This window comes from Oryx dammah, unplaced genomic scaffold (genome assembly GCF_014754425.2).
Source record: "Oryx dammah isolate SB20612 unplaced genomic scaffold, SCBI_Odam_1.1 HiC_scaffold_28, whole genome shotgun sequence".
Taxonomy (NCBI): domain Eukaryota; kingdom Metazoa; phylum Chordata; class Mammalia; order Artiodactyla; family Bovidae; genus Oryx; species Oryx dammah.
Window position 1 is genome coordinate 54,772,486 of NW_024070212.1, and position 72,089 is coordinate 54,844,574.

The 72,089-nt window shown below is 41.8% G+C and overlaps 1 long non-coding RNA gene across 1 annotated transcript; it reads left to right on the forward strand.

Moving 5' to 3' along the window:
• Positions 1-11,869: 11,869 nt before the first annotated feature.
• On the forward strand, positions 11,870-34,638 carry LOC120855443. The gene is made up of 3 exons (XR_005719248.1): positions 11,870-11,986; positions 13,471-13,631; positions 34,452-34,638. It is a non-coding gene; the product is annotated as an uncharacterized LOC120855443 (long non-coding RNA).
• Positions 34,639-72,089: the final 37,451 nt, after the last annotated feature.

Below are 72,089 nucleotides of genomic sequence, written 5' to 3' on the forward strand. Positions count from 1 at the left end.
GTCAATTCTGGGGGCCTCAGAATCACCCGGGACAATTTTCTAAAAATAAGGATTGTTGGGCCTGACTGAGCGACTTCACTTTCACTTTTCACTTTCCTGCACTGGAGAAGGCAATGGCAACCCACTCCAGTGTTCTTGCCTGGAGAATCCCAGGGACGGGGGAGCCTGGTGGGCTGCCATCTACGGGTTCACACATAATCGGACACAACTGAAGTGACTTAGCAGCAGCAGCTGAGACCTACTAAACAGCCATCTTTGGGAGTGAGATCTAGATATTTGTATTTGAGGACTCTCCATAGATGATTGTGTCATGACAAAAGCTTGAGAAACCTCAGCCTAGAGGGTGAGGAAATACAAACCTGGACCAGGGAACAAAGAAAGCATGAAGGTGCTGAGCAGACATCACCACGAGTGCCTGGCAACAGCATCCAACGTAGAAAACTCTGAAACCAACGGTTATCAGCGGGTTAAGTCTGGATAACCTCCTGTGTTAGTCTGCTAGGGCTACCCTAACAAGATACCGCAGGCTGGGTAACTTAAACATAAAAAACCCACTTTGCTGGCAGTTCTGGAAGCTTGAAGTCAGAGATCAAGTTGTCAGCAAAGTTGGTTTCTTCTAAGGTATTTCTTCTTGGCTTGTAAATGGCCATCTTCTCCTGTGTCTTCTCTCTGTACATATCTGTGACCTAATTTCCTTTTCATGTAAAGCATACCAGACATACTGAATTAGGGCCTACCCTGATGATCTCATTTTAATTTAACTACCTCTTTTTATTTAATTAAAGTATAGTTGATTTACAATATTATATTAGTTTCAGGTGTACAACATAGTGATTCAATATTTTTATAGATTATATCCAATTTAAAGTTATTATAAAATAGTGGCTCTATTTCTCTGTGCTATGCAATATATCCTTGCTGCTTATTTATTTTATACATAGTAGTTTGTATCTCTTAATCCCATACCCCTATCTTGCCCCTCTCCGCTTTCCTCTCCCCATTGGTAACCACTAATTTAACTACGTCTTTAAAGATCCAATCTTCAAAAACACATTCTTCATATTGGGGGTTAGGACTTCAACATATGAATTTTGGAAAGGACACAATTCAGCTCATAGCAATCCTAGAAATTCAGTCCATAGAAATCCTACATGCAAAAGCTTTTCTTGAGTTGGAAAAATCTGACTCTTTATCTTGTCAACATTTGTTGTGAGTGTCCCACATTAGGCAGAAGAAAATGACCCATAATAGCGTATGTGTGTGTGTTAAGTTACTTCTGGCTTCTCTGATAGCTCAGTTGGTAAAGAATCTGCCTGCAGTGCAAGCGATCCCGGTTCAATTCCTGGGCTGGGAAGATCCACTGGAGAAGGATAGGCTACCCGCTCTAGTATTCTAGAGTTTCCCTTGTGGCCCAGCTGATAAAGAATCCACCTGCAATATGGGAGACCTAGGTTCTATCCCTGGCTTGGGAAGATCCCCTGAAGAGAAAGGCTACCAACCCCAGTATTCTGGCCTGGAGAATTCCATGGACTATATATTCATGGGGTCACAAAGAGCCGAACACAACTGAGCGACATCATTTCAGTTGTGTCTGACTGTTTGCTACCCTATGGACCGTAGCCCTCCAGGCCCCACTGTCCATGGGATTCTCCAGGCAAGAATACTGGAGTAGGTTGCCATGCCCTCCTCCCGGGGATCTTTCTGACCCAGGAATCAAACCCATGTCTCTTATGTCTCCTGCATTAGCAACTGGGTTCTTTACCACTAGCATCACCACCCGGGAAGCCCATAATAGCCTATATATGATTTGAAATGGAAATTGTTATTATGAAAATATTTATAGTTTTTCTGCTTCTTCCCTTAGCTATAATCAAGTCAGACTGCAAGTTACAGAAAACCTAACAGTAGCTTCAATTAAAAAAAGGCTTATTTTCTCATGTAACAAGAGGTCTAGAGATAGGCTGCTTCTGGTGTTGGCTCTGTAATTTGTAGATATTAACATCAATGGCTTTGTGCTTCTAATGGATTTTCTCTCATGCCTGTGATTTCCTGGTCACGGGTGGCTGCTGTAGATCCAGACATCACACTCTCATTCAAGACAGGAAGAAAAATGAAGGAGCCATGCCAGCTATATTAGATTAATCAGGGAAATAAAAATATCCTTAGCAGCTCATAGCAGACGTTCTCTTATGTCATTGGCCAGAATTGGCGCATGGCCACTCCTGCTGCTGCTGCTGCTGCTAAGTCGCTTCCATCGTGTCGGACTCTGTGCGACTCCATAGACGGCAGTCCACCAGGCTCCCCTGTCCCTGGGATTCTCCAGGCAAGAACACTGGAATGGGTTGCCATTTCTTTCTCCAATGCATGAAAGTGAAAAGTGAAAGTGAAGTCGCTTAGTCATGTCCAACTCTTAGCGACCCCACGGACTGCAGCCTACCAAGCTCCTCTGTCCATGGGATTTTCCAGGCAAGAGTACTGGAGTGGCCACTCCTAGCTACAAGGAAATCTGGAAAAGCATAGTCTGGGTACATTTATTCAAAACATATTGACTGTGTGCCTTGTTTATGTCAGATATTATTCTAGGCACTTGGGATAGAACAGTGAATAGAAGACAAAAATCCTTGCCCTCATGGAACTTTTAATTTGAAAAGAGTTTACACTCTAGTGTTCACATTGTCTCTTCCCCTAATAAAATCGGGCGGATAGACAGCAATCTGCCACATCATACAGCTTCAACAACAGAGCCCTGTGACTTCCACCCTAATTTTTCATCTGCATCACCTTCTTGAAAAGTCTCGCTCTACATAGGTTAGGTCAACTTAACATAGTATAGGAAGAGATGAGGGGAGGGAGAAAGGAAGAGAAAATTGAATGTGGGTCTGAGACGTAGAGAGCTTTCCAGAACCTATGGAGAAGGGCTTCTGGAACAGCCATGGGCTATAATGGAAATAAATAAGAGAGGAAGGGATGTTACATTCCTCTTTGAGTCTTATTCATGGTTCTTGTTGTTGCTGTTGTTGTTCAGTTGCTCAGTCATGTCCACCTCTTTGGGACCCCATGGACTGGCTTCCCTGTCCTTCTCTATCTCCCGGAGTTTGCTCAAACTCATGTCTGTTGAGTCGGTGATGGCATCCAACCATCTCTTCCTTCTCTCTTGCCCTCAATCTTTCCCAGAATCAGAGTCTTTTCCAATGAGCCAGCTGTTCCCATCAGGTAGCCAAAAGATTGGAGCTTCAGTTCCAGCACCAGTCCTTCCAATGAATATTCAGGGTTGATTTCCTTTAGGATTGACTGGTTTGATCTCCTTGCTGTCCAAGGGACTCTCAAGAGTCCTCCAGCACCACACTTCAAAAGCATCAATTCTTGGCACTCAGCCTTCTTTATGATCCACCTCTAACATCCGTACAAGACTACTGGAAAAACCATAGCTTTGACTATAAGGACCTTTGTCGGCAAAGTGATGTCTCTGCTTTTTAATATGCTGTCTAGGTTTGTCATGGCTTTTCTTCAAGGAGCAAGCGTCTTTTCATTTCAGTGGCTGCAGTCACTGTCCTCAGTGATTTTGTAGCCCATGAAAGTACAGATTTGACATTTAAAATCAAACCTTTTGATTTTTGAGCTTCGAGTAAAGAAGTTGGGCTAATCAGATAATCCTCCTTTTCTTGATGGGTTGAATTTCTTTGTGACACTGCTCTAACTGAACCCCATGGACCCAAGTTCATAAGGGGAACATTTTATTGGCAGCTGATGTTTGTCATCATCATTTCTTGACTTTGTGTTGCACGACCACATAAGCACTTTCTAAACTGGATGTCAAGCAGCCTCACTCTCCCTGCCCTAAAACCAGTGGCCCTCAGTCTCAGGTTACTGTCACACAACTTCCTCCCCAGCTTCCAAGCTACGTACTCCACATAGCCTCCTGCATAGCCCATTCAACCTCTTCCAGCAGTGCCACCCAAGCAGGGGCACTGTCTGTCCCCTCAACCTGCCAACATACAGCAAGGAGAAAACTCACGGCCAGACAGGACAAAAGGGAAAATCCGCAGTGAATTTCTCAGAGTCTTAACTTTTCAATCTTAACCCCATGTCAGGAAACATCAGCATATTTCTCTAAATAAATCTTTTTTGGAAAATCCCTCCTTTTTTTTTTTTTAAAAGCTAGCAAAAGACTCATCCAATTTAAATCACTAAACAGAACCCTCTGCATCCTCTGCAGACATTCCACACATCCTCATAATTTACTCCAAAAAGAATGGGTGGAACTTGCCTTGATTTGTGACTCAAGAGTCAATCTTAGTGAATTTCCTAAAACAAAGAAAGTCAGAGAATCAAACAGCTAGCATGGTAGTAGGTACTTATCCTTACTAAAATTAATAATAATAATATAATAAAATTCCTCCTCTTTAGTAAACTACATAGAGGATTCTGGCATTTTTTAAATTCAATTTTATATCCTTGAGCCACCCCTTACATATATATATATACGTATATATACACATTTATATATATATATTTATCTATATATATACACACACACACTTCCCTGGTGGCTCAGACGGTAAAGCGTCTGTCTACAATGCGGGAGACCTGGGTTCGATCCCTGGGTAGGGAACATCCCCTGGAGAAGGAAATGGCAATCCACTCCAGTATTATTGCCTGGAAAATCCCATGGACAGAGGAGCTTGGTAGGCTACAGTCCATGGGGTCGCAAAGAGTTGGACACGACTGAGCGACTTCACATGCACACACACATTTATAAAGTACACGTGCTCGTGTATTCTGTGTAAGTCAGGGTTATGTTCTGGGAGCAGCAGAAAACCTAAAACTATGAGGCTTAAAGAAGACAGAAATGCTTTTCTATCCCAGGTACCATTCAAGCAGTCACATCAGACTGTGAGATATTCGCTGTGGATTTTTCCATGGAGCTCCACAGTGTCAGGGACCAAGGCCCCTATCTTACTGCACCACCATGTATGGTCTCCATTGCGAAGGTCAGCTTCTTGGCCAGAATGGCTACTCCAGCTCTAGCCTTAATGTCACATTTCAGCAAACACAGAAAAAAAAAAAAAGTTGTACTTATCACTCCTGCTTACATCTCATTAGTTAAAATTTAGTTGGTTTGGTTTTAGTCACTAAGTCATGTATGAAATCTTGTGACCCCAATGGCCTATAGTTCACCAAGTTCCTCTGTCCTTGGGATTTCTCAAACAAGAATACTAGTGTGGGTTGCCATTTCCTTCTCCTAGAATTTAATTATATGATCACAGCTAGCTGCAAGGGACTTTGGGAAATATAGTCTTATTTATTTATTTACAGTAGCTCCTTGTTGGTTATCTATTTTAAAGATAGATACATGTGTCTATCTAGCAGCTTGTACCTGTCAATCCCTAACTCTCAATCTATCCCTAAGAAATGTAGTCTTATTCAGGATGGCCATTTACCAGCAAAAAACTGGGGGTGGGGTAGGGGTTATTACAATAAAACAAAAAAGAAAAAATATAATGAAGTAGTGTTAGATGGTAACACAAAATATAAAACAAATATCCATGAATACCTAATGATATAAGTAAATAGTTGAATAAATAAATAGGGGAGAGTAGACAAAACATACAAATATTTCCAAATAATTCACTTAGATACTCTGTTGTTGAGATGTAGAATATAATTCTCTACTCCTGAAGTGTGGGTTACTCTTGCACAGTACGCTAAAAAAGGAGAAAAGAAAGAGTAACTCTGCAGTGAAGAGACCTGACAAATCCTACCTTAAGCCAGGTAATCAAGGTTAACATCAACAGTGATAAATCATGCTGATAGTATGTACCCTTGATGTGATGTGATAAGAACAGCACTTTACCTCTGTGGTCCTCCCCAAAACATATTACTTCAATCTAATCATGAGAAAACATCAGGCAAATCCCAACTGAGAGACATTCTACAAAATATCTGACCAGTACGCCTAAAAACTGTCAAGGTCATCAAAATAAGGAAAGTCTGAGAAACCATTACAGACAAGAAGAGTTTAAGGAGACGTAATGACTAAATGTAATGTGGTATCCTGGATGGGACTCTATTGAATAGAATCAAAAGGAAAGGGCGGGGGGGTTGGGATTTGGGAAAAACGGAGATCTGAGTGAATTATGGACTTTAGTTAATAATAATATATCAGTACTGGTTTATTAACTGCAACAAATGCTCTATACTAAAATAGAGTGTTAATAATAGAAGAAACTGGGTGTGGGTCACATGGGAACTACCTGTACTATCTTGGCAAAATTCTGTAAAACTACTGCTAAATTAAAAGTTCATTAAAAATAAATAAATAAAAGAAGGAGAGCAAGACATTGGAGAATACCAGAGGTCTTCCCTTCAACCCCACACAGGGGCTGGCTCTTCTCTTTATAGCCCAAATCCAAGAGATGGTCACATTAGAAGGGCCTTTGAGGCAACTGTCTTATCCTCCCAAATGAGGGGAGAAAAGCCCAGAGAAACCCTCGAGGAGGTTTGCCCAGCTGTACCCATCTCCCTGGTGGAGGAGCTAGAACCTGAAGCCAGGTCTCTTGACAAGGACCAGCTCTGGCTCCACTCCTCTACCTACACATGGTAACGGAGATGCCTCAGAGGAGAGTGAAGAACGCAGCCAAGAACTGTCCTTTTAACAATGAGGAGTCACTCCATCTCTCTGAGCAGTAGTTTCCTCATCTTTATAGCAGAGATAGTGCTCACAGCCCTGCTCATCCTCACAGGACTGTCAGGAGGCGTAAAACTCACATAAACATCTGCCTTTTGTTGTAATAACCCAGCGGGGACCTTCCGACACATTGAAATTTTGTAATACAGCCCCAGAGACTTGACCCAAACATCACATGTGTTTATTCAGCATGTAGGCAGTATCATCTGCCTTTCAAAACTGGGACATAATATCTGGTGAGGGCACTGTTATGTTTTCTGATTAATTGTTGGAGGTTCTCAATCAGCTGGCCTTTCCAGATTTTCTCTCTCCACCCTGCTCCCTAACATACTCTCCAGCAATCCTGGATTTCCACGTAGCCTAATCTGAAGGAGGCAGAAGCCTGCTCAGGCCACCACTCCTTGGCTTCTCCCAGCAACAGAGAGTCAGTCCTGTTTAGTCTGGCAGATGGTTCTGATCCCCTGGGAACACTGCCTCGCAGATCCAGATCTCTGGCAGGCTTCTCTGAGGGAGGACAGTGCATTCCTCAGTGCTGACCACAGCATCTCCCATGTCCACGCGCCCACTGTGCAGCGACCCCCAGCCAGCCCTTCCCACATGTCCCTTAGCACTCATTAGCCTAAGAGGCCCGGAGCTGGTCTTGTTTCCGGTGACTATAACCTCAGAGGCCAAGTCACCTTCCTGCTTCCCTGCTAGGGCTCTACCTTTGGAGTTCAGTTGCTTTGTCTTTTCTCTTAAACCCTCAACACCCAAAATATTCTACCCTTTCACCTAGATGTTGGAGCTATTCACTCTTCCTTATAATCTGAGTTGGGTACCTTCCACTTACCCTTTGGAGAGAAACAACCTTCTCAAAGATATTTCAAAGACTTTTCAGGGGTCTAAGGAAGACTCCCAAAGGATTCCCCTCACCCCTTGGGAAAGGCAATTCTACTCTCAGCAACTGTAAAGAGATATTCTAGCCTCAGTAATTGAAAGTACAAACCCCTCAAAGAAGAAAAGCGAAAGGAAAAAGTAAAATCTGACTATACTATTGACAAGGCATATATATTGCTGTAAACAAACAAAAAGTGAAATTGTGTGCCCTCAGGTGTTTGCTTGGCATTGGGAATGGAGAAAATGATTGGACCCTGTGCCTGCCCTCAAGGAGGTTAGATCCTAAGAGAATGACAGATGATGACTAACCATACAGTTTCATAAGAACCACTAGCAGCTACTAGAGCACAGCATGCTGACACAAAGGAAAGGCCTCAACCAGTCCTGCAGGAAAGAGCCACCCATAACCAGCCTAGTCCACGAGGACCTCCTTTAGAGATGGCAGCCTGGGCATGGAGGATGATCAGGCTGAGCTCTGGGTTTCAAGCAGAGGCACAGAGAGAGAGGGTGTGGAATCTCCTTAACATACAACATCATGAAAAATAAACTTAGTATGAAAAGAAAGGTGCTGGAATTAGGATTCTCTTGGTTGAAAGTAACAGAGTTGAACAAAGATATTGGACCATAATCAAATACAAGGGCAGAGATGCAGAAACAACTTGAAATTGGGGTTGAATGCCACGTGACTTTGTGATTCCTTGACAAGGGAGGCTCATTCTCTTTCACAGACTGACCACCTTCACACGGTGCAGAGCACAGCTCAGAAAGCTCCTGAGTCCAGCACCCAAGAGTTGCCTCCATCAGATGGAGGTACACTATCTTCCCTTGAATAAAACTTAGAAAACCCCAGATGAAGATTCTGATTGGCCTGGGTTGCCAATAAGCCATAGTGAGAGCAGGGGAAGGAGATAAGATCATACTGCCCAAGAAAAGGCAGAAGGCAATGGCACCCCACTCCAGTACTCTTGCCTGGAAAATCCCATGGATGGAGGAGCCTGGTAGGCTGCAGTCCATGGGGTCGCTGCGTCGGACACGACTGAGCGATGTCATTTTCACTTTTCACTTTCATGCATTGGAGAAGGAAATGGCAACCCACTCCAGTGTTCTTGCCTGGGGAATCCCAGGGACGAGGGAGCCTGGGGGACTGCCGTCTATGGAGTCGCACAGAGTCAGACACGACTGAAGCGACTTAGCCGCAGCAGCAGCAGCCCAAGAAAAGCCACAGGAACCCTTGTTGGTGCAAGTCCTGGAGAAGAGAAAGCTGGGAGCCAAGAGCCATCCCAACAGATGTCTCTGACCCATTTAAATGCTCCAAATACCCAGGTTTGGAAGGTGGAGTTTGATTAACAAATTGTACCACTGTTTTATATCATTTCCTAGTTAGGACACTAGACCAGCTCTGAGATACTATGAGCGCACAGCAATACCTTTCTAGCTATGTTCTAGTATGGAATGAATAAACACAAACTGCTTACATATATCTAGCATCTTACTGAGCATTAAGGGGAAGACGTGAGAGTAGAAATTTGAAGAAATAAGACTCACTGCCTGCCCTCAGGAGCTTACTACTATTGGAGTGACTTGGGGCTGGAGGTGGATCTGGGAGACCATCTACCCACAGACTTTCTAGTAAGTTCCTAGGAGACCACAAGCAGGCTGGGGGAGGGAGCTGGAGAATGGGGCAGGTGGAGTCATGAGAGACTGAGCAGGCAGGCATGGACCTCCTGGTCTCCACAAAGCTTCTATAGCATCTCCTGCCTAATCTGTTCTGCTACTGGCATTCCACATAAAAGCATATTTTTAAAAAGTTTCTTACTCCTTTAGGAACATTTGAATACTCCAGGTAGAGTTCATCTCCCTTGAGCAGCCCCTGGAGGTTCCAATGCCCAGAAAATCTGCTGATTATATGTGTTTAATCTTTACAACCGTGCTGAGATCCAGCTGGTGAAGGCAAACATGGATCTGGAACCTTCCCCCTCCTGCTCCCCAGGTTGCCCCCAGCCCTCATTTCCCTTGTATGAAATAGCCAAACAAAACCATAGTCAAGAGGCCTCCTGTGGAAACACAGAGAGTGCAGCTCATCCTCTGGAATGTTCAGTAATGGGATGGAGTAGCACCCCTTGTGGACGGAGGAAGGTAGAAAAGGAAGGGAGCAGAGATCTAGCTCAGGGAGGACCACACACCAAAAATGGTGCCAGATGTTTGACGTGTGCAGATGGGCACAAGCATGAGATGTGAAAGGAGAAGCGAAAGAAAGACGCAAAGAGGAATGGAGGAAAGAAGAGAGGGGAGATGCTGAGGCCAGACCAGCCAAGGAGTCCCAAGAGTCACTTCCAACAGCTCAACCTCTTCCCTTGTCTTGCATCACAGTTTAAAGTCCTGAAGGCACTGACTCAACATTTTCTCAGGAATTCATAATCAGATACTTTTAAAAAGCCATAGCAAATGTTATGTGAGAGTTTCTATGTTCTGGGCACTGTGCTCAGGGCAGACGGAACATGGGAAGCCTGCATAGCCTCAATTTGGTGACCCTACAAGCCAGTGTCCTATTGACCAGGAGTCATTTGCTGAGGATGAGAAAAACTGATTTTCCACTAACATAATTCATACATGTCTCTCTTGCTGTTAAAAACAAGAGAATTATCTCATGCAGTGAAACATTTTAACTTAATTAGAATTGCCTTCCATTTCAGTTATTTTACTTTCATAACTGAATAGTGTTCCTTTCAAAGCATAGAGATAACTTATATTGATAGAGTTGTAAAACCTTATTCAAATTTTGCTTTAAAATCTAATTTCTCTGACTTGTGTGTTGATAGAATGTGTCCCATATTTTTGTTCTTGTTTTCTCTTATAATTCTCTAAATCAAACAACTGCTTGAGAAACCTGGTATCAGGATTCTAATTTAGATAATAGCCTAGTTTTCCAGTGTACAACCACAGGCCTGCAATATTTGACTTCAGATTTTCAGGTGGCTACAACTGCTGGTCCCAGGGTGACTGGTGGCAGCATGAAAGCCACATCCAGCCAAAGGAAACTGGCCAAAAGGAATATTTTTTTTCCCTCTGAAGGGGACTGTCTATTCTGGTAGGACAGGACCGATTCCATCTTGTGGGTATGTCAGGAACATGGGTAGAAAGCAGAGTTCCTGGCATCATGGTCATCATTTATTTCTGCAGGTGTTTGGCATTCCCTTAAACACTGATTCCCCACCCACCCTAGGAAGCTGCCTTCAAGCCCCAGCTCTTAATCTGGCTTTGTCTGTGCCAACTGTTCATGTGCATTTAATCCTCACAACAATGCTAAGAAATATTATCACTCCCATTTTACAGATAAAGAAATTGAGATCTAGAGGCTTCTATGGTAGTCCAGTGGTCAAGACTTCACCTTCTAATGCAGGAGGTGTGGGTTTGATCGCTGGTCAGGAAGCTAAGATTTCCACATGCCTTGAGGCCAAAAGACCAAACAAACAAACAAAAAAGAAGCTATTACAGCAAATTATATACAAACTATTATAACAAATTCAATAAAGACTTCAAAAATGATCTACATCAAAAAAAAAAAAGACAGAAAGAAAACTTAAAAAAAAAAAGAAAATGAGATTTTGAGAAATTAAGTAGCTTGCCTTTGGGCAAACTAACTGGAAAGGAATGGAATGGAGCCATGGTTACACCAGAACTCCAAAGCCCCTATTCCTACAGTAGACACGACTCCATAGCGATGCCTCTAGAAAAAAGTAAGCACATTTTTCATTTATATACATATCTTAGAGTTTCTGCTAAAATGACTATTTTTTATTTGAACCTGCAAAATTAGGAGTTCCTGACTTCAGGTCACCAACTCTTTCAGTCACACCAAGGAAGCAGTATGTGCTGGAGTAAGAAGAACACTGCACCCAGAGACCTGGTCTGTGAGTCACCACACCTGACACACAGTAGGTGCTCAGTAAACACCTGTGGAGCTGAGAACCATAGGTCTTGTATGTACATTTGGTTATGCCTTTCTTTCTGGGTGTTCAAGAGGGCACTTTAAATAAAGATCCTACAGTTCATGCCAGCATCACAGGGGCTGTAGTGTGGCATCAAAAACTAGCATTTACTGAATATCCGTTAAACTTCCTTTGTGGTATAAAATTTGGGGGTTAAGGAAAATGTAGGAGACTTCTGCTCAAAGTAACCTCTGCCTCTAACTGTTATTTTGTTCAGCTTCTCTTCCTTTCTAACTTTGTCCCAGAAAAATCTCAAGGGAACTGAAATTAAGCTGTTTCCCAGATTTGCTTTTCAAAATTAGTCCTGGGCTGGCCTTCAGCACCGCAAACACATTCTGCGTGGTCACAAGGGAGGACTGCCTTGCATTCTTGGAGCAACTACGAAGTTTCGGGGCCAGACAAGCTAAACAAGCACCAGAAGAAAAAGACACAGGTGGGTGTTTTATACTAATTACTGCCTGCCATGCTGATCTGTCCAGGGGCATAGAACTCTTTGGCTTACCCTTTGATCCTTATCCTTTCCTCTTACTGGAAATAACATCTACTTGCTGGACCAGGGACTGGGGAAAGTTATCCACAAGAGTGAAATTAGGTCAAAGTTTTGCACAATGCCTGGGGACCATCAGCAGAGTCATAGCAGTCCCCAGTCCAAATGGTCCTCCTCCGCGGTGTGGGAGGTGATGAGGTCGTACTGGACACACTGGCCATTAACTGTGCAGTGACTCATCCCATCAGAGGGCCCATCTGTAAATGCTAGACATCGCCAAGAACTTGGCTCCATCGTTCTCTTGGGAACAAAGAAATTCAATTTTAAATCTGCATATTCATCATTCTGGAGAAATAAATACAGTATGAAATGAAAATATTTAACAGTCAACATTTGATAATTCCCCAGTCTCGTTCAGGACAAGATTTTGTCCTAAGGAACTGTAACACCCTTAGATATGGGATTTTACAGGCAACATTCAAGAAAGCTATCTTTCTTTCCCATAATAGATTTTCTTTCATTCTATGTGGGTTTTCAACAGATTGCTCCCAAGGGGAAAATCCTGCCCCACTCTGTCTTCCTTACAGTGCTGTGGTTGTGGTGTTTTAGCATTTCTGGGAATTTCCTTTGTATCTGAGTCGTTTGTATCTTTTCATCCTTAAAGTCATCTTTTCACTGACATTCCCTCTTTAAAGGAAAAAAAAAAAAAGGTTTCTTTTTTTTTTAACTGTAAAATATAAGAGCTACACCAGATGTAAATCATCATCTCAAGCCAGTCCTGTTTTGCTGTTTTGTTTTTTTCCTTGGCCACATACAGGTTGTTTGTGCCCTGGGAAAAAAATGTAACCTACAGGTTCTAATAGGGAAACTGAGGATGGAATTTTAAGGGTGAAATATCAATGAAACTTTTTGCCAATAAAAATGTGGATTTCAGCAAGCCTTCTTTTAAAAAATGTTAAAAATTAGGGGAGGGACTGTTTGTGGTCAACTTACGTAGATTCTATTCACAAATGCCCTTTATTTTCTATCACACAAGAAATTAACAGGATCTAAACCAATTTCTCTTGCATAGACATTATTCAGTGGTAACAACTCCCAGTATGAAGAATCCAGGTTTCCTTCTGTCTAATCATATGGCCATTTTCCCAACTGTTTCACACATGCTAATGGAGTGTGACAAGTAAAACACGTTTGGCTCAGTGTATGGTCCAACATGAAATGGATTCACGACCATCAAGCTTCTAATCATTTTTCTCCTAATCTACCACTGCTTTGGGGGTTTGGTGTCTTCCCTGTCATGAGCGATTTCAGTGCACTGATCAGGGTAGACTTGACAGATTCTTTATCAATGTCAAGCGTCTTTTGTGGTTAAGTCCAGTAACGCTAAAACAAAACGCTTCATAGATACTAGATATATGGTGGCATTACAGAATTCTCTTGCAGGCAATATTTTTTGGTTAACCTATGAAAAGAAAAAAGAAGTGAGGGTGAAAACCAAAAGAAGATGCAGCAGAAGTCTTGGCAGTTATTTCTGTGGAAGTCAGACTATGTGACTGACATGAGGCCTATGACTCTCCCCTCCTCCATTCAGGTAAGAATAGAGCAAAGAGAAATTGCCAACAAAGAAAGTCATGATCTAGGGGGAGGGGACAGAATCTCAATAGGTTTTTAATTTCAGGAAACAGAGCAGTATTTCAGGAAAACACGGGACCCCTGCCTAGGCACACATTTACATCCACAAGTATGTGCCCACCTGTACCAATTAAAATCCTGCATCTTTCCCTGTGAGTTTTTCTCATGCCTTGGGAAATTAATCTCTTAGACGTCGTTGACATTATCGACTCTCACAATATCTAACATTAGTGTGAACTGGCTTAGAAAAAATACAATCCAAGCATCTCTGAATAAAATAGAGACTCTGTTAAGTTTGCTTTTAGTAAAAAGAGTCTGCAGTGCCATCAATATTAGGCCTTTTCCAGCAGTTCTAGCCGTGACAGCTTCATTATGGAGGATGTTCGCTTTCGTGGTTCATAACAATGGTTATTTTAAAAGACTCACCAGTGTGTACAACATGAGGCCTGCCAATCCCCTCTACCCACAAATAAAGAGGATGTCCCAACCACTTGATAAATCCATGGTGCTTAGTTGGCTCATCAGAGGTTTCAGAATATCACTTTTCAGAGTAACAGTGGATGTAAGAAGCCTCATTGTCTTTTTATTAACCCAAAATCCAAGGATAACAAAATTCTCATCAAAGCTGTAAACAGACAATGGAAAGAAGTGCTCTAAGTGCTGGGAGCTAACCTGGAATTGTTATTTGTTATACTACCAAACCAGTAAATTAGTAGGAACAAATAAGTCCTCAGCTATCAGATACTTTTCTGTATTACACAGTTAATGACTGAATCTATTTCAATATTTTATTTGATTTTTTTCTTTTTTGTATTAATTTAGAAAGTTCGTACTTCAGTGTAATTGAACTCATTGAAGCTAAAAATGTCCAGACCTTTTTAATAAGATACCTTTCAATATTAAACTTTGGGTTCTGTTTTCCTCCCAAGTAGGCACTTAACTCCCATTAGCACTAATGGCAGTTGTGTCCAAACACTGGGTAGGAAATATATGTCTCTGTATTGAGCTCCATGGAGGGGAAAAAAAAGAAAGAAAGGGAAAAACAACATTGAGATTGAATAAAAGAGGTAGAGTTGATTCATTTACAAGATGAAATTAATATCTGGCACCCCCAAATTTCAGAGCACACACAACTTTAATAAGTGAGATGAGGAGAAAATTTCTAAATCATTTTGAATAATACCCAAACCATGCTTTTCCTGAGCAATCTGTTTTCCCTCCATCCCCAGCATATACATTAGACTCATTTTGCACTTGTTATATACATAATGATTCTAGACAACGTAAGATGATTTCATGATTTTTTTCCTTATTATTTTTACTTATCTACCAGTGAGCCAATTTATGCAGCTTAAACCATTGCTAAAGATGCATCAAAAATTGTTTGTAATCATTACAAATAATAGCACTGAATGTTCACAAGAAGCTGTTTTCTTATCATATTTTCATTAAAACATCTTTTCAACCTGCTTTGCTTTTCCCACGTCTGAAACCTGCGTTGTAATCAGTCTTATTAACTGAGAACATAAATATGATTTATTATGGTCTGATAATGGAAGCTACATGGACCCAGAGAAGGGCTATATTGTCCTTTGATAAAATGGCTCTTTTCTCTCAAATGGAGAGCTCTATCATGAGAACATGCAGAATGTAGTGAGTGATTATTTCCTCAGGGTGAGTGATGGCAAAGCCCGACAGAAAATCTTCTTGTTGACCATGACAGCCTCAGAGGGTCCCCAAACCTCCCTGAGTTTGACAACCTGCAGACACTTTTGATGAAGTGTATTCTTCTGCCAGAGACAGCCTGTCTGGGAGGAGAAAAGAGACCTTTATCGTCTGATCTGCTATTATTGTCTTGATCTTTTATAAGCAATCTCTAATGCACATGAATATAATATCCTTTCACACAAGTGCCAAGCATAATAGAAATGTGGTTATAGGACCCTCCCCCTGGTTATGTAAATTTCCTTACACTATAATTAAGAGAGATGGTTTGTGACTGATTAGGGTAAGGAAAGAGTAATCAAACTGTTTTAGGATTATCTCCCTATTTTAAAGACTTCAAACCCAAGGTAAACAGCATTTATGGTAGATATAGGGAACTAGGTTATCTTGAAGTCTTAGTCTAAAAGGAAAAATAGTTTTGAATATGGTATTGGTGTTATATTTTTATTAAACATGCAAATGGCAGCTGGTTTTCAGCCAAGTGATTACTATGCTGATATGACTTAGAAGAAAATGAGAATGCCTCTCAAAATACCTGGCTGAGGGTTACAGCAAGAACAAAGACCTATTAATAAGGAATGCACTTGCACAAATGGGTCCTCCAGTCCAAATAAAGTTCTCCAATAAATTTCCTTCTTATTCATTTCCGGGATCCTAAATATGGAAAAAAAATTTAATTAACAAATATATTTGCGGACAAAACTCTTGCAATTATTGGGCAATTAAATTTACTTTTTATGTGACCCATGGGAGCCATCTCCACTTCTAAACAGTGAAGGATAGTTCTAGATGGTATTTGTTTGTATTTGGCGACAAAAATTTTCTGATCTTCCAGATAAAACCCAACCAGACTTACAGCCAGCTCCTAGAGGCCAATAGCTTGATGTTCAATCTTAGTTGCTGGCAAAAAGGAGAAAAAGATATCACCTACCTGAAAAACTTTAATCCCCCTAGCAAAATACAGTGCAGTCATTCCTTTACATCTACATATTTCGTATCAGCAAACTCAACCAACCTCAGGTCAAAAAAATTCTGAAAAAAGAGTTTCAGAAAGTTCTGAAAAGCAAAACTTGAATTTGCCTCCTGCAGGCAACAATTCACATAGCATTAGATGTTACAAATAATCTAGAGATGAATTAATGTATACTCGAGTATGTACATAGGTTATAAACAAATATTATAACATTTTATATAAGGAACTTGAGCATCGTGGGTTTTCATATCCTCTGAGGTCCTGGATCAATCCCCGGAGGGTACTAGGTCATTATTGTACTCAATTTTTCATTAGCCTTCTGACATCTGGACTCCGAGGTGTCCCTACACTAATCACTAATGGGTTTTGCATTACCGATTAGTGGAGAAAACTCTTCAGCGCTGATGCCGAAGAGTTAATATTATTAGTTTCACACCACTGGGTGGTCAGTTGGAAGAGCAGCCCCTGAACTCAAGAGGGAAGAGTCAGGGACCCTGACTTGGAAACAGCTCTCGCTCTGAAGGAGAAAGCTGCAGCTCACAGACATTGACCTCCATGTCTCTGTCCTGGCATCTAGCCTCGAGGTAGATTCAAATATTACACAAGAGTGCACGCATATGCGCACACTTTAGGCACAGGTTTAGGCCAGAACCAATCACCAGTAGTCAGGCTTTATTGCACGTGTCTCATCAGAGGGTAGATGAGACCTGAGGAATTCCCTCTCTCTCAGCACCTCTGTCCATTTGCTTCTCTAAGCAATGGCTTTCCCATGAGAATGAAAAAATTTGCCATTTCAGAGGGAGTTGAGTTTTGAGAAGTGTTTGATCTCCCTCAAGAGATACTTCTCTGAAGTTCTGCCAACCCTCGATTATCTGTACAAATGAGGCCTAAAGAAAGAATGGAAAGATTCGATGCACAGATAATCTTCAAACTCCAGTTCAGTCTGTATTTTAGTTTCTTTCTGAACAAATTGTACCAGAGCAATTAACAAACAAAACTGACTGGATGTTTCCCTTCTCCTTTTATGGTCAATTTTGTGGATGTCAGCAGAGTAAGGAAATTGTCAAAACAGAGGCAATAGGAGAGAAAAAAGGGAAGAAACAAAACTCCCAGATAGTCTGCAAATGGGATAATGTAGTCTTGAATAACTAAGAAGAATCTAATTTTAAAGATAATAAAAGAAGGCCCAGAATGCAAATCCATCTACAAAATGCACAACCTCTTCCTCCCAACCCTAAAACAGCTCGTAGGAAAACCAATACGCAAACAAAAAATCACAAGGAAAACTCCAATCTACTGTCTCCATCCACATTTTCCCTGATCTAATCTACACATGTTCTAAGTTAAATTATATTCTAAAGAGGATCTGGGCAGAGAGGAGGAGAAGAAAGCACAGAAGACATTTCTTATTTATGTTCCATCTGGCTTTGCTGTCAGGTATTGATAAAAAACAGCCTTGCTTTCAAAACTGTACTGGCCTAAAACTTCAGAAATTGATCAACTTTAATTTGTTTTTCTTAGAAAAACCAACATCCAAGGAAAGGACAATGACTCAGCACTTCATTTTTTTTTTTTCCCCAGTTTCAGACTTTTCAGATCATTATACCAAAAATGTTTGAATACTTTTGATACTGAAACTAGAACTTTCATTCAAGGCCAGTGTTTGGAACTTCTCATTTAAGGAAAGCGACACTCTTTAATGACCTAATCATTCACGTTTTTTTAGCCAGAGTCATTGACTGACTGCACATACTTAGTTCTGCTTTAGAAATGAAAATCTAATAAAGTAATTGGCAGTTTCATTGTCTCAGAAATTTTCTCCAATATCCCAACTGGAATTGTGAAAACAGGCTCAAATTCCTATAAGCTCTCTCCCCTTTCACCCTCAAATGCCACACTTCAAAACCAAACGATTTCCTAAGAAATTGCAGGACTTGGTTGGGTTCAGAGGTCGAGGCATAGGGTAGGGAGGAGGAAGACTCTTTCTTCAAGTTGGAGGGGATTTGCTTTTTTCCGGAATCTTGAGGCTGGGAATGTTCTGCCTCTTGCAAAGAATTCAAAGGAGCCATTGTGTTTGAAACTTCCCTTCCCAATTGGCCTAAGATAGCAACATCAGAAGCAACAGATACTTCAGCCCTGCCTCTGGAAAGTGACATTTTTTAAAAGAAAAAAAATACACTCCTGAAGACACTGAAGCCTAATTACTCTACAGCCCATAGTCTTAACGATTGAGATCTCTGATACTATGTGATAACCCCTTGAGGAAGGGGAGCAGCTCCATCAGGACTTGAACAGATAGCATTTCTATGTTTTACCCTCAATAAAACTGATATTCAAAACAAGTAGATTGACAATTGCTTTCATTCCCCCAGCTTTTGAATTGTGGTGATCATTATGCAGGATACAACAATACCATTTATTAAGCTACCAAATGGAAAATAAACTTTTCACTAAAATATAAAAGGGATTTAGGATGTCTAAGAGTAAATGATTAAGGAATCAGTTCATGTTTATCATTGCCCCCCTCGCTTTTCTAAAAGATGTGTGTATCAAATCCTCATATTTATGATGGTATCTTTAACGTTCTGAATGGTTTGCATCTTAGCCTTATAAATCCATGCTAAGAAAACAGAAATTTTTTTAAGCAGCATGGCCATACACTTACAGAGGCTGAAACTGGTACACAATACCCCCGGGAGAAATTCCCCCAGTTTCTAGTACTACTGTGACCCAAACAGAGATGAACTAAGGGCAGGAAAGAAAAAATGAAGGAAGTAGTCATCTGGGAAACACTGGAGGTGGAGGATGGGAAGAGAAGGCATTGGTTGATAAAGGGGGCTGATGAAACCATTATCAAGCAGGCTAAGGGGGTGGAAAGCCATGGAGACACACCATTTCCCAAATTTTAGACACAAATGAAGAGGCCTAAGTAATTTGAATTGCTCTGCCAGCCAAGTCAAATCCTGGGCCTCTCAGAAACCACTGGAAATGTCTCAGGTTTGCTCATTCTGCTATTTTGATGGAAATTAAACTTGTAAATCAATAAGAACAGAATCAACTCTGTTGAACAGCTCTGTTCCTTTATCCACTATTCTCCAACATACTAGGTATCTGATTTCCTGCCCAAATGATTTAAGATTCCCAAATGCAAGTGAAAAAAAAATTGTTTGAGGTTTGCTTATAAAATCACCTAAATCTCAGCTCAAGTCCCCTAGTCAGAGAACATTTTAAAGTAGACGTGGAATTGTACAGTCCTCTTTTGAAAAAAAGAAATATGGATGCATACCCATGAAAGGATTATGGAATAGTCCTCAAAAATGCTTGAAGTGATTGACATGTACATACCAGGGGAATCAGTCATATAGACATGTGCAATGTCTTCAAACTTCTTCAACTTGCCCATGTGTACCCTTTGCTGGTTCCCCTCCCTCTCTGCCCTTCCTGTGAGCATCTTTTCTTTTTCTTTTTTTAACTTGTGTCATCTATTCTTTCCTCTAGACTTATCATCCATTATTCAACTTAATTTTTTCTATTGTATATTTCTATCACAACTCCTTTATTATCCTATGATAACTATCTCATTCCTTTAGACCACAGACACACTCAAGAAGTCCTACAACTAAAGATATCGATTCTCATTATAGAAACAGGCACTCTCCCCTACTTTCAGCTGCCTTTCTCACTCCACCAATTAAGGTTTTCCAAATCTGGAGCAAGATTAAGAGATATGTGCCCATTGCTAGCCGTTGCTGGTGGTTGCTGAGAAATTCTGAAACAGAGATCACACAAAATGAAAACACGACAATCCAAGAGAAGCCTGGAACCAATACTTGGGACAAGTGTCATTCAATTCCTTCAGTTCCTCCAGCAACCCCAAGGTTCCCCTGGGTACCCAGTGCAGCCACATTTCCAAAAAGCCCCACCCTGGTTCTTGAATTCTTAACTCTTTGCATCTGGCTACTGAATCATCAGCTTGCGGCCTCACTGGGGCACTTTCAACTCCTAGTGACTTTGTGATCCCTAACTTACCCTGCTGAACACCTTTTGGGGGCTTTGCCAAAATCTCGCATTTTCATTCACTCTGTTATAAAGCCTCCTTTTTAGCTATAAATATTTAAACAATTATAATTACATTTTGTCATCCTCTTCACGGAGCCTTCACGGAGAGGACAGACTATGCGGCGAGTGGTCTCTCTCAGCCATAACCATGGCCATGGGAGTATGGCTCCCCAGAACTGCCCTAATTTTCTTACAAGTGTGAAGATGCTAAATATTTAAGCAAAACGTTTTGTAGTAGAGCATCTCCTTGTGCTAATCTGGTTTAAAGTTAAAAAGGGAGAAACTTCAACCATTTGACAAAGATTGACAGAAAGAATGAAAGGAAAAATATGGGAAGGGGTATCATGTCCTGGGATTGTCAACCAGGGGCAGACTCGCAACTCTTGCTCATTTCTGCTAATGGAGGAGTCATTGCCCAAATAAAGTCAAATCTTCAGTTTCAGCTTCTTCCATAATTGGTACTGGGACTGTTGATACCAGAAGTCTACCAGTTAGGGTCATGTGTCCCAGTATGCAAACATACATCTTCTGATACACACACAAGGAATTTTCACACACATGCGTAAACAGTAGAAAACAAAAGAAAATCACAAATAGGGTACTTCATACCAGGTAGCCCAACAGTGATGGCAATATGAAACCCAACTCAAGCCACATAAGCATAAAACAAGAAATCCACCCCTCATGTAACTGGGAAGTTCAAGGTATGGTCTAGCTTCAGACCCGGCTCACCTGAGAACACGTGTTCAAACAAGATGGTCAGAAATCTGTCTTTTTCACCATCTCTTACCTCAACCTTATTCTGTGTTGGCTTTACTTTCCTTTCAACCAGATTTTTCTACCTGTAAGAAAGACACCAGCAGCTCTAAGTTTATACTGAGCTTTTTTACCAAGACATCTTCAAAAAACATGTCTATTTCTCAGAAATCATGTCAAATCCCCAAAGGACTCTTTAGAGTTCTTCTTCAATCACTTGGTGATGGGGAAATCCTGGCCACTTGATTGACAGCCCTACCAGAGTCACAAGGAATGTGGGAGGGGAAGATTCCAAGGGGATGAGCCTTTTATCAGAAGAAAGGAGGATGGAGACTAGGTAGTGGAAGGCAGATGTCTTCCAGGCAGTGCCAGTCCAAGCACTTTGAACCTAAATCACTTGCAGGGGCCTTTGGAACTCATTAGTGTCCCCTGGCTTGATAGCAAGATATCACCTTCCCTTCCCTCCAAGTTGCTGTGATGCTTTTCGTGTCTGAGTGGAAAACAGACCTCAGTACCTTATAAGTTCCAACTACATGGATGAGTAAGTTCTCCTCAGCAGCTTGTGATGGTTCTTTTATTGCCATTACCGATCATCATGTAAATAAGTAGTTACTGACTTAAGAACTCACTATTTACACAATAACCCTTGATGGGAACCATGATCCCTTTACACACTATTACAGAAGTGCATAATTATAGACTTTCCAACTGGGGATTTCTTTTAGACATTCGCTTGTAATAGCTCCTTCAAAGTTGTTAAGCTTTTATCATGTGAAGACCCAAGTAGAATAAAACACTTAGTTCACTCCTCATTGACCTAATAGAGAGCAAACTTATCTTTAAGATGGCAGGAGCTTCCTGCCAAGAACTCATGGACAGCTTCATTTAAAAAAAAAAAAAATCTGGCTGAGGCTATTTAGGCAGGATATCAAGTTGCTATTAGATCATGTTCATCTCATTTAGGAATTAAATATTGACACTAACTGATCATCGGTTATTATTTCTTTAGTCCCTCCTGAAGGAAATCTTGTTGCACCCACTTGTCCTGTCTTTATTACTATCCAGCAAGAGTTCTATAAAAGTAAAATGTTGGGTGGGTCCACTGGCTTTAACATTTCTCATTACTCAAGCATGGAACATAACTTTAACAGAGAATAAGTTTTTGTTGTGTATTGAATACATTGGTCCCATTGAAGAAGCCACAGCCAGGATCAAGAGGTTGAGAGATACCTGCTGAGGTCATAAGCTTAAGAAAATGGGGTGATGTGGCTGATTCATGTCAATGTATGGCAAAAACCACCACAATATTGTAAAGCAATTATACTCCAATTAAAATAAATTACTTAATTTAAATAAAAAAGAAAATGGGGTGATGTATGATGCAGTGTAATGTATATTTGCCACAATCAGGACATGTGTATTGCACTACAAAAATTATTGGCATACCACGTTCAAATGAGTCTCAGGATATATAGTGAAATTTAACTTGCTTAGTTCAAATTAAGGAAACTACCAAGTGTTCACAGCTCTATCAAAGGTACCAGACTTAGTGAGGGAGATACAAAGATAAAAATAATGTTTATTTTCATGCTTGCCCACCTCCATCAGGACTTTATCTCTATGAGCTCTACATCCTTCCTACCACTCCCATTGACTCTCACTCTCTCTTGGCTTCACCACTTAGAACTTCTCCTCCAGCCTTCAATAAGCACAGCTCCTTTTCAGTTTCTGCCTTTGTACAAGTTGTTCCTCCTGAACAGAATTCCCCTTCCTTTCTTCTGCTTGCTGCTGCTGCTGCTGAGTCACTTCAGTCATGTCCAACTCTTTGCAATCCTATGGATCATAGCCCCCCAGCTTCCTCTGTCCATGGGATTCTCCAGGCAAGAATAATGGAGTGGGTTGCCATGCCCTCCTCCAGGGGATCTTCCCAACCCAGGGATTGAACCAATGTCTTTTACATCTCTTCCACTGGCAGGCAGTTTCTTTACCACAAGTACCACCTGGGAAGCCCCTCCTTCTCCCTAGACCTTCCTAAAATGTCACCTCCTCAAGGAAGCTTCCCTGATTCCTCCAGGCAGAGCCAGTCACACTCTCTCTGCTTCTGGAGCACTTTCTTCAAACATCTATCTTGTACTATACACATTTGTCTCTGTGTTTTTCTCCCCCATTACCCTATGAGCCAAGTTTATATCTGATTCACAACCATATTACAGGTGCTTGCAGAGTACCAAGTACAAACAAATCACTGGCAAGTCACTTATGCAAAGGAAAACTATGCTATTCCCACTGCACTTCTGCTTTCTGGGCCTCCAAGGCTGTTGGAATAGACACAGATGTATAAACCAAGATGAGATGAGCACCCTCAGCTTGGTCATGAGATTCAAACAGCAAGCAGTGAGTAGGAGGGAGATACTTAGATGTATGGGGAAAGAAGGAGGAAGAGGGGGAGAGAAGTGGAGAGAGAGAGAGCAAGAAAAGTGGAGGTGAGGCATTGCCAGAGGACAGTGTGAGCCAGAGGGTGGTGAGTGAGGTGAGGGAAGGGGCAATGTAGGCCCCTGGTGTGGTAGCCACATGAGGATAGTGTGAGAGGGGACCTGCAGTGGGGAGACACTATGAAAACAAATCAGAAAGGTAGACTGGAGTAAGGATTGACCTCTGACGGTTTGGATTGCCTGGCTGAGGCATTTGCATGTGGACTCTGCAATGGTAGAAATTCAAGGAAAAGAGAGTAACATGGAAGCATCTATCCCATCTGGCTTCGGGAGACTAATAAGGAAGCTATGATGACTTGGAGTCCAGTGTTTCAGAACCATAACCTCAAACCATGCTTTTCAAGAAGCTAATCTCTTAACCAGTTTCAGTGAGACACAAACCATCCTGGATGTGCCAGAGGAGAGAAAAATTTGCAGGTGATCAGCCCTGGTCTTCCTCAGTCTCTAGATCCTCAAGAATGCCAGGCACTCGCTGTGCCTTCTGCCTGGGACACTCTTCCCCAGAGTATCCCCTTGGCTGTCCCTTCCTTCCTTAAGATCCCTGCTCAGATGTCATCCCTACAGAGAAACCTTCCCTCATCATCAGGTCGAAAATAACACATACATCACTCTACCCCTTTGTCCTGCTTGATTCTGCTTCAAATCACTCATTGACTACCTGACATCACATTTGATGTCTATTTCCTTGTAATCTACACCCTACAATACAGGGATTGTCCAACTTTCTATAGAAAGCTGGGCAGTAAGTATTTTAGAACCTGTAGCCCATATGGTCTCTGTCTTAACTGTCTTAACTGTCTTAACTGTCTTAACTGTCTTAACTACTTAACTCTGCCACTGTAGCATAATGTAGCCATAAACAAGCATAAATAAGTGAACATGGTTGTGTTCCAATAAATCTTCCCTTACAAACAGGCTGTGGGCCAGATTTGGCCGTGGGTCATAATTTGCTAATCCCTGCTTCACTAAAAATCTCCATGAGGTCAGCAACTGGTCTATCTTGCTCACATTGGGATTTCCAGGGCCTGGCATATAGTGAGCACTCAGTAATTTTCAAAGAATGCATAGATCTTCTCTGGTGGCTCAGATGGTAAAGAATCTGCTTGAAAGGAAGGAGACCTGAGTTTGATCCCTGGAAAAGGAAATGGCAACCCATTCCAGTATTTTTGCCTGGGAAATCCCACAGACAGAAGAGTCTGTTGGGCTACAGTCCATGGGATTGCAAAGAGTCGGGCACAACTGAGTGACGAAGCACACACAGAGAATGCATTTTTCTCCCCCATTACCCTATGAGCCAAGTTTATATCTGATTCACAACCATATTATAGGTGCTTGCAGAGTACCAAGTACAAACAAGTCACTGGTAAATCACTTATGCAAAGAAAAACTATGCTATTCCCACTGCACTTCTGCTTTCTGGGCCTCCAAGGCTGTTGGAATAGAGACAGATGCATAAACCAAGATGAGATGAATGGAGTTCTGTGAAAAATAGATAGGGGTATAGGAATATTACACCCATGTGAATACACACACTCCGTTTGTGATGTGTGTCAAATTGGTTGATCCATGGTGGTCAGAAATATGGTCAAACATTATTTTGCATGTTTTCATAAGATTGTTTTGGAATGACATTAATATTAAAATCAGTGGACTTTGAGCAAAGTAGATTGCCCTCTATAATGTGTGCAGGCCTTATCCAATCAGCTGAAGGCCTGAAGAAAACAAAAGACTGACTTCTGACCAAGAGGGAATTCTATGAACAGATGGCCTTTAAGTTGCTGAGTTGACTCTTCCCTGGTCTCCAGCCTACTGGCTGACCCTGCAGATTTTGAACTTTCCAGCTTCCATAATAACAAATCATGTAAGCCAGTTCCTTAAAATACACACACACACACACACACACACACACACACACATATACCCCCCACACACCACACACACACACACATACACACTATTGGTTCTATTCTTCTGACCCATAAACACATAAATATACACAGATTTACTTCATCAGTAAAGTAGCAAACCAATTGGTTCTATCAAACTGGAAGACTTATACATGGTCATGCTCAATTCACTGTCACATAGAGCTTTCAGTAATGCCCTGTGATCTCGACAGAAATGTTCCTTGGCATAAAGCAGCTTTCTGAGTCTGGCTTCCACCCTTCTCCACCTGCATAGCCAGTAGACAACTTGGGTGAGGGTGAGCAGCCTATATGAGAGCCACGCTCGCTCCACACTGTGCCCTGGAGGCCAAGCTCTCTCAATCCCCACACCTTTGCACACCCTAGCTGCACTTTCTGTGTGAAATTATGTCTCACTGCCTTTTCTCCTGCCTAATTTATATCCATTCTTCAAAACTCCTCCTAAGATCCCCCACAGGACAAGATCAGATGTCCATTCTGTCTGTCATTGCCTCATGACCATACACCCCCTGTGTGATGGTTGTTGGTTCGCGTCTGTCTACCCATCCCCCACCCATCACGAGCCCCCATCTTCCTGAGGGGAGAGTCCACCAGTCTGCTCTCTACTCACCCTTCGTCACCTCCTCTGTCTGTGCCTGACAGGCAATGAAGGCATTAATGGGCAACTAGATTAATAAACAAAATATTTTAAGGAACTAAACCAAATGGAAGAAATGTCACTTATTAACAGTCTGTGAGAATACAGCTTGGTGTCCCCCCAGGGAGATGCAAAGCCAGATTCCAAGGGCATTAAGAATCCACACTAGGGGCCCCTGGCTGGGCAGAGCTCCCAGTGACTTGAAGAAAGATTGCTCAGAATGAGCACCAGAGGTGGGAAGGACTACAAATGTCCTCTCAGCTCTGTACTATTTTTCTTCTCAACTTCTCAAAACACTAATAAGATGGGAACAGGGTGGAAGTTGTAATGATTAAAAACAGCCAGAGCCTGGGCAACCACTTTCAGCTCTCCCATGTCAAAAATGTTCAGCTCTACTTAAGAGAGCAATTTGGTGGCTCATTGGTCCAACTTTTCAACAAACATTGATAGGAAAATGAAACTTACTTTATAGCCATAAACAGCTTAGCTGAAACACATCCAAGCCATCAAGGTAGGCTCACCTGGTTGACAAGAGCTCTCATTAACATCTGTGTCCTCAGTATGTGTGTGCATGATAAGTTGACTCTTTGCAACCCCATGGACTGAGTCCACTAGGTTCCTCTATCCATGGGATTCTCCAGGCAAGAACACTGGAGTGGGTGGCCGTGCCCTCATCCAGGGGATCTTGCTGACCCAGGGATCGAACCCATGTCTCCTGAGTCTTTTGTATTGCAGGCAGATTCTTTACCACTGAGTCATCAGGGAAGCGGATGGCTCCTAACTCAATTGGATTCAATCCAGTTAGATTCTAAAACTGTAGGCTCCCCGGTTCTATCAGTGACTTGCTCTAGAATGTTTATGCTCCTGCTTTTATGTCTCAGTGCCTCAGTTTCAGCATCTGTAAAATAGGGAGAGTCATTCCTACCACCCACAACAGAGAAAGGTCATGGAAATACACGAGCTGGCATCGCCAAAGCACTTTCCTTCCCATTAATTCCTCTCTAGGGACCTGAGGTAGGATTATTATTACTGAAAATGTCAGCTATCCTCTGAAAGGGTTATTTCCATCAAAAAGCTTTGTTCAGGAACATTTCATAAAGGAAAAGTGAAAGCGTGCACAATCTCTTTGGAACTAATCATAATTAGTCCCAGTAACATTTGGGCCATTTTTTTTTTTTAGTTCATTTATAGTCAGATTCTACAAAATTGAAAACATCCAACATCTAGGCTGAAAACCTTGTACAAAGCCAGAAAGCCCCCCAAATGGGCATGTGTGGGCTTTGGTGACAGAAGAGCCAGATGTACTTTTTGCCTCAACTACTCTTTTCAACCTTTAGAAAAAAAATCATAATTGAATTTTCATGATTACAAAACCCCTTGGTTTTTTTCTCTAATTTTTTAAAACCATCTTTTCTGATTAGCTGTAAATTTCAGACTCTCCCAAAACAATCAGAAATTTCTAGAAAAGGAATCTCTTTACAAATGTATAAAAGCATTTGGGGGTCCAGTTGTAACCATGTAAATACTTTTACAGGGACAAATAATAGTTAACATTTATTGTCCCTACATTATGGACAGGCCCTGTTTTAAGCACTTAAGGGGCATTATCTCATTTAATCTTTGCATGCACTCTGTGAAGTAGGTACTATTATGTTCTCCATTTTACAGCTAAGGAATCCAAGGAACAGATAGATTAAGTAATTTGCCCAAAGCACCATTAGTACAGAAAGAAAGCAAAGTGTTTTGGTTGCATCTTTATGCTTGAAGGAAATTTTCACTTAATTCAACCTTATTACAGCAAGACTCTAAGACTATCTTTGATATCGTAAACTTATTCCAACCAGATTAAATGCTCTCTGTTCTGGGAAGAGTTGCACAGAGCCTTTAATACAGCTCCCAGAGATGTTTGGGCCCGAGGAAACAATCCTGACTTTAGAATTTGCCCCAGTTTCTACCATCTTTTTTGGTATTCTGAGGGAAGAAAACACACACACACACACATCCATAGGAATTTATTTCAGCTATTTGCTAAAGAAAAGCTGTCTTCAGTTGCTGTTGTTTTCAGCATTCCACCTGACAGCATCTAGAAGCTTCCTTGGGGAAGCAGGGGAATTTGCTGGATTGCTAAACAGCCTTGGAAAATCTGCTGGGGACTCCATGGAAGGGCTTTATGAACAAGGATAAAGAGAGTGCATTAGCGTTGCCTTGTTTCATGAAAAAGGGAACACACACAACAAAACTTGATTACAAAATTTCATTTTACAACTCAAGGTGAGATGTACCATCCTGGGGCAATGACCCACCAAGGGGACCTCCACCAGGTTCTAGAGCTTTCTGCTTCCTGAGTAAAAACCTGATTCAACTCCAAGGGCCAGGTTAGATAAAACCAGAAGGGTTTATATGCACAGCATTTAACTTTAAACATTTCTTTATGGAAATTTACAATGCACATCATTTACATATTCAATACCAGTGACAATTTACTTCTCCCATCTGAACAGGGCTTTCAACTATGCCACTTGAACTAAATTAATAAACAGTAATTACAGAATGTTGTGTGAGTTAGCTGTTGATGTTGAGCAGATTCTAATCAACACCTTCTTTTAAGGGCCAATTAAAGCTGAATGTATGCAATATAAACATCTTTGAGTATTTAGACATGAACCACAGAACAAGGTAAAAAAAAAAAGAAAAATTAAAATCTGAACAATTAGACTGGGGATGAGCCAGTCAAACCTGGAGAGATGGACCCTTTTCAGCTGGTCTCTAAGGTCATGTTAATTTCTTGAAATGATGAGATTTTTGTGAAAAGAGGAGGGGCTCCAAGGACTAGTTAGGCCAAACCCCATCCGTTTTGAGATTTCTCCGACATCTTGTATTATATTCCATATGCTTTAAGTTTTGTGGCATTTCTTTTTCAATTGCCTCAAACACTTTTCTCCTTAATTCATGGGCATCTCAGCAAAAATTTAATCTCCATATTTCTGACTCATTTGTGTATAAATCCTCCAAGTGTTGCTTGGTATTTAAGAAACCTTTCCCTCAGCCCCATCTTTGGCCATCCAGGAGCTACACAATGCACAGAGTAGGCCCCAAGCCCCTCTACGGGACTTTATATCCCAAATCAAAGCACTAGCGAGAGGAATCAGAAGCTGTGAGGAGAAAAAATCAACCTCTCAACATCAATTGTCCTCAGAACCACTTGCCTCTGCTTCCTAACATGGCAGCACCCTGAGCAGGCTTCATGCCTTTAGGAAAGGGAGTGAAAGGGAGACATTCCAATAATGGTAAAAAGTACATTTCTGAATAATGTACAAAACTGTAAAGACCCATGTATGTGGCCGTGAATGGGTTTCGTCAATAGCTGGGAGAAACTGGTAACCATGTTTCTTCCAAAATAGGCATCTCAAAAGGTTGGAATGAGAACAAGGTGCCATAAATAATACTTTCTACAGAGGAGAAGATGGCACCCATATGAAAGGATGAACCTAGTCCAAGTGGGCAGCAGAGGACACATTTGCCCCCAAGGTTGCACCTCTACAGTGCCCTGCTTCCCTCGGGCTACCTCATTCTTGCTTTCACAGGCACACACTTCAACTGTCTTTCCTTCCTCTTTTCTACTGAGATCTCCCTTTTCTCCCTCCTGGACTTGCCTCGACTCTGACTAGCCAAATCATAGCCAATCTCAAGGCTAGCTTCATGTTTATTTCTGCAGTGTCTGTCTATCTGCCTCTCTGTCTCTGTCTCTCTTTCTCTCTCTATCTTTCCCCTCCCTCCTTCTGTAATTTGTATTGTCTACAATTTAACCATAAATTGCTTTGCTGACTTTGGTTAGTTACCCACTCCATTTGCATCCTTTCCCTTACCCAGATTACAAACTGCCCGAGGACAGAGACTTTGTATTTACAGGGCTTTACCATAGCACGTATCATAGGACTGTTTATATGAGCAAGTGCTAAACGAATATTTGTTGGGTGAATATGAATGAAGCTTTCTTTAAAGTCAACAAAATGAAAGTCTCTGTTTGGATTCAAATATTTCCTCAATAAAATTTGGAAGTATAATGATAGCTTCTGTGCCAGGCATCAAATTTCAAGATAGTTCTTATTCACTAGTCAATAGTAGAGAGAATTATGGAGCTCTGGACTCAGGAGGGACAGGAAATTATTTTATCCCATAGTCCTGCCTCTGAAGAGGACTGTATGAAATATACTCTTGAAAAATAGTTGCTGAGTTTTGCTCTGTGCATAATCATAACCAAAGTAATAACAACAACAACAATAATAATGCTCATTTATTGAGTGCTCATTGCAGGAAAGAAAAGGTCCCTCGCTGCTGTCTTTCAAGCCTCTCTGACGCCTGGAAACCACGTTTCTATGGGTACAAGCCAGGTGTGCCCAAGCTCTCATGCCACCAAGGAAGATGCCCAGGCTCTGTCATCTCTCGTCTCTGATACACTACACCATTTCCTCCCTTGTCTTTCTTCTCTTCACACTCCTACTGGTTCCTTGGACAATCTCAGCGGCTTCCCATAGTATCACCCAAAATTTCAGAAGTAGGAAGTGAGTCCTAGGATGGGATCTTAAGCCCTGTGCCTCTCCTGAGCTTTGGTTTCATATATCTAATCACACATAGGTCACCTTCGCCTGTGCCACCCTGGTGTCATACAGCGACCTCAAACATCATGCATCCCCAAAAGAATCTCTGCTCTCTTGCTATTAAAGTCATCTCTTTTCTCTCTTTTTCTTTATAGATGGTCTCAGTACTCATCCTCCCACCTCTACCAAAAATCTGAACTTTTATCCTTGACAATGTGGTGAGGAGGAAAGACGGGATTCGGGAGTCAAAGAGGACTGAATTTGAAACCCGTCTCAACCACTGACCAGCAGATCTGGGACTGAACAATATTTTAAATTTATGAATATATTTTCTCATCTGAAAATGGAAATAGATTATCAAGGCTTAGACCTTCAAAAATGTTTGCTTCTTTTCTTTCTTTTTCTCTTCTCTTCCCTCTCCTCTCATTTCTATCTCTTCTTTTCCTTTCCCTTCTTCCCTCACTCCTCTCCCCCACTCCAAATCAATCACTAGTCCTGTCAATCAAACATCCTAGATAACTTCCCTCTTCTTTCCATCCCTGCTCTTATAATCATCTCACTCATAAGAACTCTATATCTGGTTTTTCTGCCTCTATTTCCTCCTACTCTAATCCATCCTGCTCTGAGCTGCCAGTTACATAAATACCTAACTCCCTTATATAAAACCTACCATTACTTCCCAGTTGCTTCCAAGAGAAAACCCAAATGCCTTGGCAATGCAGCCAAGACCCTTCATGATCTACCCTCAACTTACTTTCCCAGTCTATTTTGTTGTTGTTATTTAGTTGCTAAGTCGTGGCCAACTCTTTTGTGACCCCATGTGCTATTGCCTATCCTTTTTCCAAGGGATCTTCTCAGACAGTAAAGAATCTGCCTGCACTGCAGGAGACATGGGTTCGATCCCTAGGTTGGGAGGATCCACTGGAGGAGGGCACGGCAAACCACTCCAGTATTCTTGACTGGAGAATCCCATGGACAGAGGAGCCCGGCAGGATGCAGTCCACAGCGTTGCGTTGAGTCAGACACCACTGAGCAACTAGTATGCACGCACGTACTATAGCCTGCTAGGCTTCTCTGTCCACAGGAGTTCCCAGGCAAGAATATTCTAGTGGGTTGCCATTTCCTCCTCCAGGGGATCTTCCCAACCCAGGGATCGAACCTTGCATTGGCAGGTAGATTCTTTACCACTGAGCCACCAGGGAAAGCCAGTCTTTGATTTGCTGCATATTAATTACAAGATATTGAAGAAAGTAAAGTGCTCAGAGTCTGAGCCTTTAGTAGTACCTTCCTCATATAGCTGTTATAATGATTAAATGACTGACATAAGACATATAGGTCAATGGAACTGAATCGAGAGTCCAGAAATAAATCCTTACATTTTTTTATGGTCAATTGATTTTCTACAAGGATGCCAAGACTACTCAACAGCAAAAAATAGTCTTTCAACAAATGGTCCTGAAACAACTGAATATCCACATGCAAAAAACTGAAGTTGAACCCTTACCTCACATCATATATAAAAATTAACTCAAAATGGAACTTAGACCTCAATATAAGAGGTAAACTATAAAACTCTTAGAAGAGAACATAGGACAAAATCTTCATGGACTTGCATTAGGAAATGATTTCTCAATGACATCAAAAGCATGAGAAAAAAGAAGAAATAGATAAATTGGATAACATCAAAATTAAAGAATTTTCAGCTAGCTTCAAAGGACACTGTCAAAGGAAGAACACAACCACAGAATAGGAGAAAATATTTGCAGATCACATACCTCATAAGGAATTTGTAGAGAATATATAAAGAACTCATAAAACTGAACAGTAAAAGGATAATAAAAAATAACCCAATTTTAAAATAGAGGATTTAAACATGTTTCTTTCTCCAAAGAAACACACAGATGGCCATTAAGCATAAGAGGCTTAACATCATTAATTATTAAGGAAATACAAGTAAAAACCACAATGAGATGCACCTTCACATCCACTGCTGCTGCTGCTAAGTCATTTCAGTCGTGTCCGACTCTGTGTGACCCTATAGACGGCAGCCCACCAGGCTCCCCCGTCCCTGGGATTCTCCAGGCAAGAGCACTGGAGTGGGTTGCCATTTCCTTCTCCAATGCATGAAAGTGAAAAGTGAAAGGGAAGTCGCTCAGTCGTGTCTGACTCTTTATGACCCCATGGATCACAGCCTACCAGGCTCCTCTGTCCATGGGATTTTCCAGGCAAGAGTACTGGAGTGGGGTGCCATCGCCTTCTCCGTCACATGCACTAGGATGGCTAAAATAGAAGACAGGCAGTTATAGTTGGGCAGTTCTTTAAAAAATTAAGCATGGTTACCACATGACTCAACAATTTAACTTTTATATAAATATCCATTAGAATAAAATATATATTTCCATACAATAACCTGTGCCAGTGTTCACAGCAGCATTATTCATAATAGTCAACAAGCGAGAGCAACATACATGCCCATCAGCTGATGAAGAAGCCAAATATGGCATATCCATACAATGGAATATCACTGCAACAGAAAGAAAGTACCGATAGATGCTACAACATGGATGAATCTTGAAAGATGTTAAGTGAAATAATACAGACACAAAAGGCCACATAGTGAATTATTTGTTTGAAATGTTCCAGATGGGCAAATCCACAAAGTACAGTAAAGTAGTGGTTGCCAGGGTGAGAGGGGTGAGAGGAATAGGGAGTCATTGCTGATAGGTAGCTGTTTCTATTTGGGGTGATCAAAATGTTCTGGAATTCGATAGTGATGATGATTACATAATTCTATAAGTATATTAAAAGCACTGAGTTATGCACTTTAAAGGAATTGATATATGATATGTGAATTAATCTTAATAAAGCTGTTATAAAAAATTAAAATTAATTTAAAAATTTTATAAGATTACATGAGATACAGTGGTACACAGTGCTTACTCTTCTAACAAGAGCCTCTATTGTGGCTATATTGTTCTTATTCTGCTGTAATGTCCAGATTGCTTTTTTTTTTTTCGGGTTTTATTTTATTTTATTTTATTTATTTTTAACATGAGCTCCTTGAAGATAGGGGCCACGACTTAAAACTTATATCTTGTTTACTTCTTTGCAGTCCCTGCAAAGATATTTGGCATAGAGAAAAAGATACATACCATAAAACTGTAGACAAATTAAAATGAATTAGTGAGTGAGCAAGTGAGGTTTGTACAAACATTTTCAGCACCTCTATATTACACTGGACTTTGGCCAGTACAATCTGCAAGAATGCTAACCATTCCAAGGATCCTCCATGCTATTTACATCCCTGACCTTAGAGGGAGAGATAATAGGTAGCAAACAGAGAAGAGTGAATCCTGGTGATAATCCTTCAGGCCTTACTAAGCATGACCCTTTCACGGAGTTTCTGTCTGTTGTCCTGCTTTAGAGTTCTTCAGAAATTAACAGAGCCAAATTTAAGAACACAGAAAATCTCAGAGCTAATGAAAAGCCAAGTTTTTATTTATTTTTATTCTAAGTCACAACTTTCTCACAAAAAATTGCCAAGTGTTCCTTCTGAGCTCTACTGAGATAATATAAGTTGTAATTTTATAATTCCAGTCTCTTTTTTTACACAGGATTCCACTCTTTCTTCCTGCCGCAATGAGAAATTGGCAAACAGTCATGGAATATTTCCAACCAAGTCTGGATATGACCTAAAAATCCATCTTAACACGGTATTCTGAGAATAGCAACCTGTTTGACTTACCTTTGCTGTATAATGCATGTGTGCCAAGTCATTCCAGTTGTGTCCAGCTCTTTGTGACCCATGCACCGTAGCCCACCAGGCTCCTCTGTCCATGGGATTCTCCAGGCAAGAATACAGGAGTGGGTTGCCATGCCCTCTTCCAAGGGATCTTCCCAACCCAGGGATCGAATCTGCATTTCTTACATCTCCTGCTTTGGCAGGCAGCCACCTGGGAAGCCCAGCTGGATAACAAATCACCTCAAAGTTAAGTGACTTAAAATAACAACTATTTCTTTTGTTTCTCACTGTTCTGGGGGCTGACTAGGCCCAGCTAGATGTTTCTTCTACCCTATGTCATGATGCTTGGGTTGCGTTATCTGAAAGCTTAACTAGCTAGAATGTTTATGATGACTCGTGCTGACAGCTGCTGCTGGCTCTCTGGGGGCAGTTCAGCTGGGCCATCAGCTGGGAAACCTCAGTTCTTCTCTTCCTGGTTCCTCTGTATCTGGTCAAAGCATATCAGAGGAGCAGCCTCGATTCAAGGGAAGATTTCACAATGGTGTGACTACTAGGAAGAGTGATTCATCGAGGGACTCCATGTAACCAGCTAACACACAGTCTATAGGAACTGGAAAGGCAGATGAATTCTGTTTGGCATTCCTGAGCCTTTGCCATACTTACCTGTTCTAGTCTGAAGCACGTCACGGCTCGAAAACAGAAGTGCGACAGGACACAGTAGCAGCGCTTTGTGCATGTCCTCCTTCCCCTCCCTTCACCACTAGTCTCCACATATCCCTTGGCAGACTCCTGAAACCCAGTGGTGTGTGGACTGCTCCTTCCACTCGTCACCCATAGAGCTTTGAGAGAAAACCATTTCAGATTGCCTCAGCCAAAACTTTGTTATCAATAGCAGTTCCTATTCCTGGAAGGCCAGGTGTTTTGCACCAAAAATACAGAGCAGAGATACCAGATGACCCCCTACCCAGACACAGGGACCACTTGGGTCTCATGTGCTCTGGGGTAAATGGCAACTGAAAGCTGGAACCTTGGATAAGACGTAAGGGACGCTGAGACTATGCTGGCCAGAAGGGGCCTTGCCCCAGAGTTAGTGAATGGACTACAGGAGTCTGTGAACCTCCAAAATTGCAGGTGAAATTGTAGATGCCTGTGTTTTTTCTGGAAAAAAATCTATATTTCATCAGATGTTTTTTAATTGAGCTATAATGGACATAACATTATATTATTTCCAAGTGTATAACATAATGATTTGATATTTGTATATATTGAAAATGGTCATCACAATAAGTCCTATTAACATCCCTCACCATACACAGTTACAGCTTTTTTTCTTTTAATGAGAACTTTCAAGACCTAGATTATTAAAGGGGACTCCATATTTTGGAAAAGGCTAAGAACTTGATCTCTCATAGAATTATGTGATTACACTTTCCCCATCACTCAAAAGGCCAACTTGCAACTTACCTGAAACCACATCTTCCCACCTCAGATGCAGAAGTGTAGGTTTGATCTGTCATACACATCACAGTTAAGAGCAATGCAGCTCTATTATTCTCTACTGCCTGGTCTTTTTCATGCCTCTGTTTCCTCTTGCCCTGGTTTTCTTTCCCTCTCCATATCCTCCCACTCATCTCCTAGTGATTCTGTTTTTAAAATATTTTAGCCATATCCCAGGGCATGACATTAACCTGTTTCTAACATTAAATGGGCTATAATAGATAGGACTTTACAACTGGAAGACATTGGATTACCTTCTACCCATAGAGTAACTCAGTCTGAGATAAGAACTAGTAGATTATGGAAAAAAGCTAGTGCATACTCCTGAGTGCCCTATGTCTCACTCAGAGGTATGTTTTCCCTTTAACAACCATAAGAGTAGAGGTGACATGTTATAGTATCTTGCTTTGATTAAATTACTCTGGTGGTTTCTTTCAGCACTGTGGAAGTGCAAAAATTCCCCCCTTTAGTTTACAGTTTTCCTTTCTTTATTGTGTATATCCCAAATGCAACCAGGGGAGGGGAAAGGGTTGACCGTTCCATTATATTGAATAATGGAGTTTCCTTACATGAATGCACCCACTCACATACACCATCAACTATTCTTGCCAACTCAATTCATCAAGCAACGAATGAGCCAGGCACTGCCCAGGTGAGTACAAAGAGGAAGAAAAAAATTTTCTGCCCTCAAGTTGCTTGTAGTCTAGTGAGAGATACAAAGGTGAACATAGATAACTAGGAAGAGGAGGAGGCAGTGGAGAAATAGACTCAAGTGTTAATATCATCAGAGTGAAAGTAGAACAAGGAATTTATTCTTATCTCCCACTTCCGCCTTCAACTCCTTCTAGGATCTTCTGCTCTTGATAGTTCTCCCTTGTTGCTTTTCTTAAATAAAGAAACCAAAAGAGTAAGAAGTAAAAGGAGAAGAGACTCTCACTCCAACGTCTTGTCTTTTTTCCTTCCAAGCATCTGTCTTCCTCCTTCTGTTCCTTGGCCCAGGCAGTAGACACTGGCCCATTGTGGTCTCTCCTGCTCTAGCTTTAAGTCTCATCCTCCATCACTTCAACCCTCAGGCCCCCTTTGGCTCAAGAATTGTGCTGATCAGCTCACATGTCTACTCTCTGTGCTGGGCCTTAGTGATACAAGGATGAATCCAATCACCATTCAGAGAGAGCTTGTTTACAAAACTCTCCTTCTCCTGGGGATCTATCTCGCCTCCATCTTATGTTCCTTTTTTATTTCTCCCACTCTCTCTCCTTGGACTATTTTTATTTCTATCTCAAGTGCTGTTAGAGGCCTCCTATGAGAAGGAAATTATCTGTAATGGAACAGGAACATTAAAAGCCTCAGTTTCTTTGGAAATTATTGAACTCGTGAGGGGTTCACATTAGGTTTTGAATTTTGAGAACTAAGTTATAGGAAATTTTGTTTTTCTAACAAAATTATTTTAACATTTGGTCTCTCTAGCTCCTCTTCAGATATTGTTCTTAAACCTCAAGCTGTTATAATTTTTTGTAAGCTCCAGGCAACGCCAGATTCTGAAGGAAAGGCTCTTCAGATTCCTGAAAGTGAACTAAATCTGTCCCAGGTAGGAAGCCTGGAAGTAGCTGGTGCCCACATCTATGTGTGTGTATGGGACACGGTGTGGCTGAGAGGACTCAGCTGGCCTATGTGGTCTGCTGGGGTGTGGCACAAGCTCAAGAGACCACTAACAAGAGTTATCAGTTTTCAGTCATTCATTTATTCACGTAAATACATTCTGAGTACCTACTATGTATTAAGCACTAAGATGGATGTTGGGACTATAATGATGAACAAGACAGACACAGTTCCTTCTTTGATGGACTCTTTAGTCCAGCTGGGAACATGAACAATCAAAGATGCACTGGAATTCCAACAAGGGGTCCTGCACCTTACGACAGTGCTGACCATGTGCCAAGCCCTGTGTTAGGTATGTTGTGTTTCTTATCTTCACTTAATGTCCCTAACATTCTATTCCACTATAGCTCAGTGGTAAAGAAAAGTGAAAGTGTTAGTCACCCAGTCGTAGTATCTGACTCTTTGAGACCCCACGGAATGTAGCGCGCCAGGCTCCTCTATCCATGGAATTCTCCAGGCAAGAACACTGAATCTGTCTGCAATGCAGGAGACACAGGAGACTCGGGTTCCATCCCTGGGTCGGGAAGATCCCCTGGAGGAGAAAATGGCAACCCACTCCAGTATTCTTGCGTGGAAAATTCCATGGGCAGAGGAGCCTGGTGGGTTACAGTCCATGCTGAGCACACACACATGAGCCAAGCACTATTATTCCTCCTTCACTTTACACCGGAGGAAACTAAGACAAAGTAGCAAAATAAGTCACCTCAGTTCACAGAGCTCTGAACCCTGGTCTGTCTGACTCCACAACCAGAGGTCTTACGCCCACACCACACCATCTCACATAAAACCAGAAAGTGGCACCACGCTGATGTCATAAACCCGCTGTTGTTAGGACCCGGAAAGGATAAAACAAAGCAGCCTTTGCAATGTCTCAAGCTACTCGTTTGCAGGGTGGTCTCTTAGGAGAATTAAGAATAAAATAACAACATGCTTTCAAAAGGTTATTCTCTATGACCCAAACTGTTTGCTAGTTCTATGAGTGAAAAGAATCTCTGCAAAATGAATAAAAATGATAAAAGAATTGTTTTAAAAGAAGATTCTCACTCATTTTCACAAAGGCTGTATTCATATTTCCAGGGCTTTGTCAGAAACTCAAGGCTAAAAAGAAAAAATAAAGTCTAGCTCCCCTTCTTAAGAGGAAAAAAGAGAGAGAGAGACTATACATAAAAGCACAGTTTAAAAATTCTATCTCCGGCCAAGGTTAGCAGACTGCCCAGGTCTAGACGACCCCACTGGAACCCAAAATTTGTAAATGCCCCGTGGCTCACTCCCTGGAGTGTGAGGGGATGAATTCCTACAGCTGTTATCACCATTTAGAAGCTCAGAGGAAAGCAGCTATTCTTTTACTTTTCCTGGGAAGATTTCTTTCAATAACAGAAAAGGATAAAAACTTAATTCTTGCAAAAAGAAGAGGTCTTGAGAAAGTGGACCTAAAAAAATAATCCACTCTGACAAAAGTTGCTTCATAAAGAATTTTCCGCTGCACACGTATTTGTAGTTGTACATGATATCTTAACTGGTGCATAGACTGCTTATAGGAATGCTCATATTCTGGTTCCAGCTTTGGAATAACCAACATGATGGGGTTTGCAAGTCATTTCACTTCCCTGGGCCTCAATTTCCTTTTTCTATAAAATGAGAATGTTTGGACTTTATACTTCTTCAGCTCTAATACCCCAAGACTGTGGCCCATGAACCCAAACTAGATAGTTGCTTATCCTGATGATCTTTCCAACAGATGCATTCCCATGGGAAACCAGACTCTCTGAGCATTTATAGCAAGCTGTATTTATATCAGTGGGTGGTCACCCAGCTTTGACAGCCTCCTTCATGCCAAGAGAAGTTTGAGATAGGGAAAAACTCAAGAGAAAGTTAGGGTGAAAGATGATTTGAGTAACTTTCTGACCTGGAAAACAATGAGGTTCATATCAACTGAGTCTAAAGGTGAGGAAACTATATATAATGATCTATGTCATGAGGATAATATTTTTAAGATATCAATCCTCTGTATAGTGTTTACCTCTTCTTCTAAACTGTTTCATAGCAGCCACTCTGTATCTTGATCACAAAGGATGTAGAGAAAAATGAACGTCACTTCAGGCAGGAGGAAGTAATGCTGTGTGTTGGGGGGAGGGGGAGAAGGAAGGGTCCTCCCCCCAAAGTGAAAAGGAAAATTAAAATCTGTCCTTCTATCCCTCTGTGGGTTGTGGGAAGCATAAGAGGACAAAGGGAGAGGATATATGATGAGTCACGCATGCTGTGAACAGTTTCTCTGAGCCAAAGTTCTTCACAGTTAGTCACTGCTGCACAAGTTACTACAAACTTAGCAGCTTAAATCACGTGCATTTATTGTCCCACAGGGTCTTTCCTTAAGCATCTCACAAGGCTGTAATCAAGATGTCACAAAGCTGTGTTCTCATCTGAAGACTTTCTGAGGAGGAATTCACTTAGGATTCTTGCTTCTTATTGATCTTTATAGACCCTCCAGCCCATCGGATTCTAGAATTCACCCACAATTCCTAGAGTTCATCTATAATTCCCTGCCATTATCAACATGGCCATGGCCATTTAATCAGGTCAGCAAGAAAAGCCTGTAGAATGATCTGCCAGCAAGATGAAGTTTTATATATGAAACACAATCACAGGGCTGCCTACCCACATGCAAGAAGAGGAGGTTATACAAGGGCATGAAAACCAGGAGGTAGGGATCATAGGAGGTCACCCTAGAGTCTGTCAGCCACAAATACCAAAAGCAAAGAGGCCTTTGTCTGAATCTCCCGGGAGAGATTGTCTTGCAGAGTATGGCCCCCACCCCGTGCCAGCATATGATGACCATAGCAGAGCAAGATCATGGTTAAGCTTTGAGAGGGACAGAGTTAGAGGGAATGATGCTGAAGCTGAACCTCCAGTACTTTGGCCACCTCATGCGAAGAGTTGACTCATTGGAAAAGACTCTGATGCTGGGAGGGATTGGGGGCAGGAGGAGAAGGGGACAACGGAGGATGAGATGGCTGGATGGCATCACGGACTCGATGGATGTGAGTCTGAGTGAACTCCGGGAGTTGGTGATGGACAGGGAGGCCTGGCGTGCTGCGATTCATAGGGTCGCAAAGAGTTGGACACGACTGAGCGACTGAACTGAACTGAACTGAACTGTTTGCTGGAGTTTCCCTCCTTGTATAGAAAGTGTTCAAAAGTTCCTGGATGCTCTAGAGAAGGAACTGGAAGTGACTGACTTATGAGGCAGTTAGTTCACCGGAGGAGTCCTCAGGGTAGAGCAAAATGGCCCTGTGGACAAGGGTGGCCAGGCCAGTAAGCAAGGGGGGAATCACAGCCAAACCTTGGAGGGCTACACAGCACCAGCGGGGTCAAAAGAGAGGCCCGCAGGCCAATACCAAGCTAAGAGAGAAGAGTCTCAGGTTTCCAAGAGCAGATGCCAGCTGAGCAAGCACTAACAATAAAGGCCAAGGACAAGAGCCGAGGAGGCCAGTGAAGACTGACAGAGCAGCCAAGGGCCTGCGTGAAGACCGCTGGGACCACGCCCCATTGCTATGGCAACAGAGGAACCTCCCCCATCTCCCAGCTTGAGGAGGAAGATTTTGAAAACCTGAGCATTTACCTGAAAGAGATCATTTTAAACCAAAGGAGATTGACATATTGTTAATTGGCTCATTTAAAGTTCACGTTTGTTTCCCTGCGTACCCCAGGGCTGAAGGTTCTTGAAAAAAAATTCAGTCAGTTATAGAGAAATAAAGAAATTACACTTTCTTTGTACAATTGGATCGTGTGAGTAAATTTGTAATCTTGCTACACCTGCTATGTAACAGGCACTATACACATATGTTTTCATAGCATTCTCCCACAATCCTATGAGGTAAGTGTTATTATATTCCCATTTTACAAATGAAGTTGAAACTCTGAGAGGTTAAGTAATTTACGCAAGGTCACACAGCTGGTAAGTGGAAAAGTTTGTGTAGAACCCAGAATTGTCTGACTCTAATTCTTATGCTCTTTTCACTGTACCTCTGTGTTAGCTGGAGTAAACTAAGCCCTGTAACAGGCATGCCCAAATCTCGGAGGCTTTGCACAATAAAATTTTGTTTCTCACTCATTTCAGTCCAGTGCAGGTTGGTGAGGGAGGGTTTGCTCTGCATAGTCTTTGGGAGACTCAGACTTTTTCCATCCTCTGGTTCCACCCTCTTCTAAACTCTCAGCATCCTTTCCACTCAGCCAGAAAATATAAGAGGAGAAACCACTGAGGGTGTGTAGGGTGATTTTATGGGTCAGCCTAGAAATGGCACACACCACTTCTGCCAATATCTATAGGCCAGAACTCAGTGATATGATGCCACCTAACTGCACAGCAGGCTTCCCAGGTGACTCTGTAGAGTCCACTTGCCAATGCAGGAGACTCGGGTTTGACTCCTGGGTCAGGAAGATCCCCTGGAGAAGGAAATGGCAACCCACTCCAGTATTCTTGGCTGGGAAATCCCATGGACAGAGGAGCCTGACAAGCTGCAGTTCATGGGCTTGCAAAGAACTGGACGTGACTGAGTGACTGAGAACGCATGCACACCCACTACGGCACAGCAGGCTTGGAAATACATAGGTGTGTGGCTAAGACGAAGATGTGGGATTTGTGAACACGTAGGATACTTTGCCACAATCCCATAAACTCATAACCTAATAGATGTATATGAAATCTTTCCCATCTCCTTCACTTCAGAAGAGCCAGATTTTCCCATCATTATCTCTGGAGGTCAAATTCAGAAAATTAATTTGATAATAAAATGTTAAAGATAGTAGATACAGCCAGAAAACTTCACATGTGTCTTCATGATACTCTAAATTTTGCATGAGAATTTTGCAGTGAGTTATCTATGATCTCCGTACAAAGGAATCCAGAAACTGAGGTTCATGAGTGACATGTCCTCTGAGTTGCCTGTAGGAAGAAAGTGAGCAGTGGTTTATTCCAGTTGCTTAGTAAACCCTAGAGTAACCTACGTTTATGATATGTCTTTGGCTTGGGTGCTCGAGTTCCTGAGGGAGGTTGTTTTACTATAGTCTCGGAGTAGCCCTAACTGACTGGATTTAAGTCACTCAGAAAACTGAGAAAAATATATTTAAATCATAACTGAAGCTACCTTGTCATATTGAATTTTGGATTCTGGGGACTGATAGGCATGAGATGAGAGCTTATTAATTTGATTTTGCCAAGAAATTTCTTTTAATGATATCTGTAGAAAGATGAGCATAGAAAATGGGTCTTTGGCTGGGATAACAACAATACTTTTCAAAATCATTGATGTTCTGGAATAATGTAATGCCTAATAAATGCAGAGATAAGACAAATAACTACCCACTTGGGGATGGTTGCCATGTGTTCCTGACTTAGGATGAGATCAGTGACATTGCAGCTGTGCTTTCCAGTGTCCTTCAAATTTTGATGAAGGAGCTGAAGAAACCAGGGCTCATGGAGGCAGAGCAGTGGGTACAGGAAGGGCACTGGTTCACCATCCTTAGTTCAGACACAATAGTTCTGTCTGGGACTCTTGTCCAAACTGAGTTACCATGTAAAATCTGAAGAAAGAATACTAAGGTTAAAGAAGTTGGTAAACCTACGTACTAAACCATGGGACTTGCCTGGGTGTTACACGTGGCATGAGTAATTCTGTCTGTCTCTCTGTTCCTGAGAAGGAAGCAAATGAGTAGGTGATGGTGGGCAATTCAGAGTCTATCTTTCTCAAAGGCATTTTGGAGAGTGGAAAGAGTGTAGACTTTGGAAGCAAACAGACCTGAGATCACAATATGGACCTTATTAGATACATACAGTAATATACTGACCTGAAGGGATGATTATGAGGAATATGGACGATCACAGATTTAAGGGGAAGCTACATAATTGCAGTGGTTAAGAGTATGGTGTACAGCATTGGACTACCTGATTCTAGGTGCTGCCTGTAAATATCTGGGTAATTTTGCTTCTGCTGCTAAGTCGCTTCAGCTGTGTCCAGCTCCATGCGAACCCATAGACGGCAGCCCACCAGGCTCCCCCGTCGCTGGTATTCTCCAGGCAAGAACACTGGAGTGGGTTGCCATTTCCTTCTCCAATGCATGACAGTGAAAAGTGAAGTCCGACTCTTCACGACCACATGGACTGCAGCCTACCAGGCTCCTCCATCCTTGGGATTTTCCAGGCAAGAGTACTGGAGTGGGTTGTCATTGCCTTCTCCGGATAACTTTGAGCAAGTTAGTTAACTTCACTGATCCTCCATCTTCTCATTTATAAAATAGATTTAATAATACTACTCATAAGCTTGTTACAAAGATTAAATGAAGTCTGTAAAGCACTTAGCACAGGACCTTACATATAGTAAGTTCAGTGATGACAATTCTTTTTTTTTTTTTTTGACAATTCTTACAAATAATTTTTCATTTAAAGTCCCAAGCATAGATCCAGATACACAGAAGACAATAAATCATAGTTATGACAATTTTAACACAATACTTCCCCTTAGAAAATGTAAAAACAAAGTGAAGAAGAAGGAAGGGGACATAGGTTGCTAATAAAGAGTGAAGGAGTGATTTCTTTTTTACAAAGTTGAGGATAGGTAGAAAAATTGAATGAGTAAATAAACAAAAGAATGGGGTTATTCATGGGCTTAGAGACCATGGATAGACACACCTGGGACCAATTTCATGCTCAGATATAGGTATTACCACATAAGAGGAAAAGCTGAGAGCTCTGGTATGACTCAGTGGGCCTCATTCCAGAAGCAGGGCACTGCCTTCAGATAGGAGCAATAAAATGCACACGACACTCGGAAGCCAGAAAATGCATCATCACGTTACCAGCTTTACTAACCCAGTCCACCCATATCCATGTCCTTTGGGGATGACCATCCAGCCCAGGACCAGATGTAGGCAGACAGCCAACACAAAGGCCCAGGAGGAGGGCAATGCTCTAGCTGGGGCTTTTGCTTCTCAAACCAACCCCCACATATCATTTAACAGCAAAGTGTATGGTGTCCAGTTGTGCAAGTTTCTGCATTAAACAGAAAAAGAGAATAGCATATATGTTAGCATATAGCTCCTGCCCTCAAGCATCTTGGGATCTAAGACTTATCAGACAACCCTTTTCCTAACAGCCCTTCCATTGGGGGGTAAAATCAGATGGCAATTTTGTCAACTCATGTTTTATCTTCTTATTACAAAAGCCAATTCCTTCAAATTATCCATTAGAGGCAAAAGAGAAGGAAAAAAAAAACCTACAGTAACTTCTGCAATCTAAACTGGTTAATTTCTCAAATGAATAATTTAGGTCTTAGACATGAAATCATTTGGAAAAGAACTTCTATTTTAAGTGATTTCATTCTATACCTTTTAACCCCAATGGATGCCATTATTTCACAAAAACTCACATGTGTCCCATCTGCAAGATGTCTTCTAATACAACGATTCAAACTGAGGAGAAGTCTGGGACTAATAGCAGGACAGGACTTTCTTGCAGTTCTGAAAAGAAAGGGGCAGGACAAGGGTGAACTGTAGCTGGGTCAATCCCTTTAACCTAAGCAAATAGATCCTTGTGGTTGAATGCTCAGGATTTTAGATATTAATACAGAAATGTTATCTGGAGGCTAGATGAACCACCCATCTCCAAAACACTTGAGTACAAAGACTGCATTTCCCAACAAAGATGTGATTACATTTTAATCTGTCTTTAATGATCAACGTCATCATAATAAACAAAAATTGCCATGTTATGGTATTTTTGTGGAAGCAAATATCAATAGCAGACATGTCAGACATATGCTGGAGAAGGCACCAGCAACCCACTCCAGTACTCTTGCCTGGAGAATCCCAGGGACAGGGGAGCCTGGTGGGCTGCCGTCTATTGGGTCACACAGAGTCGGACACGACTGACGTGACTTAGGAGCAGCAGCAGCAGACATATGCACTCATAGAGGTTAGGACTGTGCTTCAAGACTCTATCATTTACTACCTCTGTGACCTTGACTCAACTCTGCACCTCAGATTACTAATCCACAAAATAGCAATAATAACATCACCTGTCTCAGAGGGGTGAGATTCAATGATTGGTGTAATTCCGGTAAACAACTTAATATAGTATCTAACACATAGTCAGCACTTTTCCTCAGTTATCCTTATTGTCAGACAAAGCAGCATAAGTTGTTTAAGTAGCCACCATTATCTCTCTTACATCTCACCTTTCTGACTGTCTCCCGACTCTTGAGATATGAAAAAGAAACATTTTCTACATAAGCAGCTATGAACTACTTCTCTAAGATCTTGGAATCTAGAATCCACTAGACTTGATCTTAAGCCCACTGCTAGCCATATGACCCTGACAAGATGCTCAACCTCTGTAAGTCTCAATTTAGGGATTCCCTGATGGCTCAGAGGGTAAAGCATCTGCCCGAATTGCAGGAGACCCGGGTTCGATCCCTGGGTTGGGAAGATCCCCTGGAGAAGGAAATGGCAACCCACTCCAGTACTCTTTCCTAGAAATGGATGAAGGAGCCTGGTGGGCTACAGTTCATGGGGTAGCAAGAAGTCTCAGTTTATTTATCTGTAATGTAGGGGTAGTACCAATAGCTTTCCAGGAAGAATCTGTATTGATAATAAATTTCTACACTAGAGGATTCAGCACAGTCAACACTATTAATATTATTAATATTAATGTTATTACAGTAATAAGCTTCACCTCTCTGGCTTCAAGATCCTTTTCTCTAAAATAAAGGACTTAGAGCAGATTAACCCTAAGATCCCCATCAGCATTAATGTTTTTTTAAATTTCTAAATCTATTGCCACTTGACAGGTGCAAACACTGAGTCACAATTCATGGATGACAAATGCAAAGGTTTCCCAGACCATTACCCTCATAACTAGACTCTAAATACTTTACCCTATTTTAATTTATAGGCCTACCAGAGGCATGGGCCTTTTGAATGTTCAGCTGGAATGTTAATTATGGGAAATTCCAGAATTCGTGGCCTAGAGACAAGTTCTCATTTACTCTGTTCCCTGGCACTGGGTACCTTCTTGCCTTGCCTTCAGAACACCAGCTTACTTTCCAAAGCACATGAAACCCCAGCCAGATGGCAATGCCGCCTGGTCCTCGCTGCCCCGGGCCCTTCCAGCCCTGCCAGTCCTCAGAACCCCATCCCCAAGCTTGTGTCTCTGCTTCCCACCCCTTCCTCACTCCAACCCCAACTTTCAAAGTTGGCTTTAAAGAAAGCTTTCTTCTATACAACTTCCAGAAACACATTCTAAATCTTTTTCTGGGCCTGAGCCAGTACTAACTACAGGTTCGCTTGTTCCTTATCAGATTTAAACACCATCTATTTGTTGGAAAGAAATCATTTTTTGTTTGCCCAAGTTTTGCTTTGCTCATCTCAAAGGCAGTGGCATTTCACACACTGTAACAGTGCGTTGCATCAGCTGACTCACTAGGCAGCTTGTTTGAGGTCTCTCCCAGCTCCAGGGGATGAATCACAGAGCCTGGGCTCCTGGAGGCACCAGCTGAACTGGGTTCCTGTTTTGCCTGTCCTGCCGCCTGACTTCAGACGTGAATGTGATCAGAGAAAGGCCGTGGCTGCTCTGTAGTGAGAGGCTCTACACTTCTACTTAACGAGCAGACTGAGGTGCTGGGTGTTTAAAGAAGGGTAAGGGTAGGAGTAGTCAGAAGATGAAAAAACAAACAAAAACCCTCAGCTTTCCAGCTCCCTGACTCACCGTATTCTTCTAGGCAGTGATCTTCAGGCCCCAAGGGTAATCTCGAGGGGCAGGATCATTTTCAAGGGCAGAGGCACTAATTAACCCCGGGTGGGTGGGTCAATGGGGAGACAGGGATCAGGCATTTCACACTCAGTTCCTTCCAGGGAAGAGAGGATGAGAAGGGAGATGCGTGCACCAAGCTTGCCCCAGAATGAACTGAGTGATTGATGCCTTAAGAAACCCATGGACTGTAGTGTGATAAACTGCATGACTTTCACAAATCCTTTCAGTTTACCTGAAAAAAAAACGAGCAGGCATTCAGGGATCAAAGGATTTTTCTTTTTTTTTTTTTAGGTTATATGGTCAGTTCGAAAGGATAGGATGGCTAGCTCCTGAACCCCACCACACACCTCTCCTTAGGAGGTCACTGTGTGTCTGTTCCGAGTGGGTCAAGAATCATCAGGGTTTGGGGCTTTGGCCTGGCATGAGCAGGTGGGCCTGCTTACCTTCCTTCCTGCAGGGAACCCATCCCCTCAACAAGTAAAAGAGAATTTTGCTATGACACCAGCCAGAGTCTTGGAAGCCTTCATTTTTCTCCTCCAACAACAACTCCCAGAGAGTCAAGCAATCTGCCTAGTGTAGCAGAAAGCCATGTCCATTTTTATTTGGAGCTATTTAATACGTATTAGCAGCATGCCAAGCACTGTTCCATGATCCCCAAGAGCCTTCCTCCCCACTTTGGACTGATTTATGCTAAAACAATTACATACCCTGGAGATTCACTCCAACACCAGCTGTGAGGTTCACCCCATGGGACCCTGTGATAAGTCAAAGTGGGAGATCTGCCTCTCCTTGGCATTTCTCAGATTAGGCACCCTGGGTGACCTCCAAGGCAGATCAGCTCGTTGTCAAGTTGGCAAGACACACATCAGGCATGGCTGAGGTTTCAGTGCTCTGTAGTAAGAAGCGAGAACGCAACCCTCAAAGTTCACCCAGTTCAAGAGAAACCAGCTCCCCAACTCAAAGGCACTCTCTGGTCCCAGTGGAGGCCACTGATGGAGGCCCTGGGCCCTCGAACACTAACAAGGCAGAGGCCACTCCAGTTCACCTGTGCATTTCTACTCCTGCAATGTGAATCAGGTGCATCTCAAGAATCAGTTGTGCTACTTCTTAGACTCCTCACTTCAAATTTCTTTGTTGATATAATTATGTAATTGTGGTCATTATTATGTAACCTGATGAAATATGAACCCAGAAAAAAAAAGGTTGTTTCTATGAAAACAAAGTAGAATAATCTGGAAAGTAGTGGTAAGGGCAGTTACTAAAAAGAATTACTGCCTAATGAGGTATGGGCAAGACAAATGTAAAGGACTGGGGCAAAAGAATAAAAGTCCACAATGGTTCTGATTCAGACTGCTACACAGGGGTCTTTCAATTGGTGTCACACTTTGAAGGAACCTCAGCTGGAAATCACAGCTATTGGGTTGTGGGCGTGACCCATAGAAAATGGTGGGAGAACTCCAGTTGGCATACTTCTATTCAAAGGAAGAGCCTTGGCCCTAGATATTCATGGTACTTAAAAGTACATTTATCATGTTAAGATAAAATTAAAACATTCAAGGTATAAATGTATGTTTGTCTATAATTCTCTCTAACTGATTTTTTCAGGTAACCAACTACTGGTCTGAAAAGAGAGCTTCTATTGTACTAGGAGATAAATACACCAACTTACAAATGGTCTAAAGAATGAATCAGACAAAAGAATGTGCCGCCACAAACCTGAAAGACTTCCACCTCCTTAATAGAGGGGTCTTCTTTCTTTCATTCCTCCCTTTGCCCCATTGTTGAGTTTACCAATATCCTGATGCACCTCTGTGAAGACCCCATAGCAGGCACTGGGAATGTGGAAAAAGCAAAGGGAATGAGGCATCCCCACGGGGGTCATTTTCCAAGTGGTCCCTCCTCCAGCTTGAGCTCCCACTTTCCCCTCCACCTACCACCCTAGCCAGACAACTCCTCTGCCAACTGGGACCCCTTAACTTTGCTTCTTCTGTGTCCTTTACCTGGAACCCTCTACCTCCAACCTAATTCTTCCCAGCCTTCCCAATCCATATGCTGCCTCTTCTTCAGTCTGCTCTGGTCTCCCCAGAAAGATATGACCTCTTCCCACTTCAGTTCCCACAGCATTTTGTTTGCTGCTCCTGAATCAATTTACAAATTTCTACCATTGACTTAACCCCTTTCCTGATTTTCAAGACCACTTAGGTCAAGGACTGAGACTCCTTCATTTTGGCATCTCCACAGTTTCTGGCCCAGGATTTTTTTTTTTTGCTTATAAATTTTAATTTCTGCTTTGGTTACCTAAGTCTTACATATAAAGATTAACTAAGCATAGGAGATGATCAAGGGAAAAAAATACCTATTAACAGGTTACGAATGTGTTTTCTTATCCCTCAGATACACATTTAATTGACTATGCAAACTTCAAAGCATCTTTTATTCACCAGCTAGTTTGCAAGTAATACAATGAGATCTGCTAAAAGGAAAATTCTTTTGGAAGTTTTATTTGTTTGGGAAACTTGCATTCTATGGAGATTTTCCTTCCTGCTGGAAAACATCTGGATATAAAATGAAGAAATTAACTTTTCCCTCATATTTCTAGAAATATTATTCTTCCAGGGGTTTTGTTTATTCTCACATGCCCAGATGGAGAGGTAAGGGACTAGGAAGTATGTGATACATCTTTGGATAGTTGACACTTCTAGAAGCATCATTATAAGGGCTATGAATCTGTCTTGTCATAACCCAAGCAACTATAAATGAGAATGACCTAAGGAATTACTCAAGATAGCCATTTCAAATCACCATAACCTTTAGCCCTACAAACCAAACACACCTATAGGAGCCCCGAATTGCTTGTCTATAAAATACAATCATTTTGAAAGATAATAATCACAACTCAATACTGTTCTTTATGTTGTTAATGAGAGTTGGTCAGTTACCATGCTGATCCAAGCTGTGTCTGCACAGCTTTGGCCAATGTCCTTGCTTTGTGTGCTATGCAAGTAAATTATGCTAGGGCAGATGTTAGTTGACCTGCCTTTATAAAGGACTTGGAGGGAAGCAGGGTAACACAATAGAAAGATCATAGGCCAGGGGGCCAGAGAGCCCAGGCTAACATCTGGCCCTGCTCCTTGTAAGCTATGTAACAAACTGGCAGAGATAGTTTTCTCATCTGCTACATGAGGAAAGAATATTTACTTATCAGGTGTGTGAAGTGAAGTTGCTCAGTCATGTCTGACTCTTTGCGACCCCATGGACTGTAGCCTACTGGGCTCCTTTGTCCATGGGATTTTCCAGGCAAGAATACTGGAGTGGGCTGCCATTTCCTTAACCAGATACTGTAGGCAAATGCTATGGATTCTGAGTGAATTCCTTACTTTGATTGACACTTGTTGCTCATAAAGTATTTGCACACTCAACTCATTTGAGTCTCCTAAACTCTTCATGAGAGAGGCAAGATAAGGTCTACAGGTTGAACTGTCTGACATGGCTAATACTTGACTATTTTGACCCACTAAAATGGATTATGGATCCACCTAACATTAATCCCATCTTGAAAGTCACAAAAAGTGTCCCACTCTTTATGACCCCATGGACTATACAGTCCCTGGAATTCTCCAGGCCATAATACTGGAGTGAGTAGCCTTTCCCTTCTCCAGGGGATCTTCCAAACCCAGGGATCGAACTCAGGTCTCCCACGTTGCAGGCGGATTCTTTACCAGCTGAGCCACAAGGGGAAATCCAAGAATATTGGAGTGGGTAGCCCATCCCTTCTCCAGGGGATCTTTCAGACCCAGGAATTGAACCAGGGTCTCCTGCATTGCAGGTGGATTCTTGACCAGCTGAAGCACCAAGGAAGCCTAATTCCATAGATAGGGAAATTGCAAAACCCAGTAGTTCTGTCTCCTAGACAAGTGTCTAGTTCCACCAAGTGGTCTGTCACCAAAGGGTTGTTGTTCAAAATGGAAAAGACAAACACCCCAAATATAGACAAAGACTATAAGCAGACATTCCACAGAAAAAACACAAATGGCCAATAAATACATGCCAAAAGAGTGGGCAAATTCACCAGGAATCAAGGTATATAAATGAAAACAAAAGAGAGAGAGCAAAAGCAAAGACAAACTAGTGGGACCTAATTAAACTTAAAAGCTTTTGCACAGCAAAGGAAACCATTCACAAAAGGAGAAGACAACCTACTTAATGGGAGAAAATATTTGCAAATGATATGACCAGTAAGGGTCAAAATCCAAAACATAAAAACAGATCACACAACTCAACATCAAAAATCCTCATTTAAAAATTGGCAAAATACCTGAATAGACATTTTTCCAAAGAAGATATAGAGATAGCCAATAGGAACATGCAAAGATACTCAACACCATTACTCATCAGAGAAATGCAAATCAAAACCACAATGAGATATCTCCTCACATCTGCCAGAATGTTTATCATCAAAAAGACCATAAACAACAAATGTTGGTGAGGATGTGTAGAAAAGGGAATTCTGTGCACTGTTGATGGGAATGTAAATTGGTGCAGCCACTGTGGAAATCATATGGAATTGCCTCAAAAAGCTAAAAACAGAACAATCATTTGATCCAACCAATTCCACTCTTGAGTTTATATCTGAAGAAAATGAAAACATTAATTTAAAAAGATATATGCATCCCAATGTTCATAGTATTTTTTACAGTAGCCAAGATAGGGAAACTCTATATCCTTCATTGCTAGATGAATGGATAAAGAAAATGTGATATATGTGTTTATACATATACACACATACTGGAATATTGTTCAGCCATTAGAATGAAATTTTCCACTTGCAACAAAATGGATGGACTTGGAGGGTATTATGATTAGTAAAATAAATCAGACAAAGACAAATACTGTACTCTGCCGCTGCTGCTAAGTCATTTCAGTCGTGTCCGACTCTGTGCGACCCCATAGACGGCAGCCCACCAGGCTCCCCCGTCCCTGGGATTCTCCAGGCAAGAACACTAGAGTGGGTTGACGTTTCCTTCTCCAATGCTGTATGATATCAGTCATCTGTAGAATCTAAAAAATAAAACAAACTAGTGAATATAAGGAAAAATAGACTCACAGAGAACAAACTAGCAGCTACATTGAAGAGAGGGAAAAGGGGAAGGAAAAGATAGAGGTGGGGGATTGAGAGGCACAAACTAAACTACTCTGTATAAAATAAATAAGCCACAAGTATACATTGTACAACACAGGGAATATAGCCAATATTTTATAATAAATATAACCAGGTGTACTGTGTGCTAGTTGTTTAGTCATTTCCAACTCTTTGCAGCCCTATGGACTATAGCCTGCCAGGCCCCTCTGTCCATGGAATTCCCCAGGCAAGAACACAGGAGTAGGTAGCCATTCTCTTCTCCAAGGCCTCTTCCCAACCCAGGGGATTGAACCTGGGTCTCCCTCATTGCAGGCAGATTCTACAACTGGAGTATTACCTTTAAAAATTGTGAACCACTGTTTTATACCTGCTGCTGCTGCTGCTAAGTCGCTTCAGTCGTGTCCGACTCTGTGCGACCCCAGAGACGGCAGCCCACCAGGCTCCCCTGTCCCTGGGATTCTCCAGGCAAGAACACTGGAGTGGGTTGCCATTTCCTTCTCCAATGCATGAAAGTGGAAAGTGAAAATTGAAAGTGAAGTCGCTCAGTCGTGTCCGATCCTCAGTGACCCCATGGACTGCAGCCTTCCAGGCTCCTTCATCCATGGGATTTTCCAGGCAAGAGTACTGGAGTGGGGTGCCATTGCCTCCTCCGGTTTTATACCTAAACTTATATAATATTATAAATCAACTATACCTCAATTTTACGAAATGGAAAAACAAAGTAAAAGTGAGATACTTTTTCTCCCTACCCCCTATCAAATTAACAAGCTTTAAATGTTGCCATTCAACTTTGGAGAAGGTATAGGGAAATATACGTGCTTATACACACTCTGTAGGAGTGCAAATGGCAACCCACTCCAGTGTTCTTGCCTGGAGAATCCCGGGGACGGGGGAGCCTGGTGGGCTGCCGTCTATGGGGTCACACAGAGTCGGACACGACTGAAGTGACTTAGCAGCAGCAGCAGCAGCAGCAGCTACTAGCTTCAGTTCAGTTGCTCAGTCGTGTCTGACTCTTTGTGACCCCATGTAAATATGTATAAAAATCCTAAAACAATTAGGGAGTCAATGTCCAGGGATTTATCTAAAAACATACCCAAAGATTTGAAAAATCAAAGATGCATATAGTGTTATTTACCAGACAACATTGTAAACAACCTAAACATCCAAAATAGAGAATTAATTAAATCCATTTAGTAGCATCCATATATTTTTTAGGCAAGAATACTGGAGTGAGTTGCTGTTTCTTCCTCCAGGGAATCTTCCCAACCCAGGGATCAAACTCACATTTCCTCTGTCTCCTGCACTGAAGGCAGATTCTTTACCTGCTGAGTCATCAGGGAAGCCCCATATATTGTACGAACTCTAAAGTCACTAAAATCATCTTTTAGAAGAATATTTAATGATATAGAAATATTACCTGTTATATTAAGCAGATGAATAGATTTAAACAATATATATATAGAGAATATAGTTTCAATTTCATAATTAATTACACACACACATATATATATACTTGCGCCTATTTGAAAATCCAGAAAGAAATACGTAATCATTATAACATTTATTCTCACTATATGCTCAGTCACATCCAACTCAACATTTATTGTCACTAGGATGAGGAAATAGGAGATGTAGATTTTTTTCTTTTTCATACTCTTTTATACTTTCTAGATTTTTCTTAATGAATACATATTATTAGAAAAGAATCTGAAAATATCAATATTTTTAAACTGCAAGTTTACTTTAAGAAAAAAGAATGTTTAAGAGAACAAAAAGGAAACAGTATTCCTCATGCATCATCTTACCAATTGAAATACTATTTTAATGTACTAACATATCCAAAAATTAGTCCAAGCGTTACACCAAAAACAGAGGTGCTAACCTTGTCCCATTCAAGACAATTGCAACCTGATGCAGAAATCAGCAGTGGGATGTGGATAGGGGAAAACAAGGATGTGTGATTTAAAAGTCACCCACCAAACCAACAATTAGTGTTATCAGGCTATTGAATACATGGCGCCTAGGTTCAACGATTGGAAGTCTAGGAAACGGGGAGGCTAGGCAGTTAAGAAGCTTCAAGTAAGGGACAGAATGGCCATCTTTTGAGCATATTTGAGGAGCAAAAACAGCCAAAGCTCTCTATTCCACAATAGCCTCATAGCTTTTTTAGATTACTTCTGTTGTGGGTGTTCAATTTTTTTTTTCTTCCTTTTCTTCCTCACCTATTTTATAATAATATTGGCTCAATCCTTGAATCTCATGTAGGGCCAGTATGCCCACTAATTGCAAATTGCCTTCCCACAACATATAGCAGGGCCTTCATGGCAACCTTAGCCTAGCTAATAGAATCTTTCAACTGGTTCACTTGTCACAGTGATAGCTTCAGAGGTGAGCATATGAACTTAGTCAGACCAATAAGTTTTTCCTGGTACTTTATCACAGTTCTTGAAAAATATAATTATTTGGGGCTGCCAGCGACTATCTTGCCTGTTCATGGAGGAAGACTACCTGAAAATTAAGCTAAGCAGACACATGTAAAGAAGACAGAGATACGATAAACATTGTTGGAAGTGCTGGATCCAACTATTCCTGAAGCTAGCTGTTGTTCATGGACTTCCTGGGTACTTAAGCAGATTAATATCCCTTTTCTTAAAAAAGGTGTACGTTAGTCTTCTGTTATCTGCAACTGAAATATTCCTGATTAATACAGTTTATTTTCTTCTTGTTCTTTTCAGTTTTTTGACTGAGGTAATCAGATGGGCTTTGGTCTTTCTCTTTTCAAAAGGAGGCACTGTCCTTGGAAGAAATAGCAGGTACAGTAAAGAGGTCTTATGCTTTATGTCTTCTTTAGTCATTAACATCATGGTATCTGAAGGACTGTATGGATCCATGGGTATAGGGGGCAATGGCTTGATCCAACTTCACAGGTCCAAATTAGTCCTTGTGATTCCATGAGCTCCATCCCAGTTTACCAGCAGAGTAAGTCAGACAGGGAATTAAAGCCATACCTTAGCTATTAACAAATTACTGCTCCTTGGAAAAACACTAATAGCTACCCAGAGAGGATATAGAAAGGACTCTGGTTCACCTCACTACCTCTGCTCTCCTCTTATTCCTGGACACATAGTTAAACTACATGTTGCAATCTGTCTTATAGTCAGATGTGGTGATATGTGTCCAGCCATGAGAATGTTAGCAGAAATGCATTTCCTTTATTTATTCAATAGTTATTTCTGAACAGCTAAAAGAGAACTGAGGGTGGGGACTGGATCTTTGAAAAAAGGTAAAAGAGCAGTCTTCAGAACTTGGACACAAGGGATACGGGTGGTGTTGTTTTGACTCAAAGGTGATAGAAAGGAGCTCCTTTCATCCCTTCTACCATGGTCAACATGATTTTAGGAGCTTGGTGGTGGGAGTGCAAGTATAAGTCTACAGAAGTTGAAGCGGCCTCAGATAGAAGGAGAGAAAAGTTGCAGAAGTCAGGAGCCCAACAAGGTCTGAGAAGCATGAACATGAGCTGTGCATGGGATATTTGCTGGAGAGTAGCCACCATCTCTCTCACTAGTCAGCTCTCCGAGAGAACTAAGCATGTACCCACCACACAGTGCCAAGCACTGTGGAGGCACTAGGTCCACAACAAAGATGAAGACAGTCTCTTCCCCTGCAAAAAGTTATACACAAGGTGTTCTGGGAGCCCAGGGAAGCCTTCCTACGAAGTCTGCACAAAAGACAGCAGCCTTCAAGGCCAAGTCTGTGGGTACAGATGGTCACAGGTGTGTGGATGTGGGGTGGGAGTCTGTGGACTTTCTCCTCTGATGACATCAATTTTCTCAGTAGAGTGGGAGGCAAGGTCATTAGCTGAGAGCGAGTACAGGGGGAGGAAATCAGTTAACTGAGAAAATAAAAGGACCAGGAACTAATAGAGTGATTGCCTGGCAGCATTAAGAACCCACTAAAGGTTCACGGTCATGAATTTAAAGTGCGACCAGTCTTCATGGCTGTGTGTTTTTCTCTAGTCAGATTCAGCTGCACAAGTGGAGGAGGAAGAGAGCTGGATTTAACCAAGATTGTGTTTTCACCAAAGACGTCTGAGCAAAGGAGAGAAGGGCAAGGGCATCAACAGTATACAGGGTAATATGATTATCTTGATTGAGTATGGAGTCTAAGCCAGTAAGGAGACGAGTGCAAACATGGAAGAATTGATAGATTATGGTCCTGGTGGTCAAGAGATTGCTCAGGCTGGGGTGCCATAAGTAATGAGCTAGAGAGATTGGAGGTGGGGCCCAGGTAATTGTAAATTGTGCTGTGTTCAGTCACATCTGAGTCTTTGTGACTCCCATGGACTGTAGCCCGTCAGGCTCCTCTGTCCACGGGATTCTTCAGGCAAGAATACTGGAGTGGGTTGCCATTTACCACTCCAGGGAATCTTCCCGACCCAGGGATTGAACTGGCCTCTCTTGTGTCTCCTGCACTGACAGACAGATTCTTTGCCAGCCACCTCCTGGGAAGCCAAGGGGGCCCAGGGTAAGTACATTCATTTGAGATTACAGAACTGTCATTGTTGGCAATGAGAAGACACAGGGGTGAGTGGTGAAGGTGGAATCTGATAGTTGGATAAACCACATCTGGGCAAGCCATGCTAGAAGTACAGATTCATGATACTTGGGGGCTTGAAGTCGTGTTAATACTGAGTATCCTAGAGAGTGCAGAAGGAGAAGAGAACAGGGCTGAGCTCAGAGACTTGAGGAGTTCGATACCGGGCTGAGGGGAGGCCAAGAAGGAAGGCAATCAGGAGAAACCAACAGAGAAACTAAAGGAAAGTTTGCTGGCAGACTAACACTCCTCAGAAAGGTCAGATAAAGTAAGAACCAAACATGGTCCACAAGACTGGGCGGTAAGGAGCTGCTGGTGAATTTAGTAGCAGCTGGCGGAGTGAAGAATAAGGAGGAGGGAAAGAAATTGAGGCATCTAGTGTGGACTCTATTCTCTTTGAAGATGCTCAGGAGCAAATCCAGCTAGTTGCTAGACTATATCTGACAGCTGGTCTCCTCTGGCTATAAGCTGAGCCCACTGATACATCCTACACTGGAGATGTAAAGTGAAAAGAGGAAATATCCATACAAAACTGACTTCCTAGTTTTAAATCATGCAAGCCAGTATGTACACATCAGTGTGTACAATTGTCAAGACAACTGACAAAGCCTGGGAAGTCCACCCCTCACTACGTTCATCCATCTGCTTGTTCCCTTTGTCGCAGTTACATAACCTTAATTTAGATGAGGGCCTGCTTGCTTCGGACACAGTGAAACCGTGATCATTTTTGGACTGGAATACTGCCCCTTTGAGGAGGATGTAGTGAAGTGGCCTGAGGGTATGTACCAGACGCAGGTGTGACAATGACCTTATAAGCTGGATAGCCCATCACAGTCCTGGTTGGGCCACAGATGGTCTACAGGATTCAGCCGTTCGTCAAAATACTCAAATATATCTTCCTAAGGGCCTACTACTTGCTTATTTGAGAAAATCAGAATGAAAGTATAAACAACCAACTTCGTAGGATTGTTGGAAAATATATTGTTAGTAACTATAAAATATACTAAGGGAAAACAAGGCCTTATAAATGATATTTTAGTTACTATAGCTGTTTTGAAACCTTCCTGTGCTTCAACTGGGTTTAAACCATAAATAAGGAAAACCTACTTCCCTAAGTTACTGACCAAGGCATGTGATAATAGGGAGACTTTAGGATGGTCAATGGAATCATCTAAGTATTCTATTACATGAAACACAATTATTAATATTAGGCCAATGTCTGGGATAGGCAAAAAACCCTAAGATTTTCAATAGATGAAGACTGCCACAGGAAGCCCAGATTGCCTTTGTATTATCTGTATTTGATAGATTAGAAGATAATGTAAATGGCCAATAGCACGCTCCTATAAGTAAGTGCCAGAACCAGGATCAGAACCTAAATCTATCTGACTCCAATGCTGGCCGTAAGTGCTGATAAAATCTGCAGGCCACCTCCACATGTGATGCTCTCTCCAATCACCACTCCAGCCATCCACACTGGGGCTTCCAGACTCCCCCAGACAGACTTGAATTAACCAACCCAGGTGGAAAAGAGCTTTGCAAAACTCTAGACACAAATGCATTGGAGAAGGAAATGGCAACCACTCCAGTGTTCTTGCCTGGAGAATCCCAGGGACGGGGGAGCCTGGTGGGCTGCCGTCTATGGGGTCGCACAGAGTCGGACACGACTGAAGCGACTTAGCAGCAGACACAAATGAATGTCTTCTAGTCCAGAATGTCTTAAATGCTGAGTCAGCCTTGTCTTCTCTCAGGTGTATCCAGTGTACACAATGATACTTGTTAACTGAGGTTTCGATAAATAAAAACAAAAGAAATTCTCCCCCCTCCCTTTATGCTCCTGTGTCTGCATTTTCTAACCCTTCCACAGGTGTCTTTAGTTGAACACACAAGTTTGGTTTTTTTTTTTCATTTCTTTTTCCGCAAGCTTGCTCTTGGGTCACAAAAGACAGTGGGAACCTGCTCACAGGAGTCTTCCAGTTCCGTGCACATGTTGTTTATGTTCTTTGTTTTTCACCTTTGGACACGGGCTTCAGAAAGCCTGTCTGGGTTGCCGTGCTCACCCGGGTCACGCTCATAGGTTGCTTCCTCCACCTGGTCAGTTCTCTGTGGGTGCCTGAGTTATATGCCGACAGATTGGATCACTGGTCCAGTGAAGTCTGCGGCCATTTCAATGGCTTCTCTAGGAGAAGGTGGAGTGTGGTATGTGACTTCAGCTTTTCTTGTGAAGAGGTTCAATCCAGCCACGGACTAAATCATTTTATCAGTTTTTAATTTTTTTTTTAACTTGTCCCATTAAACTACAGAACTGGAACCTACTCATGAATGGTTTCTTTCTGCTTTCACTTGAGGAGTTCCTGACATAACAAAAACTGCTAATTAACTGGCTGGGAGACTTTTACAATAGCCTCTTTAAATAAGTTCCACTGCGCGGCCCTCGCAGTCCCAGCACCACACTGCTGATCCCACCGCAATGCACCCTCTATTAAACACACTGTCCCTTCTTGCCACCAGCTTTCATTCGCCACACTGTCATTCTGCTTGGAAATGCCTTCTTTTTTTCAGTTTTCTTCCAAAGTGAAGTCATCCCCTGGGGGTGTGACTCTTCCCTTTCCATTCCCAGCTGGGATCCTCAGTTCCACAAAATCCCATCCCGTCAGTATCCTCCCAGGGATGCAATGTGAGGATTCTGAAGTCCACTGGAAAGAGAGACCTGAGGACCCAAGCAACAGGAGCGCCACCTCAATATGGGCTCTCAGATTGAGGGGTGAGTGAACCCTGATCTGTCCTCACTGCTACTTTTCGCTACCAGCCTCAGCAACGTCTTTCTGGGGGAAAAGCCCAGTCAGTTCAACAGTGAACACAAAAGCCCCCTAACTGGTCTTCCTGCTTCCAAACCTGCCCCCTCCACTCACCTTCCGCCACCTTCTTCTATACAAAACACCAAGGAGCGCTCCCTGAAAATGTAATTTGGGTGTGTCTTTCCTAAGATGTCCACCAACCTTAGAATAAGATCCTTATCAGAGTAACACTGTCTGGGACAAGCCTACCTAATCAGGCCATTTCTTACCAAGGTCCTCATGGTCACTGTGCTCTGCCCCTCAAACTCAGCTGCCTTCTACTCTGGGGCCTTTGTCTCAGACGCCACCTCCTCCTGCAATGATCATCTGCATATGGCTGGTTCCTTCCTTTTTTTTTTTTTAACTTTTTATCCTATATTGCAGTATAGCTAATTAACAATGTTGTGGGAGTTTCAGGTGAACAGGAAAGGGACTTAAACATATATATACAAGTATCCATTCTCCCCCAAACTCCACTGCCATCCAGGCAACCACACAACACTGTGGCTGGTTCCTTCTTTATACATGTGGTTTAGCCACTAAGTTGTGTCCAACTCTTTGTGACCCTGTGGACTGTAGCCCATCAGCTTCCTCCATCCATAGGATTTCCCAGGAAAGAATACTGGAGTGGGTTGCCATTTCCTTCTCCAAGGGATCTTCCTGACCCAGAGATTGAACCTGCATCTTCTGCATTGCTGACAATCTCTCGCATTGCAGGAGGATTCTCTACCAACTGAGCCACAAGGGAAGCCCATTCTTTATATATAAATTTATTTATTTATTTTTGTCTGCTCTGGGTCTTCACTGCTGCATGGGTTTTTCTCTGGTTGCAACGAGTAGGGGCTACTCTCTAGTTGCAGTCCATCAGCTTCTCATTGTGGTGGCTTCCCTTGCTGTGGAGCATTGGCTCTGTGGCACACAGGCTTAGTTGCTTTGCGCCGTAGGGATCTTCCCACGTAGGGATCTTCGATAGTGATTGAACCCCTGTCTCCTGCATTGGCAGGCAGACTCTTCACCATTGAGTCACCAGGGAACCCCTAGCTGGTTCCTTCTTGCCTTCAGGTCTCAGCTGAGAAGCCACCTCCACTGAAAACCCTTCCCTGCCCACCAACCACACACACACATACACGCAGTCAATCATTCTACTGCACCCTCCACGTTTATTTTTAATAACTATCTTTGGGGAAAGGATGGATTTGGAATTGGGGACTAGCAGATGCAAGCTATTATATATAAAATGGATAAACTACATGGTCCTACTGTATAGCACAGGGAACTATATTCAATATCCTGTGATAAGCCATAATGGAAAAGAATTTTAAAAAATAAAATAAAACCAAAACTCTAAATCTAAAAAAATCTTACTCTGCAATTATTTGCTTAGTTATCCCTGTGTCTCACTCATAGAGTGTAAGCCCCTCTTGAAGCAGGGACCTCATCAATCTTGTCACACCTATTATTATATCGGGCACATAATAGATGCTCAGAAAATGTTTCTTGATTGAAGGTGTTGGTGATAGGAGTCACGCTAGGCACTGAAATGACACTGATGAGCAAGTCCCTGCCCTCTAGGCCCCGCAGTTTAGCAGAGGAAACAGAGAGGCAAATGTTATTAAAACTCAATAACATTTTAAAAGTGCCCTGGTGATGCATGACAGTGGAGTTCCACATGGGAGCTGAGCCTTGCCCTGAAGTTAAAGCATCACGGCATCCAGAGCAAGGATAGGTGGGCTCTGGCAGAGATTTGGTGCTGAAATGGAGCAACTGTGCCCTGAAGTTAAACACCAAACACCAAACTAAAAAAAAAAGGTGGTTCCTGGTTAAATACACCAACCTTGTTACTAACTCACCCTGCTGTGCACATTTATTAAAGCAGTCTCCAAATAAACAAGTCCTAAAACTAATCAGGAAGTGGAAAAACATAAAAATAATCCCCAGCCCACAATACACACCCATGAAAACAAGAAATAAAGAAAAATGTTCTATATAAAACCCATGGGGCCAAATTCTGTCCTCAATTAGTGGTGCAGGCTGCCAGCTTAAGTCAATGGAGGTTTTCAGTCCAATAATAGAGGCAGGATTTGGGGCCCACTATGCATTGCAGTCACTTTTAGGCAATAAATCAGGAATGTCAAGTGGGTGTGTGTTGGCCTCACTGACAGTAATTAACCTGAATAGCACTATCTTCCACTTTGAGATCCACTGGAGTTCATAGCAGTCAAGGAGGTTCTGAAGTGTGTGTGTGTGTGTGTGTGTGTGTGTGTGTGTGTGTAACAGAGATGCCCCTGCATGAACTGTCAGGCGTCAGTGGACGCAGGGGGAGAAGGGAGACAGCTCTCCTCCCACGCCCTTCCCAAATTCAAAAATAATCAAAAATTTCAAGATGGTGACAACAGAGCATTGAACAAATTTCAGGGTCCTTCTGAGAGCAGCGTCTTATTTGGCTACACAGGTTGCGCACTCACGAAGCTGGCCTGACAGTAGGAGTCATTCTGCAAAGGAAGCTTGGGATCTGGTTTACAGCTTTCTATCAGCATCACAGCTGACAATTTTTCAGCACTTCCTATATGTTGGACATTCTTCTAAATACTTTATGTATATTAACTCATTTATTCTCCACAATAAGACTATGAGATAAGCATAATTATCCCTATTTTATGTTGAAGAATTTGAGATGCCTGAGATCATGCAGCTTTTTAAGTGGCTGAGCTGAGATTTGAACTCAGAGACTCTAACTCTCTTAACCACCTTCTTTCCATGTTAGTCAATGTACATGCGATTCCATTAGGTTGACCAAAAGGTTCATTTGAGTTTTGCCATAACATCCTACAGAAAAACCCAAATAAAATTTTTACCCAACCCAATATGTTTTTCTTATTCTGACAAGACTCTCACTCATATCTCCTAAGGCCAATTCCCATCACAGACTGAATTCAAATATCCACTTGGGGGCTCACTACTTGTGTGACCTTGAACAAGCACCTTAACCATTCTAAGGCCATGTTTCCTTATCTGAATAAAAGATTAAAATAGTACCTATCTCATAGTATTGTTGTGAGAACTTACTTAGTTGAAATGAAGTGTCAGTGCATGGGAAGTACTAGTAAATGTGAGTTACTGCAATGATTATTACTATTAGTAGAAGTATTATTTGCAAACCTTACATAGAAGATTTCAAGCTAATTGCAGTTTCTTGCTCTCTTTTATCCTATTTGCTGGAATTTCTAGTAAAGAGGAACTTTCAACTATCTTATTTTGCTTAGGAATTTACTCAATAGCCTGATAAAAGCAATAAAAATAATAATAGCTACCATGTATTGAAACTTGCCATATATCAGAAACTTTACTTAGATTATGTCATTATTCTTCAAAACCTATTAAAGAGGGTGTCAGTAGTTAAACAGGGAAAGAATGGTGTTTCCAACAAATGATGTTAGGACAACTGGATATCCATTTATATATGCAAAAGAATAAATGTAGACCCCTATCTCACACCTATAGAAAAAAATCAAAATAGATTAAATACCTAAATATAAAGCTAAACTATAACACTCTTAGAAGCAAAGTAGAAGTAAATCTTCATGACCTAGGGTTAAGCAGTGGTTTCTTAAATTTGACATCAAAAATGCAAGTTACAAAAGAAAATATAGATAAAATAAACTTCACCAAAACTAAAAGCCTTTGTGCTTAAAATCACACCATCAAGGAAGTGAAAAGACAACCCATAGACTAGGAAAAATATATTTGCAAATTATATCTCCTAAAGGACTCTTACCTAGAACATATAAAGAACTCTTAAAATGCAACAATAAAAGAAGAACCCAAAGAAAAATCTCAGCAAAGCATTTTCTCCAAGGAATATCTATATATATATAGATATAGATGACCAATAAATGCATGAAAAGATGTTCAACATCATGAGTCATTAGAAAAATGCAAATCAAAATTATAATGTGATACCATTTCACACCCAAGACGCTAAAATCCAAAGGGCACATAATAATAAGTGTTGTTAAGAATGTGAAGAAATTAGAGCCCTCATTTATTGCTGGTGCAATTATAATATGGTACAACTGCTTTGGAAAACAATTAGGCAAGTCTTCAAAAAGTTAAGCATAGATTTTTCATATGATCCAGCAATTCTACTCCTAGGCATATAGCCAAGAGAAATTAAGACATATGACCACACAAAACTATACACAAACATCCATAGTATTGTTTATAATAGCCAAAAAATGGAAGCAAGCCAAATGTCTACCAACATATCAGATGAATAGGTACACAAAATGTAGCATATTCATACAGTGGGAGAGTATGCATAAATTTCTAAAAAAAGAATAAAGTACCAATAGATGCTACAAAATAGATCAATCTTGAACATGTTATATTAAATAAAAGAAGCCAGGGACAAAAGACCATACGTTGTATGACTTCATTTATATGAAATGTCTAGAATGGATCTTCCCTGTAGCTCAGACGGTAAGGAATCTGCTTATAGACCAACCCATAGAGATAGACAGTAGATTGGTGTTTGCAGGAGCTAGACAAAAGGAGAAGTGGGAAGTGACTGCTAATATGTATAGGTGTATTTTGGGGGTGATGAAAATATTCTAGAACTAAACAGTACTGATAATTGCATACTGTTACATATACTAAAAAACACTGAAATCACTTTAAAAGGGGTAAATTTTATAGTACATAAATTATATCCCAATAAAAGCTGTTAATAACAAAACACCCCAATCCTAATGAGGTCAGTCTCATTTTCCCCATTTTGTGGACAAGGGAACTGAGGTTCAGAGTAGGTAAGCAACTTGCTCAGGGTCAAAGAGCGGGGCAGTAGGGTTTTCCATTTAAATCACCATGCATTTCATTTCCACCTCTATGTCTTAACTCAACTGCCTCCAAAGCTTTGGAAATGAAAAAAAAAAAAAAAATTCCCTCCTCAAAAAGAAGAGCTTCCAGTGACAGCTGGCTTAGATCTGAGGTCACTTAATTCAATCTTCATTTTCCCAAATTCTTTATGCCAGCTTGATCCTAGGTTCTGGGCAGATGGATATGGGGCAAGGCACACGAGAGGTTTAGGACAGGTCATAAACCTGTGTCAGTGTGACCACTGACCCAGACTGTGGCCCACTAGCTCCGATTGAGACATCTATCCCAACAATCGATAGTAATGGCAGAGGTCCGATTCAATTGCTCACAAATCCCCATCCATCATTAGGACAGCAGAGTGACGGAGCTGGCCTTCCTAGGACCTGGGCTTTCACATTCACAGGCTTAAGGCAAGTAGATGGTCTTTGGCCTGTAATGATTCTCCATTTCAAAGCACTGAAGCTTTCCCTGAAGTTGTGTCCAATACATCCTCTTATTATTTATTATACATAGTATTTACTATGTGCTATATGTTGCAATGGCAACACTCCAGAACTCTTGCCTGGAAAATCCCATGGGCAGAGGAGCCTGGTAGGCTGCCATCTATGGGGTAGCACAGAGTTGGACACGACTGAAGTGACTTAGCAGCAGCATATGTCATAATTATCTGCTGACCTGTTCCTCTACTGCCTCCTCTGTGCAATTCTTAAAGGAAGGACTGGGTTCTATTCATTTGTAAATTTCCAACACCATGGAAATTTCCCATCACTTATTAACAAAAGTTCTAGTACCATTTCCTGAGTATATACGGTGTGCCAGGCTCTGGGCTAAAGTTTTATGAACCTGATCATATTTGATTCTCCCAATGACCCGACGAGGTAGAGGCTATCACAATCCCAATTTTATGTCTAGTGAATGGCAGTCCAATAAATCTTTGAATTTCTGTAAAATTTATTCTTAGTCAGTGGAAATCTTCTTTCTGGCTCACAGACATGATAAAGACATGGCTCTATTTTCATTGATTTAGATTTTCCCAGGTGGCGCAGTGGAAAGAAGCTGTCTGCCAATGCAAGAGATGTGGGTTCGATCTCTGGATCAGAAATATCCCCTGGAAATGGCAATGCTCTCCAGGATTCTTGCCTGGAAAATTCCATGGACAGAGGAGTCTGGTGGGCTACAGTCTATGGGTCACAAAGAACCAGACACAACTGAGCACACACAAACACATACACCCAGGAGACAGAGAGGCCAGGCAGGGTAAAAGCCGCTGGAACATAGCAGACATACAGCACGCTCTTGGATTTGATCATAAACACAGTCCCCAGGGTGGGCTGCCTAAATTCCAAACCTTCCATTCACAAGACAAGTTTATACAATTGTGTACTTGAGAATGACCTTTGCTAGAATTTCTACTATTACCCTAAAACCAAGTGAGGAATGGTGATGTGTTTTTAAAGTCTGAGTAATTTAGCCGAATGTCTTTGTTTTTCTCTTTGGTGGAGGTTGAAATGTTTTCCTACTATTTCGGGTTATTTTTCTGACTAAAGGCTATGGTACCCACATTCTGACAGTTGGTAACAATTTTCTGGAATTTAGGAGATCACCTTCAGTGACTAAGGCAAATTAAAAAAAAAAAAAGGACTATTGTGCTTCTATTCACCAAGAATTGGAAGTGTTCTGCTTATATCCCAAGCACTCATAACATCAATTTTTAAAATCAGCTACCCAGTTCAAAATCCATCAGCCAGGACTTGAAAGGTGATCTCCCATTCTTTCTTTGTGACGGCAGCCATGGACAGGATTCCCATGCCTACCATCCCTCCACAGCACTCATAAAGGCCTATTTTAAAGGGCCTTCCAGTTTCAGGTTCACGTTCAGGGACAGAACTTAAGACAGCGATTCTTAATAGCACGCACCTGAGAATAACCAAGAAAGGCACGAACTAGTCCCACGGCCACCTTCTGTTGGCCCAGTGTGCCATCTTACATTACCATTTGTACCCCAGGCAACCAGGCCCCCAAGATTGTACTGTTGTTGCCTGTTCCACCTCACTTTACCGCCATCTAGAAGGTGGGATTTTCTTGCTGCAGTGACATGGCTTTCAGTGGGAGGCGGGTATAAAGTTTCTATTTTGTGTAAGCTTTAGCTTGGGGTGTGCATTTGTTTTGCTTTACTCCATTTGGTAGAGGAAGGTTTATGAAACAGAGTTTCTCTTTTCTTTAATGCTTGCCCTCTTTTCTTGGACCCTGCCTCCCTTCTGCCTCTTGGTTCTCTGTCTTTCCTAATCTCCTTGCCCCTAGTAACTCAGCGCTCCCATACTACCAGCTAGATTCCCCTAGTCTGCACATGACCCAAGGAGAAGAATGATGAGATGGGAGAATAGAATGCTGGATGTCCATCAAGACCAGTGCAGGCTGAGTTGGTCTGGAGAAGCCGTGAGCTATTGGAAATGAGGGTAACCCACATGCCCCTCAGAGCTTTTTAGGTATGAAAAAAACTGTCCATGAACCAACTCAACAATTCTGTGGCTCCACCTTCTTAACTAGCTGCCTCTATGCCACATACATCAACCCTGGCATGGAATCCAGTGCCTTCTTCATTTTCCATAATCAAAATGTAAAAACTCTTCACCCAACCGTTTCACAAGTTTATAACACTCACTCTCCCTCCTCCCACTTCTGCTCATCCTCACCCAGCTCCACATTCCATTCACCCAGCTCCAAACTCTTTTCCATTTATCACACGAAGCAGCTTCCCTTCCCTTGGCACCTGCAGGGGAAAGAGACCGCCTCCTGAGCAGCCATTAAGGCACTTCTTGAGCCGAAGATACTTCTCCTCTCAAAGAAATTGCATTGCCAGTTTATTAAAATAATAAAATTTTACCTGCCCTGTTACCCTTGGAAACCCTGGGATTATTCCAAAAATGGAAAGAAGTTGTGTTTTGCTGAGATGCTGTTGGGAGCAAAGATGAACTTAAATCACAGGGAGGGAAGACAGGCAGGGACTGAAAAGGCAGATGAAGACTTGAGCTGCACTGATGCAAAATAAAGAAGAGAAGGGAGGAATGTTCAAGGGGAAGAAAAATCAGTGGTTGGAGGTCTATGGGAAAACATTGGTGATAAGGACATCAAGGCCAGGGCAGCAAGAAAAGCCCTCACTAAAACTAGGCTTCCCCAGGACTACTTCTCAGCTCTATGGAGACCCATGAAGACTCACCCCGAGTGTATGTGGAAATCTGGGCCTCTTGGATCCCCAGAATCTTCTCATCCATTGCTCCTGAGCCATGGGCAGGCCCTGCTGTAGAAATGAAGCATTTGACAGCTCAGTCTCTGAACTTTGGGACTCTGGAATCTTACAAGAGTCTTCAGAGTGCTCGTTTCCCTCAGCATCATATGTTCCCTGAAGCTTCACGAGCTGATCTCAGCAACATATGAGCTCGCTCACTGTGGGCAGGGAGTGTGAGTTCGATCCTGATTGAGCAGCTAACTAGCTGTGTGACCAAAGGCAATTGTGGGAGTCTCCATTTCTTCACCTATCAAATGAAGATAGTAACACCTGCCTTACAGGGATCATCTGGGGGCTAAAGACAGTCTGGAAGGCACAGGCCTGACAGAAAGTGGAGCTCAGTATATGGCAGCTGGTTACGTATATGACTGTATGTGACTCATTTATGTTTAATTATCATTGCAAGCAATAGTAAAAGTTGCATGTCTCATTAATTTTGTTGTAGGTTTTATTTAACTATGACCACTGGTGTGTTGATAAATATACACCACTCATTATAGTTAAATTATAACCAGATGGAGGGGGTGGGTAGCGAGAGTCATTTGTAGCACCAGCTGACTTCCGTGGTGCTGGTACTCCCACCACGGCCTCTTTCAAACCAACACAATAACATCTTGGAGCACAGGGTTGGAGAGAGATGGGGCCCATCAGAAGCCACGTGAGGACCTCCAGCACATTTCTTGACTATGACACTCAAATCATCAGATGTGTCCAGATGTCTTTTGTTTTTTCTGTGATAAGTCTTCGTTGAGGCAAGGAGTATTCTCTAGTTGTGGGAAACAAAGGATACCCTCTAGTTGCAGCGGCTTCTCACTGCAGCGGCTTCTCACTGCAGCGGCTTCTCTTGCTGTGGAGAACGGGCTTTCGGTCACGCGCGCTTCGGTAGCTGCGGCTCCCCGCCTCCAGAGCACAAGCTCAGTAGTTGTGGTGAAAGGGCTTAGTTGCATTACAGCATGTGAGATCTTCCTAGATCAGGGATTGAACCTGTGTCTCCTGCATTGGCAGGTGGATTCTTTACCACTGAGCCACCAGGGAAGCCCCTAGACCTCACATATTGATGTTCACAAATGCACTTACAACTTAAAAAAGAGGAAATATTATATAATATTCCTGCTAAGTCTAGGATAGCCTCTTAACGAGAAGCAGGGCTTGCTCTTTACTCCCTGTATTCCTGTGATCCCACACGCTGTCACTTTTTGTCACCATTTGTGTTTTCCTTATTTTTAAAGAAACAAACCCCTAAGGTGTGTATGTGTGGGTGTGTATGAGTATACATATGTGTGTGTGCACTGGCCCAGAAGTTTACCACCCTATTCTCTGACGATTCACATAAATATGAATTCTATTTGAAAATTGACCTTGATTAAACTAAACTTATCTAATAGCTTGTGCCATCCATTTAATGGTAGATGAAATAAAGGAAAATTATATTCTTCTTCACTTAAACACTAAGCTCTTTTAATTGTTTTATTTAAAAATAAACTAATTTCCCCCTGTAATTATCAATATATCTCCATCACCCCAGGAAATAAAAAGACTCCTTTCAGGGGCATTTTTAACACCTGTAAATCCCACACATGTTAGAATGAGTCTGTGAGAGCTAAAGAGGAAAAGCGCTTGTTTTATAGTCTGGCAGTTTCTCAGTTTTCTTTTTATTTTTTAAACCCTTTCATTGTATTTTTGATTAGTACTGGATAAATAATGTTTGGATTAAAAATCCCTACTGTATGATTAAACTCAGCATTCTTGCTGCCAGTTTCCTAGGCTCAGCATTTAATAAAAACACATCTGGGTCTCAGTGCTAAGAACCAAGATGGTCATATACAGAACTGAAGGGATCTCATTTTCACTTTGCAAAGGAGCACACTGAGGTCTAGAATGATACCATGATTTTCATACATGGGGTTGTACAACATTTTACACCAGTCTGGACCATCACAGCTACCCCTGACCTTCACATCCTCATCCCCTGGCATGTACACACACACACACATACACACACACACACACACACGGTGGGATATACTGTTGAAACTAAAACATTGGATATCCTAAAAAAAATTACAAAAGTTTTAATACTAATAATTTATTTCTTCAACAATTATTTACTGGACATCTAAATCTATCTACTGGGCATTGCCATTTGATACCTTATATTTTAAGTTTATGATAGATATTCTTTTCTTCTGCAGATAGAAAGAAAGAAAGCACCTGTAGACTTGCCTGTTGTGATCACCAGAATCTTGACTGCCAAGATAAGATACCATGAGGTTCAGGTTTATGTTGATAAGAAAACCTGGGAATTCTGCTCTCTGTTGTTCATTTAACTCTGGACTTTATAAAGACGGCAGAGGATTTGCTGAAGTCACCAAAGCCTTACTGTGGAAGAGTACACACTATGGTTTGCTAGGCAGTTAACCAGAGCACGACTGTGGACCATAAATTGTTAAGCTTTCCCCCCATTAAGTCACACCACCAACGGAGGTACAACAGTTTCTTGAATTACACAGTTCTAAGAACATACATCTATTTCTGCTTTATTGACTATGCCAAAGCCTTTGACTGTGTGGATCACAATAAACTGTGGAAAATTCTGAGAGAGATGGGAATACCAGACTACCTGACCTGCCTCTTGAGAAACCTATATGCAGGTCAGGAAGCAACAGTAAGAACTGGACATGGAACAACAGACTGGTTCCAAATAGGAAAAGGAGTACATCAAGGCTGTATATTGTCACCCTGCTTATTTAACTTATATTCAGAGTACATCATAAGAAATGCTGGGCTGGAGGAAGCACAAGCTGGAATCAAGATTGCTGGGAGAAATATCAATAACCTCAGATATGCAGATGACACCACCTTTATGGCAGAAAGTGAAGAGGAACTAAAAAGCCTCTTGATGAAAGTGAAAGAGGAGAGTGAAAGAGTTGGCTTAAAGCTCAACATTCAGAAAAGGAAGATCATGGCATCTGGTCCCATCACTTCATGGGAAATAGATGGGGAAACAGTGGAAACAATGTCAGACTTTATTTTTGGGGGGCTCCAAAATCACTGCAGATGGTGACTGCAGCCATAAAATTAAAAGATGCTTACTCCTTGGAAGGAAAGTTATGACCAACCTAGATAGCATATTGAAAAGTAGAGACATTACTTTGCCAACAAAGGTCCATCTAGTCAAGGCTATGGTTTTTCCAGTAGTCATGTATGGATGTGAGAGTTGGACTGTGAAGAGAGCTGAGCACCGAAGAATTGATGCTTTTGAACTGTGGTGTTGGAGAAGACTCTTGAGGGTCCCTTGGACTGCAAGGAGATCCAACCAGCCCATTCTAAAGGAGATCAGTCCTGGGTGTTCTTTGGAAGGACTGATGCTGAAGCTGAAACTCCAATACTTTGGCCACCTCATGCGAAGAGTTGACTCATTGGAAAAGACTCTGATGCTGGGAGGGATTGGGGGCAGGAGGAGAAGGGGACAACAGAGAATGAGATGGCTGGATGGCATCACCGACTCGATGGAGTCTGGGTAAACTCTGGGAGTTGGTGATGGACAGAAAGGCCTTGGCGTACTGCGATTCATGGGGTCACAAAGAGTTGGACACGACTGAGCAACTGAACTGAACTGAACTGAAGAACATACTCAGGTCCAACACTTACCTGCTAGGTGAACTTCAGCAAGTTAATTCACTCTTCTGAGCCTCAGTCTCCTCATCTGAAAAATTAAAAGAATCCCACTTAGCTCCAAGTCTTGTCAGGAGAGAAAATGTCACCAAGTAGTAAAGCTTTCAGCATACCCTCCCCCTCTCCTCGGGGCAATCACTCTTCAC